Source organism: Protomyctophum parallelum (assembly GCF_964188405.1).
Source record: "Protomyctophum parallelum genome assembly, chromosome: 13".
Taxonomy (NCBI): Eukaryota; Metazoa; Chordata; class Actinopteri; order Myctophiformes; family Myctophidae; genus Protomyctophum; species Protomyctophum parallelum.
The window spans coordinates 13,668,980-13,741,068 of record NC_139708.1 but is presented as its reverse complement, the minus strand read 5'-3'; the positions used below and the strand labels follow the sequence as shown (position 1 = coordinate 13,741,068).

At 41.1% G+C, this 72,089-nt stretch overlaps 2 protein-coding genes and 1 long non-coding RNA gene across 3 annotated transcripts in view; all 3 read left to right on the top strand.

The window, feature by feature from the left end:
* LOC310868502 (syntaxin-binding protein 4) overlaps positions 1–21,793 on the top strand; it is a gene marked incomplete at its 5' end in the record, with an annotated part of 182,700 nt that extends 160,907 nt beyond the window's left edge. The window contains 9 exons of the mRNA XM_083778957.1: positions 1,597–1,693; positions 2,458–2,585; positions 2,767–2,859; positions 9,427–9,492; positions 11,156–11,356; positions 13,999–14,115; positions 19,860–19,909; positions 20,659–20,789; positions 21,546–21,793. Coding sequence (XP_083635083.1) covers positions 1,597–1,693; positions 2,458–2,585; positions 2,767–2,859; positions 9,427–9,492; positions 11,156–11,356; positions 13,999–14,115; positions 19,860–19,909; positions 20,659–20,789; positions 21,546–21,601 — 939 coding nt within the window. The 3' untranslated portion in view covers positions 21,602–21,793. The remainder of the gene's footprint in view (positions 1–1,596; positions 1,694–2,457; positions 2,586–2,766; positions 2,860–9,426; positions 9,493–11,155; positions 11,357–13,998; positions 14,116–19,859; positions 19,910–20,658; positions 20,790–21,545) is intronic.
* Positions 21,794–33,207: 11,414 nt separating this feature from the next.
* On the top strand, positions 33,208–41,092 carry LOC310868501 (uncharacterized protein; the record flags this gene model as incomplete). Its single annotated transcript, XM_083778956.1, has 7 exons — positions 33,208–33,271; positions 34,491–34,523; positions 38,210–38,512; positions 39,119–39,388; positions 40,139–40,381; positions 40,763–40,885; positions 41,061–41,092. Exons 1-7 carry the CDS (start codon positions 33,241–33,243, stop codon positions 41,090–41,092), a joined length of 1,035 nt encoding a protein of 344 aa, XP_083635082.1. The 5' UTR covers positions 33,208–33,240.
* Positions 41,093–49,211: 8,119 nt separating this feature from the next.
* LOC310868941 lies at positions 49,212–51,791 on the top strand. The gene is made up of 3 exons (XR_014570114.1): positions 49,212–49,312; positions 49,886–49,930; positions 51,685–51,791. It is a non-coding gene; the product is annotated as an uncharacterized lncRNA (long non-coding RNA).
* Positions 51,792–72,089: the final 20,298 nt, after the last annotated feature.

Here is a 72,089-nt window from a genome sequence, read left to right as displayed (position 1 = left end):
AATAAATGAATGAATGAATGAATGAATGAATGAATGAACGCATGCATGAATGCATGAATGAATGATAGCAGATTCTGAAGATCTGCTATTTTCACTTAAAAGGATATAGCTAACCACTTGCTTGCAGTACAGTAAGTGGTTAGTTTATAATATTTAAGTTGAGACACCCTTCCTAGAAATGTAGTGGATTTAAAAGGTACAATATTTCTATTTGAATGAAATGCAGCATGAGTGAATGTTTTGTTTTGCAAAAAACAGCAAAAAAAACAACAAACGCAAACTAAGAAATAAAAGTCCTTAAGTACAATATTTAAGTAAAATAAATTGGTTACTCTCTTCCAATGCGCGTACTCTCTTTGGTCAAGCTGTAGATCATCTATTCTTTCAATGCAAGACATCAGCATGCAACTACGTGTAAATCATAAGGCATAACTCTTATATCTAATGCCCAAACCTGATTTCTAATCATAATCCCAATATTTTTTTATTTTTTCTAATTGTAAACCTAGGGCCCTGATATGTCACCCCTTAACCCTAAATTTATTTAGCATTTTTTACTATTTTGAAAAAACATTTAAAAATAGTTCAAACTAGAAAAAGTGCCCTTCCGGGCACAGGTCTCCACCAGGTTATCCACAGATCCGTGCAGTTAGAGGAAAAAACACTTTTCGGCCAGTTATAGCGCCACCTTGAGGCTGAGTTGAAATTGTTCATGTGGCATTTCGTCCTCGGCCTAGTGGGAATGTGGGTGCACAATTTCACGGAAATCACGCGATGTGTTCATGATTTGCAGCATTTTGTTTGAAACTGAGCACTCCTGTGAACTTTGGAAGCCAATCTTAACCAATCAGGATGGAGTCTGAGAAATCTGAAAGAGCCGTTTCATTGAATGGCTCTAGAGAGACTGTGTACCAATTTGCGTGATGTTTGGACAAAATCTGTAGGTGTACTGTGCAAAAACTTGTTTTGCACAAAGCAGCCTCCTGGTGGCGCTATAACAGGCCGTTCTGGAAAGTTTGGGGCAGAGGTTCATGGTTGGCATCCAGGGAGTGTGTGTGCAAAATATGGCATCGAAAAACTTGTTTTGCACAAAGCGGCCTCCTGGTGGCGCTATAACAGGCCGTTCTGGAAAGTTTGGGGCAGAGGTTCATCGTTGGCATCCAGGGAGTGTGTGTGCAAAATATGCCATCGACCGGGTTAACGGTGGCCGAGATTAGCTGTTCACGGACACACACACACACGGACACACACACACACACGCGGACGGACGGAGTGCAAAACATACTCTCCCCACATGCCTTCGGCCTGGTGGAGACAATAACCAATCTACATTGACACGTTGTGAGATTGTAGATTGGCTATTATATTTTTCAAAATAGTAAAAAAAAAAAAGAAAAGGCAAATAAATTTAGGGATAAGGGGTAGATATAGCTAGTAGCTACTACTCTCCAGGGGGTCCCCATGCAAATTGAACTAATGTAACGTCAACATCTGTTTACTCACAATAACCCCCCTGCATAAATCAGTCTGTCTGTCTGTCTGTCTGTGTCTCTCTCTCTCTCTATCTCTCTGTCCCGCTCTCTCTCTCTCTCCCAGGCCTTGTCCTATCTGGGTCTGAACGTCACAGAGGAGAAGAAGAGAAGGTTAAGACAGAACCTGAACACGGACCCACAGGGCACTGTAGCCTATGGAGGTACATCACGCATGCGCACACACACACACACACACACACACACACACACACACACACACACACACACACACACAGGAATAGTTTTATTTGTTTGTCAACTCATAATTCTACATTTTTGCGTTTTTATGTTTGAATGATTTGTATGCAAAACTAATTTCTGCCCAATAGGAAAGATATTGGGACTATTCCTTGCCTCACAGGTCTTAATTACCAATTATACCAGTTAACATTCAATGCCAGATTCAATTCCAAAATGTACCACCCAGTGCAAGCTTTTTTGTTGCATTTCCTTAACTTTTAAGTAGTCACAGAATATTCATCTCCACTACGATCGCATCCCCGACCGTTGATAATCACAGAGCATGTATTTGTTTTGCTCCGTTCAAAATTGAATGGCGGTCGCCGCTGAAGTGTAACGATACAAGAAGAGAGATAGAGATAAACTTACTTGGAACCCACTCAAGGAACCATGAGAGTCCAGCTGGACCACACTGGACCCACTGGACCCACTGGACCCACTGGACCCACTGGTGTAGCAGAGTGTTTCCATAACCATGACTCTGTTTGACCAGAATGGAACAGAGCCCTCATTAGTATCATTGGTAAAACCTAAAGGAAGGAAGAAAGAGGCCCAATTTCTTTCCAATATGGCTATGAACCTATCTGTGAAATGAACCAATTCCAGTCTGTCTGTCTGTCTGTCTGTCTGTCTGTCTGTCTGTCTGTCTGTCTGTCTGTCTGTCTGTCTGTCTGTGTGTGTTCAGACTTTGTGGAGGCAACCCGCAATGTCTTCGAGGATAATCTGGAGGAGGCGGGGCTATCTCAGAGTCCCTTCATGTTCTCCTATCACGAAGCAGCCAGTTTGATGGACACATCTGCCTTCCACTCCCCTGTAAGAAACGCCTGCTTATGTTTATTGTTTAATTTTTTGGTTAACTAAAACAATGTAATAGATTTTGTATTATTATTATTATTATTATTAAAAAGATGTGCATGTTGACTAACGTGTGTGTGTGTGTGTGTGTGTGTGTGTGTGTGTGTGTGGTATGTGTGTTTGTGGTATGTGCGTGCAGACATATGAGTCAGAGAGCAGTTACAGCAGTGAGGAGTTGGAGCAGTTCCAGACGGAGGTGAAGCAACTACAGACTCAAATGAAACAGCTCAAGGTCATCATGCGCACACACATGCACACAATCGCGTGTGTGCGCGGCCGCGCGCGCGCACACACACACACACACACACACACACACACTGCATTCTCTCACTGTCGGGCCAATATTATTTGTGAATTGTTGATGCAAAAATCTAACTTTTTGTGTGTTTTTCGTAGTGTCACACGAAACGAAAGTAACGAAAAATATCAGATCTACAAGGTCTAATAAATATCGAACCAATGAAAAGTATCAACAAGAGCAATATTAACTACATTGAATCTATTAATTAATTCACATTCTCGTCTATGTCTGTCCACCGACAGACACAGATGACTTGTAACATTTCATTGGAGCAGCCCTGTGTGCATTCTTATCATCCAGTGCCTGGTTATATAAAGCTACTTACAGTAGGGCTACGGTTGCCCTTTAATTCTCATCAGAGAACGCCTTAAGAAGAGTCAGTTCCACCACATCACTGCAAGGATTTCCTCAGGATGTTTCTAAGGGATAACCCTTTGATCTCTGAGTGTCTGGCCCTAAGCTGCTGAAGCAGTACTTTATGCCTCGCTGGAAGGTCTTTGGAAACCATTTTCCTCAAAGTTTTAATACACACACACACACACACCCTCACACACACACACACACACACACACACACACACACACACACACACACACACACACACACCAGTCTTAAAAGTGAAATTATTTGGGTAACATAAGAGAATGGCTGAGTTTATGATTATTGCGACTGCAAGTCGCATTTATTATGAAATCGTGCATTTCCCGTCAGTCAGTCAGTGAGTCAGTCAGACTTTGGTTGGTCACCCTCGTGACACTACATGACATCATCAGGGATGGAGATCCCTTATCTTATATCATCAATATTAATTAATTGCGCCCAGGCCGTAGCGTAACGGTCTGGGCACCGGACTGGTAATCCAGTCGCAGTGTGCCGCGGGTTCGACTCCCGGACCCGACACGGCCTTTACTGCATGTCATCCCCCCATCTCTCTCCCGTTTCCTGTCAGCCTACTGTCTGTCCCTTCAAAAAAAATCAATAAAAAGGCGTAAGCCGCAAAAAAATATAAAAAAAAAATATATATATATATTAATTAATTGCATTTTTGAGGGGCGCTAGCCCCTCCTATATACAGCTTTAATATTTGTCTTTCAACGATACTAAAACGCCATAGACAATAAAGAGAAGTGTTTGTTTTTAGGGCTAAAACAAACATTAGCCCCTGTTGCTTAAACAAACATTATGTTGTAATTGATCATGGGTGTGTTTTTTTTATATTTAATTGCATTTTTATAGCGCTTTTCCAAGTGCTCAAAGCGCTTTTCAATGGTTCATTCATTCATACATTGGGAAGTGAAGCGGCGACGACAGCGTCCTCACTCACTCAGCCACAGCTGCCCATATATGGGAATGCCCATATATGGAGATGTACACTCAGGACATGCTCCATAATGTATATGGCCAGTACAGAATTCATTACATATGTTGATCTGACCCCCCCATGCCAAAGCGCCAGCACTCGCCCAGCAGCTCTGCTGTCACCTAGGCGGATGCGTGCACACTTCTCGCCCTCAGGCGTCTTTGGTAGAGGAGAAAGAGAAGCTACAATGAATGGACCTACAAGCTCACAACGTGTCATGGATGCGGCTCATTGTGAACTTGCACTGCCCTTGTATGTTCTTGAGGGAATTGTTTATCCCGAATCCGAAATCACAAAGCCCAATTTGACCTTTGACCTTTGGGATACACAAATAAGTCGGTGTGTCCAAAAACGGCACGGCACGGCTTTGTAGGGCAGTGCAGGTCTGCTGTGTTTTTAAAACATCCTGGATTATATTAATATAATATAATAATACAGGCCAGGGTCTTCAATGTGTTTCAGGTCAAGGAGCTGAGAGACAGATCAAGCAGGGACCCCCACTATAGGCTATTGAATAAAACTGCGTTGCAGATTAAACCTTTTTTGTTTGACAGCACTATCATCAGTGTGTGACGTGTAAAATAATGTTTTGTGTTTATTTGTTTACTTATCTTTTCTATTGATATGTTGGATTTATGTTAGCAACATTAATCCAAAAATGACATGATTTAATCTCTTAAACCCAGAATAATACTAAAATTTACCTTTGGCTCTGTACTCTGCCAGCTCTCTCTTTTTTTGAGTGGTGCAACCACTCCAAGGAACAGCAATGTCCGTGTTAACCTATGTGACTTTAACCTATGTGACTATGTGATTATGAGTAGCAGTAGGGGCAAAAGTGGCGCTGTTGTGCCAGAAACAGAGAGAGAGAGAGATAGTGCTGCACTGTTGCCTGCTAATGAGAGAGAGAGAGAGAGAGGGGTGGGGGGAGAGCAATGACAGCGCCACAACAGGCCATTATATGAACTTTCCACCCCCTCCCCCGTCATTCTATTGGCCGAGCCAGGTCACTTCAGGCGGTTGTTTTTGCTGATGGGAAGGACACATTGGATATTTGCGCTCGTATGTCTAAATTAGTCTATTATGAAATTATATCGATAGTTACAATGACATGGTTTTTTTAGGAGTAACTAGCATAATCGCAATATCACACGAGTCCCGTAGTCGCAAATGAGGAAGTGGCGGAGGCAGAGAGACTCACTGGCTCTCAACATATTGGGCGTGTTCGGAAATAGTGCACTGAGCGCACTGTGCAATGCAAACTAATAGGTGAATGCAGGCTTCAAGCCGGCAGGCAGCCGTGGTCTCCGCGGTAACCAATGTAACCGGATTGAGCTCTGCGTTGTGTTTAGACGGACACGGGGACTCGGGATCGCTCTTTAGCCTTTGGCATATTTATTTCTGCACAGAAATAAAGAGACACACAGAATGCAGCAGGCATTAGCACAGCACACCTCTGCAACACCACACCAACTCTCTCCAAGCTGGCTTCTAGCAAGAGAGCGTCAGCAATGACTTACAGAATTACACAAAACATTCACACTACAATTACAAATACACTTGAAATTAAATACACCATCGGCTAAACAGTATTTTCTATTAAAGTAAATAAAACAATAAAACACACTTAATACAACAGTGATGGAGATCCACATGCCTACTATACAGGGTATTATTAAGTGCATTTCAAAAGTTTCAATTTAATGACGTTTAAGACCTTTTTAATAACGAATTGGCCAAATTGTCAAATATCACGTAAGAAAGAGGCAAACATTGTGAAAATAGACAATCTACTGTACAAGCTCACAATGCCTTGCAGTGAGCTTGTAGATCGAGTCAAACTAAATGTAATGCCCCCCCCCACCCTGACAAGTGCTTGTCAGGGTGGGGGGTCCCCAGTTCAAATATGAGTAATTTGGGTGGCGCAGCCTAAGAAGTTTGGTAACCCATGTCTTACTGAACCTCCAACCTCTGTGTTGGTGGGCAGCTATAAGCACTTTAACCACTGCACCAAGCGCCTGTAGATTGGGTTTTTTTCCTAGAATTGCGATTCTTCACATGAATCGATTCCCCCCTTCCCCCCACCGCTATAAGCAATATTTTCTATCATGGCAATAATAATAGTTTTCCATCTTGGCACCAATATTTTCCTTCATAAATCATAAACTAATTCTGCATTTTGCCACGTTCCAATGCGTTCACCTCACATACAGAAACGCATGAGTGCGCACGCACGCACGCACACACGCACACCCACCATGTCCATTTCTAACCATAAGCCTAAAGCCGAAAAAGTCAACAGAGTTGAAGGTCATGTGTATTACGTATTGACAAAAACACATTAACATGAATTCCACCTATTAATAAAGATGATAACATATAACCAATAAAAACAAGCAGCGATAAGACGGGGACAAGCCATAAAAGCCCCTCTCGTCACAGCATCTCCTCTTTCTTTTTAAATTATTTTTTATCCCACGATTTTGTAACCCATTTTTCACCCCTGTGTCAATTATCTAATGTGAGCCTGGGCTCTACACACCCTCCACCAACATAGTCCCCATATATGGGGGACAAGGGGAGAGCAACGGACTTGAACTCATGCTTCCTTCACGCCTGAGTGTCCAAGTTGCTGCCTCAAGTTTCCCTGGTTGGACGTAGAAGTGGAAGGAACACGTTATTCCAACCAGTTCCTTTCCCCTCCATCAGGCTGACCAGCGGGAGGAGACCAGGATCACTGCATGTTTTTTGTGAGGGCACCTACCCTAGGGGACACGGGGAGAACATGCAAACTCCACACAGAAAGGCCCTTTCGCCAACCCCACCTCGGGTATGGTGATAACGCAGAGGAGGAAACACGCCGCCAGCACCCACAGCGTCCCGAGCGGGAATTGAACCCAGGACCTTCTAGCTGTGAGGCGACAGCACTACCAACTGTGCCACCGTGCCCCCCAGCGTCTCCTCTTTAAATAGCTGGTTGGAGACCCAAGTTGACGTCCCATTTTTGTTAGGCTGATTGGCCGAAGGGGTTGTCTGTCAACGCTGTACTCCCGCAGCCAACCATGCATTAGCAGGGTCGACTCCACACAAAAGAATGGAAATGCGATTTCAAGGGGGAGTGGTTAACCAGGATGCGAAAATCTTGTACGCTTTTTTACGTAAAAAAGTGGATAGAGCAGATAATGTAATTCATTCATTGGGAGATCTAATGGTCAAATGTCTTTTGACAAAAGACTGTGAGCTTCAGTTCTTGAGCGATTCTCACTACCCTCTAACAAATTGCCGAATTTCGTGGAAAACAACAGCACAGAACTGCCAAAACTGGAAAAAAAGGCGGAACCCATACAAAAACAATAAGGGCTCTTTGGTAGCGCTGTCAAACAAGTCTATGAAGCTATCTGAAAAAACATTAAATCTTCAACCAATTTTATAGAATATGTAGAATATGTGTTCATCTCTCTCTCACCTAAGGGGTCATTGCAGGGCCTGAAATAAATATAAGACCCCTGTTCTATTTTATAACACCGAACATAATGCTATATCTCTATGTTACTTATGTTAGACTTGGAGAAGTATGCCCTGATGAAGGCTTAACCGCCGAAACGTTGGATATTCCTGTCTTACCTGCTGTCCTAATAAATATTGGTACTCTAGCTATTGGTGTGTGCGGCCACCTTCTTGTTTATTCAAGATCTCCTCTACCGTTTTCTCCCGTGTGCCGGCACTGCCACAAGGACTTTGGCGTGCGTAGAGCCTCTTTGTACACAGCCTTGGAGAAGTACACATACTGATTCAACTATTTCACAACCCAGCACAATTACCATTGCTGCAGATGTTCACAATCAACACAGTTGTAATTTTCCCACCCAGTATCCACACTACTGGGTTCATTTGTATTTTAATGGCTGTTGATGGTCTTAAAATGAGCAGTGGTATGGAGCCCTGAGCTGGTCACAGCAGATGTTTCCATATATTACTGTTTTGATTTGGTCCAACGTCTACCAGGCACTATACCAGGGTTCCTTGGGGGGGTTCTAAAATGTACCAGACGAATCTACATTGTAGTATCATTCCGTGTTAGTTTCACTCTGAAAGTGTGCAAAATGGAACTAATGGTTCCATTTGTACGCTCTCAGATTTACAGACCCATACGGGTCCATTTGGTTCCTAACTGTCCATCATTTGGCTGGGTCAAGGTCCCCAGAAGGGCCATGACTCCACTTTGAGAATCTTTAAAACATGAACACCAGCTCACAATATTATTTAAAATGTTATTGTTGTTTATGTTGTTTCATTTATCTTCCTTTTGTTTTAGCTTTTTAGTCTGGTTAATGCATTTTCTAACTTGGCCGTGGGCTCAGCAGTGTTGAGGGCTCTAAAATAAAGGTTGATCTATTGGAGGCTACATCATGCAGTCCTTGCAGGTTTGCGTCGCTGTATTGATTTCCATCATCCCTTAACGGCTGCAGCTGTCATTGATACAGTGTGTGTCACTCTGATTGTAGACACTGGCTTTGTTTGACAACACAGAGTTTTGTCCTGGAGAAAAGTGCTGTATTGTCCTACTGTGTTGCAGGTCATATTCAATTTAGGAATGGGTAGTGAAGTGGTAGCAGGCAGCTAAGTAAATTGTCCTAAATTATTGCCTGTTGTTGATCTAGAAAAGGTCATTCATGCCCTCATCCCATCCCACTTAAGGTCCCTGCATGCACACTGGTGCGTTTTTCAGATTTTTAGCAGCGTCTGATTTCCGAAAAACGTGTCCAGACTGCAAAGGACCTTTACTGTAATACACACCATACTGGTCTAACTCGGAAATCACTTTCCCGTCTGCAACTTGTGAAAAGCGCTGCTGCCAAGTCCTGTAGTGTTTGTCCAGCCTAACACAACAAACACAATGTTCCACTGTGTTTGTTACTGTCCTCCTTTATTCTTTATTCATTTGGATCCTCATTATCTACTCTTCCTGGGGTCCACAACAAACATACGTAACAATACTACAACAAAAATAAAACTACAGTCTTGCAAAAATACGTTAAAAACACAAATATATTCAAGAAATTATAAGTAAAAATAAATATGTCATTGTCCTTCTTGTCCCACTGTGCTACTGTCCTCCTTGTCCCCCTGTGCTGCAGGTCATACTGAAGGACACGGAGCACAGCAAGAAGACCCTGGAGGACGAGCTGCAGAAAACCTCTGAGGTGAGGAGAGGAGAGGTCTTTGTTATCAGGTAGAACTTGTTAACATTTTTAGGATGGTGAGTTTCGTTCTCCCTCTGAGACAAAATAGGCTATAAATACGTAGGCTTACTGTTTACACACTTTCATATCCCACAACAATAAAATATATTGTTCAGCTTGTTGAATAATTGTGTTAAATGTTCTGTAAAGTGATATATGTTGGTTAAAACAAGATGTTTATAGAGGCTATGCCTGTGACATCATCGCACCAAGAAGTAGGGGTCTTTGGGTAAACCCGAGACCCGGAAATATCCGGGATCCGACCCGGACCCGGCTCGTTCACGGGCCGGGTCCGGGTGACTCCGGTAACCGCTACCGTATGTCTCGGTTCTCTGGGCTCCGACGGTGAAATTAGTAGGCTACTGTTCCACTATTACCTGACAGTCACAGCTGTCAATCACCCCCCTGCGTTGCCTGCCTATCGTGACGTGACGTGACTTTAGTAAGAAGTAGCAGTGGCACACTACTGTGTAGACAACAACAATGAGAAAGAAAGAAAATAGCTAGCACTCCCAAGTGTTTGCTGTTGTCCATGAAAAGTGTTTGCTGTTGTCCATGCAAAGTGTTTGCTGTTGTCCATGCAAAGTGTTTGCTGTTGTCCATGCAAATTCCACGCAGGTGATTATTTTGTCAGAATTTGGAAGCGCTCATCCTGCTGCCTTCTGCATTATTTAGAAACAATTTAGAAACAGGTGGTACGCAGCACCGTTGAGTGATTTCCAACGAGCTCTTCCGAACTCCAACGCTCCATGCTACTCAATGTTTTGCCACTCAGTCTAGATGAGGTGGGCGTGTCCCGGTAGAAAAGTGATGCATATGCATACTCTATTGTTAAAAGAATAACAACTCTGTATTCCATAGTAATCATTGTCATTGTTTACTAGCTGGAGAGACAGGGAGAGATGTTACTGAACAAACAATAGCAATGAATACTATCACAATATATAGCTTTATTAAATATTTATTTATTTATTTTAACAATGCAATGTCATAACAAAGTTATGCCATGTTAGCTCAGTGGTTTATAAAAGTAATATTTGGCCACAGATCATGGACCCCCATTTGAAAATATTGTATGCCAAAAAACAAAATCACAAATATTCCATTTAAAAGAAATGTGCAAGATTGTTTGAAGACAACCAATGTATACTCTCACAGGGCGTGCTTTACCGCGATTATTGGCACGACAGTCATGCGGTCAGGAATGAGACGTAGTCGAGTTCTGCAAGGCTTCACTGAAGTGAAGCCATTATACAACAGTTACCAACAAACACTGTGTCGCGTGGCCAAAATAACTGATCTACAAGCTTACAACCAAAATTTACAATATTATCCATTTCTGAACGGGCTGTTGTTTTGGGTGTTCCTCCAGTAGGCTAGCTGGTCTGATCAAGTGTGGACTGTGGAGTGATTTAAATGTGATTTGTCCCAGGGATAGGTGTTCCATCATGCTGGTTTAAGCACGGGTATTGAGCCTATTTCAACCAATCAGATTGCTTGGTCGGAACTACCTGTTATACAGTATACCTACATTAAGTCATTTTGCTGGGGACCCCCTGTAACTGTGAGCAGCACTGTGTGTTATCCCTGTAAACCCTGACCCTGCGTGTGGTCGGTATTCCAGAGAGCGTGCATGACGGGGGAGGAGAACCAACGCTTGAAGAGTCGTCTGCAGGTGGCGGAGGGCGGGGCGGTGCAGAGGAGGGCTAACAGCGCTGAGCAAGACTATGAGGAGGTGGTCCAGCTGCTGGAGGCCGAGATCAGCGACCTGAAGACCCAGCTGGCTGGCAGCAAGAGGCATCCACGCAGCATGGAGGCTACCAAGGTAGGTGAACCCTTGCTTCTCAGGATAGGTAGACCCTCGTCTCTCAAGGTTGTATACATAGACCAAGGTATGGGCATCCACGTAGCATGGAGGCTACCAAAAACCCAGTGTAACAAGCTAAGAAACGGTGTAATTGCCATGACCAAATCTGCCAAATGTAACTTCATTAATGATAAAGCCGAGGAAATCAAAAACAATCCTCGGGAACTCTGGAAGTTACTAAACAACCAACTAGGCTGTGGTCAGAAACTAAAAACCAGGTTTACTAACATAAACATCAAATCGAATAACACCCTCATCACTGACAAGCTTGATGTAGCCAACCACCTGAACATCTTCTTTACAAACATTGCAACTAAGCTGGTTAGCAAACTGCCCTCCCACTCTGGGCGTTTTGGTGTAGAGCACATCAAAGCCTTCTACAAAAACCTTGGTGTTTGTAAAGATGATTTCAAAATGGCAATGGTAACAACCGAGGAGGTACTTAAAAAACTGAGTGCCCTACAACCCCACAAGGCCACTGGCCATGACAATATCCCCCCCAAATTTCTCAGAGACTCAGCCTTTACCATAGCTCCAGTCATCACCCACATAGTTAACCTCTCCATCAAACAGGGACAGGTCCCCCAAGATTTTAAACTGGCCAAAGTAACCCCCTTGTACAAAAAAGGGAGTAAATTAGAACCCGGCAACTACCGCCCTATTTCTATTCTAAGCTCCATCTCGAAAGTGATGGAAAAAATAGTCTATGAACAGGTTGAAAAGTATCTTGCCACTAATAAATTACTGTACGAGTTCCAATCTGGTTTCAGAACATCCCACTCCACTGACACATGCCTCCTCTATTTGAGCGACCACATCAAACACGAGGTGGATGCTGGAAAATACTGCGGCATGGTCATGCTGGACCTCCAAAAGGCTTTTGACACCGTGAACCACTCCATACTGGTTAACAAGCTTAAAGCTATTGGTTTTGATAGCACATCAGTGAGCTGGATGCAATCCTACCTGGAGGGGAGAGAACAGATGGTGGAGGTGAACGGAACACTGTCCCCTCCCCTCCCAGTGAGCTGTGGCGTCCCACAAGGAAGCATACTAGGGCCTTTACTGTTCCTAATATATGTTAATGACATGACTTCAGCTTGTGACTGCAACTTGTTCCTGTTCGCAGATGACTCAGCACTGCTGGTCTCGGACAGGAACAAACTGCAGGTTGAAAAGACCCTCAGCTCTGAACTCGGTAGAATCTGCACCTGGCTCGCTGATAACAAACTATCCTTACACCTGGGAAAAACTGAATCCATCCTCTTCGGATCAAATAGTAATCTCAGCAAGGCAGATGGCTTCTTGGTTAGAGTGGGTGACAATATTATCACACGAAAAGATCAAATTACCTACCTAGGTTCCATCCTGGAGGCCAATCTTTCCAGTGATAAGATGGCCACCAACGTAATCAAAAAAGTCAATCAAAGAACAAGATTCCTTTACAGGATCTCCTCACTGGTCAGCAAAAACACCTTGAAGACCTTAACAGGAGCCCTCGTACAAGGTTTCTTTGACTATGCATCCACCTCTTGGTACCACAGCACCTCAAAGGCCCTTAAAACAAGGCTCCAGACCTCCCAAAACAAACTGGTCAGGCTCCTACTTGGCCTCACCCCCCGAACCCACCTCACCCCTGCCCACTTTGACAGGCTGGGATGGCTTAGGGTCGACGACAGAGTACAGCATCTTGCAATGGGTCTGGTCCACAAGATTCGATACACCACCAAGATACCCATGTACCTGTCTAAATACTTCCTTAATGTAAACGAAGTCCACACCCACAACACCAGAGGGAGTGCAACAAACCATGTACAACCCAGATTCGGCACAAACAAGGGACTAAATTATTTTCGCTCCTATGCCACCAAAATGTGGAACGCCCTACCAACAGTCATTAAGACATGTGAATCCCTTGACTCCTTCAAAACCGCTCTCAAAGGGCACCTACGGATGGCTGCAATTCGAAACTGGCCTCTGTAAAATCTGAATCCCCCCCCCCCCCACCCCATTTCCCCTCACTGTATATGTATCTTTTCCCTTTTTGCTTCCTATATGATGAATTCCTGTTCTGTTCTTTAGCTACATAGAAGTGTCTATTTGTATGTCTCTAAATGTTTTGATGAATTGAACAATGTGGACCCTGTTGTAAACAAGTGTAATGCTTAATTGGGTCGTCCACTCACAGTTGACAGTCTTTGTATTGAGTTTGTGCTTAAAATGTACTGTAAATTCTACAAACTGTTAATAAATATTTCAATCAATCAAAAAACCAAGGTTGTAAACCAAATTCAAATTGAACTACATTTTGAATACACATTGTCAGACACCCAAAGGGCCGGGGGCCGAGTCTGTAGACCCTTGTTTCCCATGGTACATAGATTATACAGCATAGATACGAGGCGCATGCGTTACCAGTCGGCCAAAGAGCCAGGTTCGGTAGCAAGCAGTAACGCAGTAGCTACAAGATTATTGTTGTTTTAGGGAGATGTTTATGAAGGTGGTATAAGTATTGTTGTTTCAGATAGATGTTTATTAAGGTGGTATATGTATTGTTGTTTCAGGGAGATGTTTATTAAGGTGGTATATTGTTGTTTCAGGGAGATGTAGCGGAGCTGAACAGGAGGCTGATGAACATCGACAGCCAGCTGAGACGATCTGAGCTGAGCCGCAAACACCTGGAGATTTCCAACAGGAAACTGCTGGGCTTCGCACAGGCACGTATCTATCTATCTATCTATCTATCTATCTATCTACATGCCCCCAGCGCCCACAGCGGGAATCAAACCGACAGCACTACCTGTCTGTGCCACCGTGCCCCCGTTTTCAAAACTCATGTCAAGGACCCCCAAATTCATGTGTGTTTGCCGATGAATATGTAATGTGGTGGGATGTATAATGCCAAAGATGGTCTATGTATGAAGATGGGTGAACTTCATTGGAGCCACTAGAGGCGAAATGGTACACAAAGCCTACAAATGGTCTCCTAAATAAAGTAGGCGTGGTTTGCTTCTCCCCAACCTTCCCACCACCCTCCCTCTCCCAGGCTGACAACAACACTGACAACAGAAATCAGCCCCCATCAACCAAGAGTCTATGACAGTTATGGAAAATTATATTATTAAGCACACATTATTGGAACACACATTTTATTTCACTGTTATAATATTCATATATCACATATTCTCATCTTAAATATGGAGCCAGAGCCCCCTATGTGTTGTCCGTCAAATTGCAGATGGACAGACAGAGGCTTCCTGACTCCTCTCAAATCTCGCGAGAGTTTTGTTGCTGGGATAAAGAAAGGTCGATAACAAAGTAGATTTTCTCCTGATTTGTCTCGCTAAAAGAAACAATTTTAGTGTGATGATTGGGTCCAGTATTTAGTTCAGTGACCATGGAGTTAAGGAATGGTTCATAAGCTGTGTTCACGTTCATTCTCCCATTGGAAATGAATAGACTCCAACATTCTTCCCGTCTCCTAATATTGTCCCGCCCCCTTCACGCAGATACAGGAGGTAAAGTCGAGTTTGTGCCTCTTGCTAGTTTTCCTCTTTGATAATGATAATGCTCACGGACAGTCTCGACCCTGCAGGCCATAGTAACTCATGACACTGTAATGGACTATGACTCAGGTGTGAGTCAGCCGCTATGGTAATGCTAACCAACCGGGCTCCCATCAGAGTAATCTTCACAACAACACAACACAACCCTTTAAGCAGAGAATGTGAACTGACTAAGTACTGTATTTCCCACTCTGCAATGCCTGATTTATATTTGCCTTTAATCCGATCCAGAAGAACACAGTTTGACGGCCATTGCTACAGAGCTGACAATGAGGTTATATCTTCCCTTCTTCTCTGGAATCCTGCCTCAAAACAGACCAGAGGTAGAAAACTGTTGTTTCCTGATGTCATCGCTATTGACACATGCATCAGTAAGCAGGAACTGGGGATGGCAATGAAGGACCGGAAAGTCTGGCGTGGCATTATGAAATCCATGATCTCGACCGCTGTCGAAAAATGATGTGAGCTGTGTCAAGAGTCTGTGTCATTTTATATTCATAGCAATATACACTTTTAGAAAACTTTTTTTTACACAAACCTTGTCTTCTGGGAGTCCATGGCAATAAACATTTTCAGATGGGGGTCTGTGGCCAAATACATTATCATTTTGAGGGTCCTTGGCTTCTTTTTTTCTTTAACTAATGATTTAGAAGACATTTGTAGAATCGGCCTCTGGTCTTCTTGGGTTAAAAATCATGATAGTTCAGTCTACCACAGCGACAACGGTGCTGGTGAACAATATCGTTTGGACCACTTTCAAAGTGATTTCATGCACGATAAAACACACTGACAGCAAATCAAAATCCACCAGAAGGACATCTGGGATGCAATCGGTCTCGTTCGCCCTCTGAATCAGTGATTGTTTTGTTACCGTTAATGGAGATGAGACATGAATAAAGCTAACGTACGCTATATAACTGGTAGGCTAGCTGGCATTGGCTACACCTATCTCACCTCTTTAAAATTAACAATCTGATTATTTCACCCCTCTCTCTCTATCTGCCTCTGTGTGTGCGTGGACTCTGATGTGCATGCCTCCACTGTCTTGCAGAGGGTTATTGTTCAGCATTGTGTTATTGCTATTGTACTCCGTGTGAACTCCCCTTAAATCATCCTTCAGAAGGAAGCAGAGAGTGATCCTGCATGGATCTCTCTCACAGAGAGAGAGAGAGAGAGAGAGAGCGAGAGAGAGAGAGAGACCACCCAGTGGCAGTAGAAACAGTTGGCTCCACACAGACAGGAGTGTATGCATGTGGTAACTGCAGGACACACAGATGATTCACTTCCTTCTCCACTGTGGGATATGTTGGTCTTCCCTTAACGCATTTAAACTGTGAACATATCACTGTCATTTTAGATTAGCTATATTTGAACCACTTTAACCATTATTTTATACTTTGGCTACTCAGAAATAGCAGATATACAACTGAAACTCTTTCAGAAAACAGTTTGACGACAATTGTCGATTCTGCCTCAGGTCTTAACTCATTCTGGACGGGAACCCCTTTTGGTGTTTTAATTATGTTATACTTTAGCTATTGAAAAATAGCAGATCTACAAGCTTTTGCGCGGCACTCGGTGCCACGCGACAAGCTTGTAGATCTGCTATTTATTTTTAATCGTGAAAATGTAGCGCATATTTGAACATTCAAGTGAAAGTTTGTAAATCAAATCTTTGCATCTGGGGGGGGGGGGGGTCCCTGGAAGGAACAACATACTTTCAGATGGGGGTCGGTGGACAAATACAGATCATTCTGGGGGTCCTTGACATTAAAATGTCATTAAAATGGTTGAGCACCACTGACATAGAAACATCTAAACAGGATTTAGATAGATTTAGATAGGATTTTCGATTTGTAGAATCGGCCTCAGGTCTAAATGGGTTGATGGGTTAAGATACTTCTTCCACGGCGAGGGAGTGGCAGAGAACATCAGATCAGATCAGTGGTGGACAGTTACTTGAGTTGTATGATTAAGTACAGTATATTCTTTGAGTTTTGGGGATTTTGCAAGCTAATGACTTTCCCTCCACTACAATTCTAGGAAGGAACTCTTGGGAGCAAAACTTGCATCATTATAATATGATGAATACTTCAACTTAAACTGTATTTCAAGGTACAAGCACTTTTTGGAAAATGTCACGATTCTTTTTTATTTATTTTCTTTAGGGGGGGGAAATGTTCTAAATGTAATAGGATAACATTGAGCCTATAGCATCTGTCTAAATAACGTTGTGTAATGTCTAAATCTAAATCTAAATTACATTTTGACATTTGCATATAAGTCTGCCATGGTCGTCAAGGCTATAGGTCAACTGCTACTACAGGATAAGGTGTATTTTGAAGAGGTGTGTCTTCAGATTGCGGTGGAACATTGCGGGGTGGATCTGCAGTTCTAACTGCAATGGAGACTTCTGGCACTGCGGGGAAATAGCAGAGCAGATAGCAACGTCCCCAACGTGAACCCATGCAGCGCAGGAAGTCGTCTTAGTCGAATGCAAACCTTGTATGTCCAAACAGTTTATTTTATTAGTATTATTAGTATTATTATTGTTTATAAAGTGTAAAAAGCCAATGTCGTCGCTCTCTGTTGGGTGGAAACCTCATATCCAAAACTATTACTTTTCAGGATTCAAATTCAAAAACAGCACAAGTAGCAGATCTGTAGATGTGCTACTTTTGTAACGTTGTATTATTTATGATCAAGTAAGGCATTCAATTACAGGGGGGGGAAGTTAGAACAGAGGTATACCCGACTGCGAAGATCTACATACAAGCTCACTACTCGTCGAGCTTGTAGATCTGCTATTTTCACTGCTTTTGCGCGTCACTCTTGCGTGATGAAGTAGGACATTCATTTACAAAAAATAGAAAGTTGAAATGTGGAGATAGGTTTCTCCCCCACGGCGAAGTGACAGTCCTCCTGGGTGAAGGGGACACACAGCTCCGCTGACAGCTAAATGTGTGTGTGTGTGTGTGTGTGTGTGTGTGTGTGTGTGTGTGTGTGTGTGTGTGTGTGTGTGTGTGTGTGTGTGTGCGCGTGTGTGTGCCTGAGGCGCCACAGCCACGAGTACATCCACTACGTTCCGTATTCTACTGCAACGCTCACTCCACCTATACAGCAATGCAGCACGCACATGCACGAGCGAACGAAAGAACACGAACACACACGCACGCACGATACAAAATAAAATGCGTCAATTGAGCGTCTCACTCGTACTTTGACCTTTGACCGCGCAACAATCTTTTGATCTTGGAAATCAAGCAAGTGCGGAAGTATAGTAAACGTCGCAATTCCCATTAATGGCCTAGAAGGTGGCGCTATTTCCCCCACCTGCTGGTTGCAGAAGATTGGTATTTCTTACACTCTGTTATACAGTATTACTTTTTTTTCAGTCGCGGGTTTAAAGTGTTCAATTATCATGTGTTTGGTTTTTCTTTCGTTTTTTTTGTAAATTATGGTCCCATTCTACCAGTGTGTGTGTGTGTGTGTGTGTGTGTGTGTGTGTGTGTGTGTGTGTGTGTGTGTGTGTGTGTGTGTGTGTGTGTGCGTGTGCGTGCGCTCGTGTGCGCATGTGAGGTGCGTGTGTGAATTTAGTGGCATATCAAATACTGTATGGCCATATATGTGTATATATGGACTGTAGCCTACAATTATTAGAATAGATTTGTTGTAAAAGTTTGTACTTTTAATTTACTGTGTATCCTATTTTCCGTTTAATTATTTTTGCAGGCTACAGCTTTGTTCGCTGCTACCATTTTGCCTTCATGACAGCTTTGATATTGTCCTTGTATTTTCTGTTCACCGTTGAGGGGGCTGCTATAGTCGCCATAATGTCACTGACTGCAGCTTGTAAGTGACAATAAAACTAGTGAACCTTGAGAACATTTGGCACAAATGACCTCGCTTCACATTCATGTCCAACTGCCTCTAAATGCTCTGCTGGAATGGAGCTGCACTGCCCCCCGGTGGCTTGACAACACAACTGCAGTGACTAGTAGTGCTTCAGACTAGTAGAGACTAGGGGCTCCATTTTCATTCAAGCTTTCTAAATACACAATTTGGAGATTTAGCAGTGGGGAAGGGGTGTTCCCCCACTAAAGTTGCTATTTTGGTTACCTGTCTAAATCCCTATAACACCTCCGTTACCCGTTATATTATGCATAGGTGTGATTTGGGCGTTACAATAATTAAACCAATCACCATGCCACATGACATTGCCTTTAAGAGATCCCTTATCTGTTGCCCGTTATGCCCAGTTCTATATTGCTTCATAGCCTTACGGTCTATAGCCCATGGAAGAGTGATGTGTTGCTGCCTTGAAGTCTCACTTGTACCATTTGGCATACGGCTTAAGGGTGCTTTTAAACTCCACTATCGTCTTTCCAAATGTGTGTGACCAAAATTGCAATTTAGGTGAAAGTGTGACAGCACGCCCATGACCACACCATAACGGTGTCCGCAAAATAGATAGCGGGTGACTAGTAGTGCTACAGACTAGTAGTACAGACTAGTAGTGCTACAGACTAGTAGTACAGACTAGTAGTGCTTCAGACTAGTAGTGCTACAGACTAGTAGTGCTTCAGACTAGTAGTGCTACAGACTAGTAGTGCTTCAGACTAGTAGTGCTACAGACTAGTAGTGCTACAGACTAGTTGTGCTACAGACTAGTAGTGCTTCAGACTAGAAGACTTTTTTGCTCCTTCAACTGATATATGGATACATTATCACTATTTTACGGTAAGAAAACACTCAAAACAGCTTGTCTGGAATTCTCCTTTAAGACCTGAGGCCGATTCTACACATGAAAAAAGATGTATTTTGAGAACCACTGATGTAAGATGTGAGATGGCTGATGATGTTGACTAACACAAAGTTTTCTTTGTCTTCCTCAGAATGTCCACAAAGTGCTCACCACTCAGAGCTTGTTTGGAGGGGACACTGGGTAAGATGATGACAACACATTATAGGCCTACCTTTCATCTCCATATTCTACCTCATCTCCATATTCTTATCCTCCATAACTTTGACTGTTTTTTTCTTCTTCTTGTAAATCAATGCTCTACTTGATCATACTACAATGTCACACAAAAGTATCAAAAGTAGCAGATCTGCAAGCTCGAAATGTACTGCGAAGGGACACGCTTTGAGCTTGATCAAAGTGATTTTCTATGGTTAAAATAAGTGTTAAATAGCTCTATTATTCTGATAGTAATCGTTGCTATAGACTAAGAGTGTTTATTCAGTAACAGGAATATACGTCTCTCCATCTCTTTGTTAAACGGAAAATGCATTTTCAGATCGGACTCGGGATACCAATTGTATCCAATCAGGAACTCAGCCATGATACAGGAAAAGCAAAATAGGAAGTGATGACATAAAGAAATGAGCAGACTGGGGTGCCCGGTGGACTAGTGGTCCAGGCGCATGCCACATATAGGCTCTGGCCTGTTCAAGTCCCGCTCATGCTGCATGTCTTTCCCCTTCTCTCTCTCCCTCTTTCCTGTCAATCTTCACTTGAAACTATCAATAAAGGCAGCTCAAATAAAATGAGCAGACAAAATTGGAACTGTAACACTATACAAATGAAGCTGATAATTAGGCAGGAATTTTGTCACCTACCTGAAAATGTATTGTCTGTGTGGTGTGTGTGTGTGCGTGTGCGTGTGCATGTGCGTGTGTGCGTGTTTTCAGGAGTAACAGGTCATCTCCGATCACAGACAGTCCAGACGCTCCGTCTCCGCTGCCTGACCCCGCCTTCCAGCTGGCCGTGGTCGCCAGAGAGCTGGTCGAGAGCTCCCGTCACCTCAGCACTGATGAGCCCGGTACACACACACACACACACACACACACACACACACACACACACACATGTCAAGGTCAACAAGGTAAAGTTTTGTTCTACCCCTGATATAAGAGTAGGACCAGTATTGTATGAGAATATTTCTCAGAAAAGTCCACATTTAACTATTTCTGCCTATAATAAGGCCTTATATACTGGTTGCTGATTCACAGTAGAACCAAATATTGGCATCCTGGTTGCTTTAGCGGCAGAGCGGGTAAAAAATGACAAGGATTTACCCTATTTCAGGGTAGGCGCTTTTTGCAGTGGTGATCACTTCATGGATGCATTTTATGACTTTTGCAGTAGAAGTACGTCTGACCATCCATTTCATGAAGAGGACATCTTAAATATATGAAAAAAACAATGTCACATTTTTGTTGATAAAGAGTAGGACCAACATTACAAGAGAATATTTCTCAGAAAAGTCACCTTCAAGGCCTTATATAAAAGGCTGCTGATTCACAATCACAATATAACAAAATATTGGCATTCTGATTGTTTTGGGATGTAGGCACACTACCTGTAGACAATCTGTGCAAGTATGAAGTAATAACAATCAGCAGGTAGAAAATGACAGAGGTTTTTTATTGCCTATGTGGTGAGTCACTTCATGGATCAATTTCAAGACTTTTGCAGTAAAAGTAAAAATAGTTATGGATTTCAGATTTATAAATGTATAATGTTGATCTTGGATTGTATGCATGTGTGAGTAACGCGAATACTATTCCACCCGCAGCGTTACCGACCATCTCAGAATCGGTGAGGCCGGACGCAAGCAAGCGCCACGTGTAGGCGAGGCGGAAACGCCCGCCACCCAGAGGGGAACGTTGACTGACAGAGCGGACACCACCTGCATCTCCACCCCCTGAACAAACAAACAGCACCACTTCTCCAACCGACGCCGCACTGTGACCCGAATTTTATGTTGACCATGAATTCAGGAAACAAATCCGATCAGACGTACAAACCGCAACCACACCAAACCCCCGACATTCGCCGGACACTGCCGATCTACAAGCGTGGGACGCGTCGCAGTGCGACGCGTTTTGAGCTTCTAGGTTGCCTATTTCCGGCAAAAGATATTTAGAGTAGAAGGGGGACCTAGTATAGACCCCTGGGGGACTCCGGTCAACTAAGTATATAGGGCTTAAGTGGTTTAAACGCAATATTCCTCTATCACTGTTGTTCTTTGTTTGCGACCCTTACGAAAATGTCTCGCGCGCCACTTTTGGGTCCCAGACCCACAGGCTGAGAAACTACGCCTTAGGGGGGGCAGACAAGAAAAATAAATAATACAAATAAATAAATAATAATGATAATAAATACTGCTTTTTGAAAATTACTGAAACAACTGAAACTTAAGTGAGTGTGAGCGCTTTGCAGAGCGACTGCAAACATCTACGACAGGGTTTCCCTCTTGTTTTCTAACAAAGATTCTGACGATCTTTCGCATTCCGCCGGAACGTGGTGGTCAGAGCCGTAAGATGTAGATGCACGTAGACGCCGCATTGGCCACTTCATAGGTCAGCATCGCAGCCATACTGGCGGGGGCATTGGCCACTTCATAGGTCAGCATCGCAGCCATACTGGCGGGGGCATTGGCCACTTCATAGGTCAGCATCGCAGCCATACTGGCGGGGGCATTGGCCACTTCATAGGTCAGCATCGCAGCCATACTGGCGGGGGCATTGGCCACTTCATAGGTCAGCATCGCAGCCATACTGGTGGGGGCAACATGCCAAAACTGTGCGAAATATGCGTGAGAATATGATTTTTTTTCTTCTTTTCTTTTTTTTTAACCATTACTGTTACTATCTACATAAGACAGTGGTTCTCAATCAGTGGTTTATGGACCACTAGAGGTCCATGGCATATTGCAGGTGGTCCATGGGAAAATGTTTTAAAATGCTTAAAAAACATATATTGTATAAAAGGAAATCATGTATATATATATTGTACATTTGTTAAATGTATACAAAAAAACACTGTATGTTTAAATAATATTTCATAAGTCCATCAAATTTAAGAATTTGTGATCTTAGCTCAATAAACCTTGGTGCGTGCGGTGTGCATCCAAAATAGCAGATCTACAAGCTCACAATGCATCATACAGCAGTTGTGAGCTTGATAATTGGCATTTTTTGTGTGCACGAAATTGCCGTGCAGCTAAGTATCATTGTTTAAGATCATTAATGTTAAATGTGAATGAATTAGAAGAGAATAGAACAGAATGTGTCATGCCTTGTTATACTAAATATATACTGTATATAGATGTAGGGGTGGGGGTGGTCCTAGAGAATTGTTCAAAATATTGAGGAAAAATGTCGAGAACCGCTAACAAAATTTAAGGGACTTTCTTATGAATATTCTATATCATACATGTCTGCCAGTTGAAAATCAGTTGAGAATTCAGTGAGTTATGAGGATTTGAATTGGGGTAAACCCTCCTGCTTAAAGACATACATGCATTATGAGTTATGATGGTTTTAATTGTGGAGAGATCTCCATGCTTCAATAGACACACATGCATTATGAGGCACGGCTTGCCCCTGCCAAAATGGCGGCCGCGCTGACGCATCACTCCAATGAACAGCAGCGGCCAATGTGGTATCTACGCGCATATATCTATGGTTAAAAAATAAATAAATAAATAAACATTTAGATGCGCTTAGTTTAAAAATGGGGTAGACTTGTATTTATGCTTCTGCTTGGTACCAAGGCCTCCTGTAGCACAGATAAAAAGCCAATGTTTGGATTGTAAAGCATGAGCTATGACAATGATATGCTGGTCATGTCCATAGAGCAGTGGTTCTCAAAATGGGGTCCAGGGACCCCTCTGGATTCCTTGAGGAGGTTCCAAATAGACTCTTACGAGCGTGCAAATGGAACCGTATGGACCTCATTTGCATGCTCCCAGATTTAATGGCAATTTATGATTGGAGTGACGAGTGTCGAGCAACATCTCGGCATTCTGTTTCGAGCATTCAATCGACTCGCCGTCACAAAACGAAAACAAGGAAGTGGATATGTCGTCTTGGGCATCTTTCCAATCATTAACAGAGTACACGACATTTTATGAAGTGATTGCAACCTTTCATTTTTCCAGAGGTATGCGACACCGTCGGCGGAGTTTCTCCGTGGCACGTGCTTTGTCGTTTTGTCGTCGCTTTAGTACTGCGACGGGTAAGTCGACACTTGTTGCTCAAAGCCTAAATTGGCCTTCATGGGGGTCCTTGACATTTGAAAAAATAAATAAATAAAGTTTGAGAACCACTGCCATAGTGTCCTTCCTTTCCTCTTTTCCTTCCTTCCTTTCCTCCTTTCCTTCCTTCATTCCTTCCTTGCAGTGTACAGTCCCCTACGTACGTCCCAGCAGCACCCAGCACCCTTCATACTGAGGGGGGTCAAACAGGGTGGGCCAATGCTTCATTCATCACATTTAAACACCTACCATGTGGACATGTGACCTCTACTATTTTACAGTTACATGCCACTGGAGGTCATTAAAATAAGAAAAAAGTATAAATAAAATAAAATGAAAATGGACATTGGTGTGTCTTGTGTGGTTTTGTTGTGTTACTTTCATATATATATATATAATTTCAAATGGATTTATTTGCAATTCATCTTGAATAGGATTGTTTTGCTTTTACAGATAGAATCAGAATCAACTTTATCACAGTTTTACAGTTAAAAACGTGCAGGTGAAATTCGTTTTTGTGCATAGTTGCCATCGTTTTTTCAAGAAAACAAAGAAAGGGAAGAAGAAGAGGGGGTAAGGAAAATAAAGAAAGTTTGAGCGCATTTACCACAAAAACTACAGGCAAATGGTTTCATATAATATTATTTACAAGCTATTGCCACAAACGACACAACCGTAGGGACGGGTGTCTTAGCTTATTTACAGGCTATACGGCTGTACAGCCGTTGTGTACACTACTCTGTGCATTATATTAGTCATTATTTGCTATCAACAAGCAAACCTCTGTAGGTAAAGGTGAAAGCAGAAAAAATACTACCGGCTTGGTTTATGACAGGATGTCATCATCTGTAGACAACTGGACTGTGGCTCTGCTGTTTCAACATAATTGACTTCTAGTTCTAGGCCTACATGATAACCTGGATACCGTAGGTGATTCCATCTTATCCTGTGTTGGCTCTGAGTCTTCACTGATGAAGTGTGGACCAGTGATGTATTATGACTCCCCCACTAAACGTGAACTGTTCACTTCAGGTAAACCAACAACAATGTTGACACAAAGATGCCATTTGTCTGTAGTATTCTGAACATTCCTATCTTACTGTTCTGTATGCTCGCCATGTATTGCATTGTTTGTTTATTCAACCTGTCATGAATATTTGGGGCATGCCATTATAGGTTTAAGTTAACAATTTCAAAAACTTTGAAGGCCTACATGGAAGTTTGGAACACATACAGCAATCTCATCAAATTCTACTTCATTAAAAAAATTCAAACATAAGTTTAGGACCCACTTAATTGATCAGATCACTTTATATTTCTTTGTATCATCTCTTCTTTTCTCTAATCATGTAGATAACCAAGATTCTAATCATGTTCTTGTTGTTTTGTTCCTGTTTTATATACTGCAATCGTGTTCTCTGGATATTCTATATCTCTTGTACAATGTTTCATTGTGATTTACATACAGTAGGTAGAGGCCTCATATAAGATGTTTCATTGTGATGTACATAGGTAGAGGCCTCGTATAAGATGTTTCATTGTGATGTACATAGGTAGAGGCCTCGTATAAGATGTTTCATTGTGATTTACATAGGTAGAGGCCTCATATAAGATGTTTCATTGTGATTTACATAGGTAGAGGCCTCATATAAGATGTTTCATTGTGATTTACATAGGTATAGAGGCCTCATATAAGATGTTTCATTGTGATTTACATAGGTAGAGGCCTCATATAAGATGTTTCATTGTGATTTACATAGGTATAGAGGCCTCATATAAGATGTTTCATTGTGATTTACATAGGTAGAGGCCTCATATAAGATGTTTCATTGTGATTTACATAGGTATAGAGGCCTCGTATAAGATGTGGGCGGTGGTGGCTCAGGGGTAGAGTGCCTGGATGGTAACCGTAAGGTTGCCAGTTCGAACCCGGGCTCCCCCAGAGTTACTGTCGAAGTGTCCTTGAGCAAGACACTGAACCCCTAATTGCTCCCGATGTGCTAGTTGGTGCCTTGCATGGTTTCCGCTGCCATCGGTGTATGAATGTGTGTGTGAATGGGTGAATGTAATGCACAATCTCTGTAAAGCGCTTTGGATAAAGGCGCTATATAAATGCACCATTTACCATTTATGTTTCATTGTGATTTACATAGGTAGAGGCCTCGTATAAGATGTTTCATTGTGATTTACATAGGTAGAGGCCTCGTATAAGATGTTTCATTGTGATTTACATAGGTAGAGGCCTCGTATAAGCCCCTAGCACTTTACCCTTCTTATATTTATATGTTCACTGTGTTGTATTTTTATACTGTGATAAATAAATAAATACAAATAAATACAAAATACATAAAATATTTAACCCAAAATACAATAATCAGCCCTGTTCCAAGTGCACAATAACATATTGGACTCAAAAGCAGGTACAAAGTTCAGAGATTAGGTCAATCCAAATACAGGCAAAGGGTGGCAATACACTACCTGATTATCAGGGTTATTTGAGACTTGGGGGGGTGAGTTGGGGAGGCGGCTGATTCGGTCTGGTTTATTAGCCAGGCTAGGGAGGCGTGTATAGATCGAAAGCGAATCTAGGGCATAAATTATCATCTAGTGTGAGTGTTCAAAGATCCAATCTCTGTTTGCGTGCAGCTAATCTCGGTACTGTGAACACACTCCCTGGATGCCAACGACAAACCTCTGCCCCAAATTTTCCACAACAGCCTGTTATAGAGCCGCAATGAGGCAGATTCTTGCAAAACACATTTCTTTATATTACTCGTATACATTTTGACCATACATCACGCAATTCGGTATAAACTATCTGACCTGTGATCAACACAGACCTGTCTGCTTCACCATTATTCCATGCCATCCCCACATTGGTTAAGATTGCCTTTGAGGGTTTGCAGGATTGGTCAGTTTTTAACAAAATACCTCAACTCATGAACGCAGAGTGCAATTTGAAGGACATTTTGCATGCACATTTCCACTAGGCAGAGGAAGAAATGTCACTTGAATCAGCCCCATGGTGGAACTATAACTAGCCCATTCATGTTTTTACCTATAACTGCACCGATAAAACGCTGTATGCACACTCCCTAGAGGCCAAGGAAAAACTTTTGCCCTGTATTTTTCACATCTGACTAATGGCACCACCAGGAAGCAGACTTATGTAAAACTTTTTTTTTTATATTACACCTTCAGATTTTATCCAAATCTCACACAAATCGGTATAAATGTGATCTCTATTGTACACGTACGTACGTGTGGTCATATGAATAATCATGAATCAGGCATGCGATATAAGACGCTTATATATTGAACTGCCAGTGGAGATTGGGGACCAGTCAGTTGAACAGATTCGTGAACTCATTATCCTCCAAATAGGAAGAGATTGTTGACAAAATGTTACCCAATGCCCATCACATTGAAGTGGTTTGTTGGGACTTCTCAAAAGTGACGCAGTGCAGTATAAACAGACAGAAAGAATGCTGTCGGTCTGTGACTATCAGATAGTCGCAGACCTGCTTCTGTGTAACAAGACTTGAGTTGAGAAACAAATGTTTTCTAAATAGTATACTGGCTTAACAATCTGTGAACATACGTGCTTGCCAGCCTTATCCTTATCCTTATCGTCCTTTGAATGTCCATCTATGGAAAGCAAGTGCATGCAGTTTCACCTTTTCTAATGGAATAAACAATCCCTGAGTAGCCTACAGCGGATAAATATAGGCTACAGATTAAATGGCTGGACTCTTGCTGGATTCCAGGTATGAACTCAAACTCTTCACAATGATTAACTTGCCTTCAGTTAACTGTAGTTATCTCCCTCCATGAGTAGCCTACACAGTATGACTATCATAAGATGACAGTTTAGCTCACTGTTATCTTCATTGTAACTGCTATATCGCAATAGCGACCATGAGAATCCATGGAGCAGTGCCCTGTAGGCCAGGTGTAGCTATCAACTTAATGGTACACCCCAGTAATGGCTGCGCCCAGGGAACCCCCTGTGGACTGGATTTGTCTATAATATTTGTGTCCTTGTATACATGCTCTGTGTGTGTGTGTGTGTGTACCTTCTACAGTCCTGTAATGGTCAATTTGGTTCCATTTGTACCCTATTATAGTTACAGACCTGTAAGGGTCATTTCACTCTTAAGCCCAAACAACACCAAAGTGTCGGGTCGGGGCAAAAACGTTTTTAAGGTCAACCACATCAATTTAACTTCCTTAAAAACCGATCCTTTGGTCGGCCAATTAACCGACCCATTGGTGTGGTTTGGGCTTAGAGTTACACACCTGTAGGTGTTCATTTGGACCCCGCCCTGCAGGTGAGCCCTAAAAGCGTCATTTCAGATTTGTATTAATTAATTACAATGTCTCTAATTAATGATCTCTTTAACTGCTGTGCTGCCTCTGGGTTATTGCCGTCAAGTAGGAGATATGGTCCCTGTGTGGAGCTACCATAGTTCAAGTAATCATTTGTCCCCGCACTCCTCAATGGACTCCTTATGGAGGGCAGCAGATGTACCTTGCTGTCTGGCAGAAGGTTCTGAGGTGGTGCTAAGGTGTTGCTCTTGCTGCACTAGGTATGATGGTTGGGGTGATTTATTATGCTGGAGGGTGATGTATAGATGACTGTTAGGGTGGTACTGTACGTGTCACTGTGTGCCTTATTATTATCATTATTCTGTACTGTACTGTATTGTACTGCTGGTCCGTGTCTCCAAGACAATTTTCTCCTATAAGGGAGACAAAGTAAAGTAACCTTGAACCTTGATTTCCCCGTGTCTACTGACTCATACAGTCCATCCTGTAATTGTCTGGTCTTTTGACATTTCCTGTGACACTGTAAAAACACATAGAAGCTAACGTACAGAATGCACTCCCAAGAACTTTCCTAATCACTGTCTTACAACATTACTTAACCACTTCTGCTTTTTCTTTTTACTTATTTGGTCAAATGGCTGTTTGATTCAGTAATCTCTTTCTCTACCGTAACATCTTGCCTCACACCCTGGCATTTCAGCAAGTGTGAAGAGGTCAGATGTCAAGTCTTAACATTTATCTTTACGTTCTATACTTACTATTGTTGATAATCAATTTGTTATTGTTGATATTGCTGTTACAATGTTGAGGAATCACAACCTAACCACAACCCAAACCCGAACCCCACAAATACTAACTCTAACCCTAACCTTAAAGGGATAGTTCAGATTTTTTTAACTTAAGCTGTATGAAATACTTTAATATACCATTAATATAGTGGTTGCAACTGTATTCATTGATTGCCCGAGTCCCGTGGTGGGAGTTCTGCTCTGGTTTTGGTGAAATATTAAGTAGTTCCGGTCATTTTGTTGGGGCAAAGTAAATTAATCCACAAAACTAACTTCATTTGTATTGTTGACCTATTTCTAAAATATTATTGCAACTTTCGTTCATTTTTTACCCCTCTATCACACGGAACTATTATTTTTGTGTCCATATAATGTATTATTATATCACCACGCCCAAAATATTGTTCCATGTGATAGAGGGGTCAATGTTGAACGAAAGTTGTGCTAATATTTTAGAAATAGGTCAACAATACAAATTACGTTAGTTTTGTGAATTAATTAACTTTTACTGCGTGGCCCCAGTGCCCCCCACAAAATGACCGGAACTACTTATTTTTGACCAAAACCAGAGCAAAACTCCCACCACGGGCAAGTATTTCATTCAACTTAAATTTAAAAAATCTGAACTATCCCTTTAACCTGAGAAACCCTAACTCTAACCTCATATATACTAAACCCTAACTCATTTTGGCTCAGCCGCTCAGCCGAAGGGCTCATGTTCCCCATGTTCTGCCAAAACAGCAGCACACAAGGTTTCACATATAATAACACGAAATCAACATCCAAAAAGCAGAACAGATGAATGATGTTCAAATGCCAGATCATGTGCAGACAGTGGTCCTTAATTATTTTATTTATATGACCATGCTGACCAGAGAACCCAGTTTGAGATGCATTTGTAGCTCACACCAAGATGATGCTGCAAACACATTAAAATCAGTTTCACCAAAGAACCTATGTACAGTAAGAGGGCAGTTTGGCAAACACAGCCTTATAAATAAAATACCTCCTCCTGTAGTCCGGCAGACGCTGAGGTGTGGTGGGAAATTTGTTATAGGCCTATGGTTTTTATTATTATTTTATAAAAAGAAAATTGCGTAAAATATTGTTTATATAACATACATTCACCTGCTGACCGTCTGTCACTGTCAGCATTGAGCACATTTTTTATAGGGGGTTATTATGTGACTTGTTTTGGGCTTAGAATTCTTTTTCCATAACTTGTATTATTGAAATCTAATCCATAGGCCTAGCCCTAGTGTATGACATAAACTTAAACAAAAAGGTTTTTATTTATTTTTTAGGTTTTTCAGGAAAACATAAAAAAAAATCTTCATCATTTCACCAAAAACGTTCATAACAATGTATGACTATAAATATAAAAATAAATAAATCTGTCTAAAATAAATAGTCTGTCAGCTATGTAACATAAGAGGATTAAATATAATTACATTACATTTCAAGGTGAATACCTTTAGTACAAATGTGTAGATTTCCATGAAGCTTTGTTAGAATGATGAGTAATCTGTCATGAATGTATGTAAACAAATGCTGTTGGTTGGTTGGTTGGTTGGTTGGTTGGCACGTTATGTAATCAGTAGGACTGAGCGTTTCATAGCACCACCTCCTCAGCTCAGTATGAGGCAGCTGGCCAGGCATAGGGAATAGGCGGTGTTTCACCCAGGTTGTTTCCTGTTCCAGTCAGGCTGTTGGGTGGCGTTTTATTTGTGCTCGTAGCATCGAGATAAGCTCTTGGTTTTATTAATATGGGGTTACCTGTCTCTAGGTGCATTTCCTTTTTAGAGTCTTTATTTTATTAATGAAAAGTGAGTCCAGTCATGATACGTTTGTATTACAGAGCAAACGTGTGTCGCCTGAACAAACACACTGACAAGAGCCTGGCTAATGTGTGTGTGAGTGTATACAGAGTATAATGGTTTGCAGCATTGTATTCAGAATCTGATACTGAGTACAACATGACAAGCACTATTATGGTAAATTGTGAAGCAAATTTAAGGTTTGTGTAGCATTACAGATTGGGCCTCATACTGTGAACCGCCGTTCTATTTATCTTTTTGTTTTGGATTTTTAAGTCTATGCTGCTATAGTTTTTATTCCTTTTTTTAACTAAGTAACCGCCAAAGACAGATACATTGGTTAATGGTTATATTGCAGATCTGCACTCAAGGATTATTGTCCCTTTTTCAGTGTGGTGTTTTTGGTTATTATATTGTACTTATTTGCAGTGGAGCAGGAATGTTTGTGAGCCATGTTAATTCCTAGCCTCCATTAGCCATCGCTGTGTGCATTATTAGCCAATCCTGTGTGCGTTTAAGTCAGTTGGTAGTTGATTGATCCAAGCTGTGATCTATGTTTATGCTGATTGTATATTGATATTGAATGTTATTTCTGCCTCTATTTGTGTACTGTGACAAACACATCCAATGTTATGCCCATGTACCTGTGTTACCATGATTTCAAATCCTGTGTCCGTGTTCTGATCGACACCCCATGCTACGATTGGTTCCCAAACCATGACGGAAGAGGTCTTGAGGACGGTTTTAGTTGAAGTTGAAGGGATATTGAATTCCAAGCCCCTAGGCTATGTATCTACTGACCTTGCGGACATAGACCCTGTCACGCCCAACTATTTGCTCATGGGGCGGCCAGATCCTACACTTCCTCAAGTTGTATATTCCGAGTCTGAAGTGAACGCCTTGGATTCAAAGTAAGGTTTTGGCAGACCAATTTTGGACCTACTTCCTACGACACTATTTACCTTCGCTTCAGTCAAGGCAAAAATGGCAACAGGACAAAAGGAACCTTGAAGTAGGAGCAGTGGTGATGGTGGTGGTTCAGAGACTATAGGGCTGTATTTTGCGTGTCTTAAGTACCATGTCTTATTACTTAACTTAAGACCTGGAGGCGTGATCAACGCCATTTGGCTATTCTGAGTGGCCAAAGAGCATTGACCACGCCTCCAGGTCTTAAGTTAAGTAATAAGACCTGGTACTTAAGACACGCAAAATACAGCCAGATGGCCAGGTCCGGACCGCAGTCGTCCAGTTTGAGGCCAAGACTTATAAACGCCCTGTAGCCAAGCTCATTGAGCTTCCGGAGATCCCAGATGATGATCCACCTGGACTGCCGAAGACAACTTGAGCCTTCCATTTAGAGCTAATTAATTCACATGGTGAATTAGGGGGCGGCTGTAGAAGAGGCTCTGGTCGCCATAGCAACCCCAGCCTAGGCCATCCATACACTTGCTGCTCACCTGTATACTGTATCTTGATTAGAGCAGTCTCCAATATCCCCACTCACTCACTCACACACACAGTCATTCCACACAGAGACTCTCCCCCTTTCCACGGGGAGTCCAATAATTCTACAGTCCTTCCAATTGGTGTGCATAGATGCACATATGTAATTTCCTTTATGTTTCGAGTTAAATGTTTACAGACAGGTGAATTTATACTTTAGTTGCATTAGGAAGAATGTTTGTGAGCCATGTTAATTCCTAGCCTCCATTAGCCATTGCTGTGTGCATTATTAGCCAATCCTGTGTGATTTTGATGTCAGTTGGTAGTTGATTGGTCCAAGCTGTAGCGTAGCCTGTTATCTATGTTTATGCTGATTGTATATTGATATTGAATGTTATTTCTCTCTCTATTTGTGTACTGTGATTAATGTTGATATTATTATCTTCTGTTTTAGACCACACACATCCAATGTTATGCCCATGTACCTGTGTTACCACTACCAGTAAAGTACGCTGTGATTTGTGTCCGTGTTCTGATCGACACCCTATACTGGTGAAATTATCCAAACCACCCACCATACTCCACTACACTTACCCTTTCAATACACAATTGGGACTAGTGGCGTAGTTACTGTGACATTAGGAGTACTTGCGGTGACTCCATATGGTTACAGTTAGTTAGTTAGTTAGTAAGTACTTATCTCTCTTACAAAAAAGGGAATTAAGGAACAGCTGAATTGAATGAAGTTATGACGATAAGAAGTAACATCTTTCTCAACCCCTCTCTCTCTCTCTCTCTGTGCAAAGAGGAAAGGAAACAAAGGTTGTTCAGAGTAGGTCATCTCAGGACAGGATGAGTCTCGCTCTGCCCTGCGTTCTCCTCTGTGAGTATGAAACTAATACATATAAATATTATCAATACTATCAATATTATATATATATATATATATATATATATATATATATATATATATTATATATATATGTTTTTTTCAATCTCTAATATTACTAATAGTTATATTGAAGTATAGTTCTAATATTTTAATATAGAAATGTATCTATGTTCCCGGGTACTATGTTCCCTAAACCAACCCTAACACTAACCTCTTTGGTAAGTGGGGCACATAGGGAACGTAGAACTCAGGGAACATAACACCTTATACATCAACATTTTGTTACAGTATGCTGCTGAGTTTTAATACAGTGAAAACCATGTTAATGGAATCAGTGTTGTAGTTGGTTTGAGATCTTGACCAGTGTTTTCACCTTGCTGATAAATGTATCATTTCAACAATAATGATGTAAAGCATGTAGGCCTTTTTGATGTTGCTGTATGTGAATGTCTATTCCTGTTTAATATTGTGTTCTGTATCTCGGCTACATTGAAAATGACTCAAATGAGTGCCTTCATGCCCCTCAACTGTCCTACTCTGAGCTGAAAGTATGAACGCCTATTATCCATTGTTGATTTTTACAGCAAATGTTGATTTAGTTTTAGTCATAGTCTTTGGACTAAAACATTATTTAAACAAAATAATTTAACTAAATCTACTGTCGACTAAAATGTATTTCGGCAGTCCTTGATGGTGTCGTAAATTCGTAATGGCTACTTTTAGACTGCATGCTGAAAATAGCCAATCTACAAGCTCACAACGTAAAGCGTCTCGTCTATTTTAAGCATGCAACCAAGCCTGAAATGTCTTGTCTTTTAGTTCTACTGGATCTCTTCCCCAGAATCTCCACTATACGAAATTGTCTTTGTCTTTGAAATTGTGTCTTAATTTGAGTCATCGTAGCTTCGTTTTTATTTAGTTTACATTTAGTTTTCCTTAGTGGAAAAAAGGTAGTTGACGGACATTTTTCGTCATAGTTTTCGTCGACGAACAGCCAAGGGGCTGTGTGAGACTAGCCAGTGTGAGACACCTTTAGGCTATGTTGGCTCTCCGTATGGAAGAGAACACCTGCAGGTTTGAGTCCCGGGCGTTTCATAGAAACATTCTCTAGCATTGGCTCCGGTAGTATAACACCAGGGAACTTTTTCTTTGATGATTGTTGTTGTTGTTATTTATGTTATGTTGATATTGTCTCATCAATATCTTTCAGTGCTGGGTATCATCTCATGTGGACACAGTCAAGGTGATTTTTGTTATTTATTATTCACCCATAATAATTACAAGTACATTTTTGAGGTATTTTCTTTTTACTTTATTATCTATTATTTATTATCTACATCTCAAAAGCAAATATTGTACTCAATTATGTGAAAATGTTAGCCTAGGCTATAGTTATACTTTGTAGATTTTTGATTACAAACACACACATTGTGTGTGTGTGTGTGTGTGTGTGTGTGTGTGTGTGTGTGTGTGTGTGTGTGTGTGTGTGTGTATACAGTATATATGCGTGTGCGTGTATATATACAATATATATTGGCCATTTGAAAATAACAAAACGGTTTTCATACTTTTTGAACTTGTGAAACGGGACATTCTGCACAATGAGTACATTTTGATGCCGATAGGCCCACTTGTGTACTTTTGCTCAAGTAGATTTTGAATACAGGATTTTTACTTGTAACAAAGTAGTATTCTACTTTACTAAAACATGTGAGTACTTCTTCCATCCCTGATTAAAGGAGCACTTCCACCCATTTTCAACCTCATCTTTGTAAAATGTAGTGTTTCTCAACAGGGGTGGCTGTATGAGTCACAAGTGAATATCTCTTTAATTGTTTTGTTTCCTACATTTTGTTTTAAATTGTTATAATTTCAAAACATCTTCAAAAACAATTCCAAAGAAATGCAACTTTTCTCATGAATTAAAAACAAATTCAATGATGTATCAAAAGAATTTCATGAATAATGATAACATTAATTGATAACAAAAACCATAAATTAGAAAACAAATGTTAAAGTGGTAGGGAAAATAGCTGATCAACAAGCTCACAACGCGTCGCATTCTATACAAGCTTATGAAACTATATAATAATTATAGACAGTATTGTACTGTAATTTCTCATGAAAATATGTCATATTGCATGGATTGTGTCACTATATATGGGAGGAAACTGATTACAAAAGATTATGAAATATGATGTTACAGAAGTGGTCAATTTCACCACTTCCGTAAAAAATTTGAACACATTAAATGTGTTATCCAGCAGATTATATCAGGTACACAAAACAAATTGTGCTAAAAGTGTTTTTTGGTTAAGCATATATACTCTGTTGGTGCTATACAGTAGTAGTGGTTCACAAACTTTTTTGCTCAAGACCCAAAAGAGAAAATAGACGATCTGACCTCATCAAACCCTGTACACTGAAGACACGCTCCATATATGACCAGTACATAATTAATTCCATGTTGATCTGACCCCCCAGGCCAAAGCACCAGCGCTCGCCCAGCAGTCTGCCAACTCGATATTCATTCGGAGTCATTTTGAGAGCAGCAACTGCCTATCATAATTTCACCCCTGTCCATAAGTATTGGACAGTACTTGTTATATTAATTTTGTATTCATCTTTAGGGCCGCGAATCATACCGTAGAAAGCACTAGTGTCTATTTAAAGGTATTATGACATTATTTATAACATAATTTTAACAACATTAAAAGTCTTGGCCATGGTCCTTCAAACGTGTCTAAAAAGTTTGAACACTCAACTCCACTCCAGTATTTCTTGCCAGGAGTTTTTGTGTATGTGTAATCTGCATCCTGAGAAGCCATGGAAAAACACATTTTAGCCTGTAGATGTCGGTAATTCCCCCTTTCCTGTCAACCCAAGATGCGCTTCTTTGACAACTTAGTAGGAACGTCACCGTCAAAAATAAAAGAGTCATCTAGGCCAGTTGGTATCCAGTGTAAGGACTTGTGTTGATTGACACAGCCAACAACAGAGCAGATTGATTTTTCTCTAGAAGCCATTATTAGTAAGTATTACAAAGAAACAAAGTCGCGGTCACAATGAGGAAGCGGAGAGGAGAGGGGCGGAGAAGAGAGGGTAGGCAGGGAGCAGAGGGGAGGGGGCGGAGGTTTAGCAGGGATCTACGTATATGCCTGCCGTCCAACCAGATGAGACATTTTTGCATAATTATTCACAAAAGTCCAGACAGCAGAGAATACACTGAATGTTCAAACTTATTCTATCTTATAGGGCCCAAAAATCACACCTTAGAAAGCATGAACACAAAGTGTTTTTTGACTGAGGTGTCATACTTTGACAGCAGAAACTGCCTGTCATAATTTGCACCCCCACCCTATCAAATATATTAGGATGTTGATACCCGTCACCCATGCATGCAGGGGGATGCGTACACGACCTCGCCCTTAGGTCAGATTCTCACCTAATACTTTGGTAGACTCATGCGTATGGGCGGAGATTTTGGGATTCTTGCATATTTCATTTGCTGCGGTTTGCCTTCACACTGTCATCCGTAGCAATTGGAAACCTTTATCAATGTGTTCCATTCATAAACCTAGCCTACAACACAGCCTACAACACAGTGAAATCTATGGTGATAAAATTATACTCATAATGTGCATGTGTCGTGCCGTCTGGGACTGGGACTGGGACTGGGACTGGGACTGGACCCCCCCCCCCCCCCCCCCCCCCCCTCTCTCTCGCTCTCTCACTATACGCACGCAGCCACACACTGTTCTTTTGGGCATGCAGGCACAGCGCTGAGCGCACTGATATAACAGACAGCAACGCAAAATGTTTACACGTTTATTGAGATGAAAGTTCCAGTCCCCACACAGTGACAGCACTCCATGTTTACGGCACGCACAGACAGACAGAATATTCTGTAGGCTATAATACTATTACACTGCACTGCAGTGTTTGTGTTTTCTTAAGCAATTGATTAATGTACTCGTCCTCATTTCGATCAGGGCTTCAGTCTCCTCATTCGACCACGTCTATCCACGGTAACGGGACATCTTTGCGCTGCGTAAATATGCCTTCTCCGTCTCCAACTGTGTTCAGCTCCTCACCCGCCACATTGTTTGCTTCATTTCCTTTATTTACTGCGGATTGCATTCACACCTGCACGGTGCACCGAATCGTAATCGAGTGCGATTGGAAGCGAAGCGAAACCCCCGTTTTTGCTCGGAGTATAATGCGGTTCTTTGATACGCATTAGGATTCGAATGAGCCTTCACACCAGCCAAACGAAGTGCACTTTCTGAAAATGCGCAGCAGGATTCGTTTTAATCGCAGCAAAGCTCTCTGGTATGAATGTGACCTTAAGTGACCTTCACACCAGAAAGCTTTACTGCGATTAAAACGAATCCTGCTGCACATTGTCGGAAAGTGTGTTTCGTTTGGCAGGTGTGAAACATCATTCGAATCCTAAGAACCGCATTCCATTCAAAAACCAAAAACAGGGGTTTCGCTTCGCTTAAGTTCCAATCACACTTTATTACGATTCGGTGCAGGTGTGAATGCAATCTGCAACAAATAAAGGAAATGAAGCAAACAACACAGTTGGAGACGGAGAAGGCGTATTTTACCGAGCGCAAAGATTTCCCGTTACCGTGGATAGAGAGACGTGGTCGCTATGGAGTTACATTTGTGTCTTTACTCCTTCAGTGCCACCTAGTGGTCACCAGTTTTAGTGCTGAGTGCCAGATCTCCCATTATTAAAAAAAGAGGGTGTTTTAAAAAGATTGTAAAAAAAAAAATGTAAAAGATTTTTTTCTTTTTTTTATACGTCTATACGGGCAAGGCATCCAGTGCATAGCTGATTTAGATACGGGATGACGTCCCTGGCACTTAAACAGTTAAATGGCAAACAAATCTTTTTAATCCAGAGTGCTTTCCAAAAAGATCGATCCAAGGCTGTTCTGAGTGTGTCTACTACATGGTTGAGTCCTGGAGATCCAGTGACTCTGAGCTGTGAAGTTAAAGAATCGCCTGCAGACTGGAGGTTCTACTGGTACAGAGCTGTTCTTGGGCCAGAAGGCTACATCAACGTCACAGAGCTTTTACCTGGTAGCCTCAATGGGACCATAGAAGGTTCCTACGTCATCTATGGTCCTACAGGCACAGCTGTCTATGTGTGTAGAGCTGGGAGAGGAGACCCAGTTTATTACACTGACTTCAGTGACAATAAGTTTGTGTTTTCTGGTGGTGAGTATGACTCATAATTCATAATTCTTCTGGATTGTTTTCTATATATAATACTTGAGTATTATCATTTTTGTATACTCACCATGACCTTAACCCCATTATATCTCAAAGGCAAATGTTGTACTTTTTAAACTCCACTACATTTCAAATATATCAATATTGCCACTTAGATGTTTTATTTATATATTTTAATACCAGTATTTAATGCATTGACGTTAAAATGAAACTTTTTAATTGCTAAGTATTTTAGTCATTAGGACGGGAACCACTTTGGGGGGTTTTACCCTTCAAGACGGGAACCCATTTGGGGTACTTGTTGCTCTGCAGTATACAGCATATTATTACAACATTTTTGTATATTATTTTCTTCAGAAAAGAGTAGGGTATCAGTGTATATGGGTATCTTCACATTTCTAAAGTTACAATTTAATGACTTACAACTATGTCAGTACTCATATCTGTACTGAGTACAAATTCGGAAAGCATGCAGTTGAATAACATTTGTCCAGGAGCATATATGCTCTGACTCAAGTACTTAGTCCGCGACTGCCACTGTCATTTTAACAGTGCTCTTTGTTTGACCTCTGACCCCATGTTGTGTTTTAGATCGTCATTCTTCAGCTTCTCTCACAGTGAGTCCAGACAGAAGTCAACACTTCATCAATGAGTCTTTCTCACTGATCTGTAAGGGAAACTCTACTGTTTGGACAGTGATGTATTTATCTGAGTACGGAGACTGGCCCATAACTTGTTCATATACCAAGTCAATGACCACATGCAAGGTCAGCAGCACCTATAAGATCAGCAGTGTGTTCTGGTGTCAGTCTGCATTTGGACTGAAAGAGTACAGCAATGCTGTCAACATCACAGTAGACAGTGAGTCCAGTTCATTCACTACATAAAAATACTGCAGCATTCTATCAACTCATTAAAAACCACACTGTTTAAAGGTATTGCAAGTGATTTTCTTTGGTTAAAATAAGTGTTAAATAGCTCTATATTCTGATAGTACTCATTGCTATAGCAAAGTCCTATATTTGTCACATACATTTCTGTTTGATCTCCGCATTTGACCCATATCTTGGAGCGGTGAGCCGTAGCCGTGCTCTGGAATCATTTGTAGTTGATCTAACCCAGGGAGGCATTTGTATGACCCAGCCGGAGATTGATCCCCAACCTCTCAGTTTCAGGGCGAACACTCTTAACCACTAGGCCACTGAGCTGTAAAGTGTTTGTTCAGGAGTCGCCCTGTCGCTCCAGCTCTTTAGTAAACAGAAAATGTGTCCAATGAAGATACAGAACTCAGACAAATAAACGTAGGGGAAAATTGAAAGTGATGACACAAATAAAAAACAAATTTGGAACTGGAACACTATATAAAAATGAAGCTGTAAATGGGTACTCTCACCTGATTTGCTGACAATTTGCAACCCACCTGAAAATATGTTTTCTGTATATTGAAGAGATGGAGAGACGGGGAGTTACTAAAGAAACATTCTAGATCAATGATTACTATCAGAAAAATTGTGCTTCTAAAAAAGGTTTTTGTTTAACAAAAATATATAATTTACTCTACCTTTCAAATGAGTTCATGCTGTGAATGCTAACATGTGGACTGTTTTACAGCTAGTTCTGTCATCCTGGTGAGTCCTGTTCAACCTGTGACTGAGGGACGTTCTGTCACTCTTCAGTGCAAACACAGAACAGTCTCGTCACTGTCCAACGTGGACTTTTATAGAAATGAAGAACTGGTCCAAACTAAAACCAACGGACAGATGATCATTCCTGCTGTATCTACATGTGACGAGGGATTCTACAAGTGTGTATATTATGGAGAAGAATCAGCACAGAGCTGGATGGCAGTAACATGTTAGTATACTACGGACAACTTTTTTCATGCATTTACACAATATGCTAATTGTATTGTACGCAACACATTTACTTATTTTCTTTGTCGTAATTATATCTTACATATACAGTAGTAGTGTAGGAATGTTGTCATACACTTGTTGACACAAGTATTACTCTAAAGGAGGAAGGGTTAAAACTAAAGCATATAACCATAAATGTTTTTCACTGAATTACTTCAATAATGTACTTTTAAACTTTGTTTGTAAACTATTACACAGTCAGGCCAGTGGTCACCCAAGCTCATGTAGTTGAATCACCTCAGGCATACACAACAGCCTGTCATGTATGTTAAAACTTAAAAGAAGTTGTTCTAATACTAATCTATTTAAAAATCTATAGATCCTGAATCTACTCCTACTGTGGAAAATCGTTCTCGACTTGCAGCGTTTCTGATTCCAGGACTTCTGGTTGTGATTCTGCTGTCAATCGGGCTGCTCCTGCTGTGTAGACACAAATCTCAAGGTGAGTAGCTATAAGTACTACTACATTAGTGATATTTGGTTAAAATAGTGTTGATTTGTGTAATGATTTCGTTAACTTTCTAACAATACACTTTTTTTAATCAGCAGACCAGAACACCAATCCGAATGGGGCCCCTGGTACACATACACATGTGATGTGTATGTGTCCACTGCAGCACGGTTAGTCTTTGAACCAAACACAAACTGAAACTTGAGTTTAATAAATCATCTAATAAATATAATTTAACACTTAAACCCCATATGGTTTACCAGAGTCCCTCTGGGTTCTATACTGTACTAGTGACTTTTCAGTTTTCTGTTATTGTGGGGAGGGCATTCACAGAAAATAACCGATAGAAAATAGTCAATGTGCTATTTTCTGCTAAAGCTGGGGTTTAAGGGGTTAATAAAGGAAATCTCCTTTGTTTCTGAAAACTGGTTCTAATTTTAACATAAATGTCTAAGTTCAAATAAAAACTATTTTTAGTTTTTATCTCAAAACTATTGAGACTTTAGACATTTAATGTTCTTTTTCGAAGTTCAGTTGTGTTCGCTTTTCCTCATTAGCAGAATAATCTACTAAATCCAAATATTATTGAATTAGCAAAAAACAAGCACCATAATTAATGCTCATTTTGTTTACCTTTAGGTGACAGAAGTGTCTATGAAGCAATCAAACACCCTTATGAAAATGATGAAAATGGTACCGTATATACATTTTTTTCAAACATCCAAACAAATGATTTTAATCTAGTTTCATTTGGTGTCATGGTGGAATAATTCATTTTTAGGAGAGTCATTTATTTGCAGGTTCTAATTAAATGGATTTGTAAGAAATGTTTTAGCAACCCCTGCTGAGCACAGTAACTTTTTACATTTCTGAGCACAGTAACTTTTCAGTGGGTTGAGTTGAATCTCTGTTCATAGGACAGTTTTTGAGCGGTGCACACAGTCTACAATGAATAGCTTTGTGTGTCCCTTTGTCTGTCCCTTTGTTTGAAGTAGTACCGTTGACCCCTGCATGCAGGATGCTGGGGTCAGGAAGGGTCATTACAACCCTCAGCTGTGTACTGTGCTTGACTCCGGATTGGGACACACACACACACACAGTTGCACCGCTCAGTTTTTCAGACGGGGCAGTGATGTAAATAGGTTTTCAATGTAATGAGTCCCGGGATGGTCTTTTAGATCAGTCCCAGGGACATTTTATGAGTCCCACTTCAATGACGTTAGGAGTCATATTTTGCAGCATTTAACTCCCATTTCATTGTATATGGTTATAATGTGGTTATATTCATGTAGAAAACAGAAGACATGATTATTATCATGCATAGCAAAATAAACAACAGTACAATAGTACAGTAGTGCATCCCGTGGATGCAGAGGTCGTTGTTTTATTGCGTCCCGTAACTATAAACTGCTTTTGGGATGCAAAATGCAAACTATTTTAATCTCTGGACGGCTCTTATTTTGTTTGTGTGACAGTGACATCACCTGGTTTACTTGCTCTAAAGCACAAGGATGCTTTGGCAGAGGTCGGGGGTACGTTGTTTACTATTATACCTTCTCCTGATGTAACTATAGTGCAAATAGTCAGATACAATGTATTGCTCAGTTGCAAAATGTTTAATTCATAATCCAAAAATATTATTACATAGACTTCCATTGTATGATGAAACAGTCCTCAAAAACCACTCTTGTGGCACATAAATGAACACAAACAAAGCTTATTCTGACAATGATATATAATATCTGTCACGGTGTGTGTCAGGTGAGGACCCAGAAGCAGAACACGGCAGGCAGGCAGTCCAGTATTTATTAACGACTAACAGGACATACAAAGGCAGGAACACAACATAACTAGAAAGGTCGCAATTTAAAATTGCAAAGTGTGGTTGCCACAGTCGCTTACATAGGCCCATCCCACTAACATTACTAGCCAATTACAATTGCAAGTCACACCTGTGATCATGTGTAAGTAAAAGGGGATTTATGCCCCCAAAAATCATGTTTTTGCGAGAAACTTTAATGTTTGGTTAAAGTTTTCACATTTGCAACCCAGTAAGGTTTGTTTGTTAAAAAAAATCTTTATTTTTTTATATTTTTTTCCCCACGATTTTCTAACCCATTTTCACCCGTGTCAATTATCTAATGTGATCCTGGGCTCTACACACCCTCCGCCAACCTAGTCCCCATATATGGGGGACATGGGGAGAGCAACAGGCTTGAACTCATGCTTCCTTCATGCATGAGTGTCCAAGTTGCTCCTTTGCACCTGCCAGGGGGAGTTTCCCTGGTTGGACGTAGCGCGTGGAAGGAACATGTTATTCCAACCAGTTCCTTTCCCCTCCATCAGGCGCCCCAGCTGGCCAGGGGGAGACAGTTTAGATACCAGGATATCCTGCATGTTTTTTGTGAGGGTACCTACCCTAAGTTAAATTTGTTTTAAAGAAATATGAAGTCCTGTTGAGTTTACTATTTGAAGATCCTGATCCACAGATCCAGTCCGGGTTTTCTTACATACTCGGGTCGCAGGCAACCCGAGGGAGGTTATTTGTCTAATTTATATCGTTCCCAAGTATGCTAGTTAATTCCTAATTCATTAATATTGGACTATATTGTTTCATCATCATGACAAGTTAGCTAAACCACTAAACCAAACAAACCTCTACTAGTGTCCTGTTTTAAAATGAAGAAAGAAACTGACAAATAACTTATACTGTGCCTGTATGTTTTTATTTGATTCAAATATGTAATCTAATCTAATTGTTTTTTTACAGAACCATTGTATATCACGTAAGTATACATGGATCTCTGTCTATTCATCAACATGACAGCAGTATATTATATCTTGTTCATGTCCTTTACGATAAATATTTATTGTATTTCAATTACAGGCCCATTGAGTATGATGACACCAATCAGGGCTCAGCTGTAAAGCAGAGGACCAATCAAAGTGGGGGTACTGATCATGTGTACTGCCAACTGCAGCAAGGTCAGTCTTTAAACCAATCACGTTGGTTAAGGAAGCTTCTGACAACTGGTTCTAATTTTAATATAAATTATTGTGATTAACTAAATAGAAAGCATTAATGAAATAACAATAAGCACCAGATTAGTACGTTTAATATTTACATTTAGGCAACACAGGTGTCTATGAAGCAATCAAACGCCCTATTGAAAATGATGAAAATAGTACCGTATATCTTTTCTTTTTAAACATCCAAACCAATGATTTTAATCTAGTTTCATTTGATGTCATGGTGGAATATTTCATGTTAGGGGAGTCATTTATTTGCAGGTTCTAATTTAATGGATTTGTAGAAATGTTTTAACAACCCCTGCTGAGCACAGTAACTTTTCAGTGGGTTGAGTTGAATCTCTGTTCATAGGACAGTTTTTGAGCGGTGCACACCGTCTCCAATGAATAGCTTTGTGTGTCCCTTTGTCCGTATGTGACTTTGGAGTAGGACCTTTGACCCCTGCATGCAGGATGTTGGGGTCAGGAAGGGTCATTACAACCCTCAGGAACAGCTGTGCTTGACTCCAGATTGGGACACACACACACAGCCTGGGCACACTTGAACTTCCATACGCGGACAGAAGAAGCTGTGTTTTACATAATTTCCGAGTTTTTAGACAGCTGGTGGATGGAAATGAAGCTCCACCTACGCGGCAGAATGCTGCTGGGGCAAGCTTTTCCAGGAATCTAGCCCACGCGGGTGGAGCTACATTTCCATCCACCAGCTGTCTAAAAACTCGGAAATGACGCAAAACACAGCTTCTTTTATCCGTGCATGGAATCTAAAGTGTGCTCAGACACACAAACACACACACACACACACACACACACATAGTTGCACCGCTCCCTTTTTAGTTTATTGTGCGACAGTGACATCATCTCGTTTACTTGCTTTAAAGCACAAGGACACTTTGATAGAGGTCGGGGGTACGTTGTTTACCATTATACCTTCTCCTGATGTAACTATAGTGCAAATAGTCAGATACAATGTATTGCTCAGTTGCAACATTTTTTATTAATAATCCAAAAATAGAATTATATAGACTTCCAATGTATGATGAAACAGTCCTCAAAAACCGCTCGTGGCACAAAAAAAAGCTGATTCTGACAATGATATATCTATATTAACAAGTGAGAACTTGTACCCAACACATGGCAAGAAACCCAAAGCCACAACAGCTACGTCACTATTGCAGGTTTGCAATTTTATGAGTCCCACATCAATGACGTTAGGAGTCATATTTTGCCAATTTTTACAAATTGCAGCATTTAACTCCCATTTCATTGTATATGGTTATAATGTGGTTATATTCATGTAGAAAACAGAAGACATGATTATTATCATGCATAGCAAAATAAACTAGAATAAAAAACAGTACAGTAGTACAGTAGTGCATCCCGTGGATGCAGAGGTCGTTGTTTTATTGCGTCCCGTAACTATAAACTGCTTTTGGGATGCAAAATGCAAACTATTTTAATCTCTGGACGGCTCTTATTTTGTTTGTGTGACAGTGACATCACCTGGTTTACTTGCTCTAAAGCACAAGGATGCTTTGGCAGAGGTCGGGGGTACGTTGTTTACTATTATACCTTCTCCTGATGTAACTATAGTGCAAATAGTCAGATACAATGTATTGCTCAGTTGCAAAATGTTTAATTCATAATCCAAAAATATTATTACATAGACTTCCATTGTATGATGAAACAGTCCTCAAAAACCACTCTTGTGGCACATAAATGAACACAAACAAAGCTTATTCTGACAATGATATATAATATCTGTCACGGTGTGTGTCAGGTGAGGACCCAGAAGCAGAACACGGCAGGCAGGCAGTCCAGTATTTATTAACGACTAACAGGACATACAAAGGCAGGAACACAACATAACTAGAAAGGTCGCAATTTTAAAAAATTGCAAAGTGTGGTTGCCACAGTCGCTTACATAGGCCCATCCCACTAACATTACTAGCCAATTACAATTTCAAGTCACACCTGTGATCATGTGTAAGTAAAAGGGGATTTATGCCCCCTAAAATCATGTTTTTGCGAGAAACTTTAATGTTTGGTTAAAGTTTTCACATTTGCAACCCAGTGAGGTTTGTTTGTTAAAAAAAAATGTTTATTTTTTTATATTTTTTTCCCCACGATTTTCTAACCCATTTTTCACCCCTGTGTCAATTATCTAATGTGATCCTGGGCTCTACACACCCTCCGCCAACCTAGTCCCCATATATGGGGGTCATGGGGAGAGCAACAGGCTTGAACTCATGCTTCCTTCATGCATGAGTGTCCAAGTTGCTCCTTTGCACCTGCCAAGGGGTAGTTTCCCTGGTTGGACGTAGCGCGTGGGAGGAACATGTTATTCCAACCAGTTCCTTTCCCCTCCATCAGGCGCCCCAGCTGGCCAGGGGGAGACTGTTTAGATACCAGGATATCCTGCATGTTTTTTGTGAGGGTACCTACCCTAAGTTAAATTTGTTTTAAAGAAATATGAAGTCCTGTTGAGTTTACTATTTGAAGATCCTGATCCACAGATCCAGTCCGGGTTTTCTTACATACTCGGGTCGCAGGCAACCCGAGGGAGGTTATTTGTCTAATTTATATCGTTCCCAAGTATGCTAGTTAATTCCTAACTCATTAATATTGGACTATATTGTTTCATCATCATGACAAGTTAGCTAAACCACTAAACCAAACAAACCTCTACTAGTGTCCTGTTTTAAAATGAAGAAAGAAACTGACAAATAACTTATACTGTGCCTGTATGTTTTTATTTGATTCAAATATGTAATCTAATCTAATTGTTTTTTTACAGAACCATTGTATATCACGTAAGTATACATGGATCTGTCTATTCATCAACATGACAGCAGTATATTATATCTTGTTCATGTCCTTTACGATAAATATTTATTGTATTTCAATTACAGGCCCATTGAGTATGATGACACCAATCAGGGCTCAGCTGTAGAGCAGAGGACCAATCAAAGTGGGGGTACTGATCATGTGTACTGCCAACTGCAGCAAGGTCAGTCTTTAAACCAATCACGTTGGTTAAGGAAGCTTCTGACAACTGGTTTCTAATTTTAATATAAATTATTGTGATTAACTAAATAGAAAGCATTAATGAAATAACAAGCACCAGATTAATATGTTTAATATTTACATTTAGGCAACACAGGTGTCTATGAAGCAATCAAACGCCCTATTGAAAATGATGAAAATGGTACCGTATATCTTTTTTTTTTAAACATCCAAACAAATGATTTTAATCTAGTTTCATTTGATGTCATGGTGGAATATTTCATGTTAGGGGAGTCATTTATTTGCAGGTTCTAATTTAATGGATTTGTAGAAATGTTTTAACAACCCCTGCTGAGCACAGTAACTTTTCAGTGGGTTGAGTTGAATCTCTGTTCATAGGACAGTTTTTGAGCGGTGCACACCGTCTCCAATGAATAGCTTTGTGTGTCCCTTTGTCCGTATGTGACTTTGGAATAGGACCTTTGACCCCTGCATGCAGGATGTTGGGGTCAGGAAGGGTCATTACAACCCTCAGGAACAGCTGTGCTTGACTCCAGATTGGGACACACACACACACAGCCTGGGCACACTTGAACTTCCATACGCGGACAGAAGAAGCTGTGTTTTACATAATTTCCGAGTTTTTAGACAGCTGGTGGATGGAAATGAAGCTCCACCTACGCGGCAGAATGCTGCTGGGGCAAGCTTTTCCAGGAATCTAGCCCACGCGGGTGGAGCTACATTTCCATCCACCAGCTGTCTAAAAACTCGGAAATGACGCAAAACACAGCTTCTTTTATCCGTGCATGGAATCTAAAGTGTGCTCAGACACACAAACACACACACATAGTTGCACCGCTCCCTTTTTAGTTTATTGTGCGACAGTGACATCATCTCGTTTACTTGCTTTAAAGCACAAGGACACTTTGATAGAGATCGGGGGTACGTTGTTTACCATTATACCTTCTCCTGATGTAACTATAGTGCAAATAGTCAGATACAATGTATTGCTCAGTTGCAACATTTTTTATTAATAATCCAAAAATAGAATTATATAGACTTCCAATGTATGATGAAACAGTCCTCAAAAACCACTCGTGGCACAAACAAAGCTGATTCTGACAATGATATATCTATATTAACAAGTGAGAACTTGTACCCAACACATGGCAAGAAACCCAAAGCCACAACAGCTACGTCACTATTGCAACACCCACAACACCACCTTACACACTACACCCACACACACTCACACGGCAGTGACGTCACACACTTACCTTCGCAGTGTTCGGGACCTATCTACTCCTATCGCGCCGAATGCCAAAACTCAACACCACCCGCCAAACACTGGCACTGGCACTGCCACCAAAAATGCCTCCCTTCCACACTCACGCCGCCAATGCATTTGTTTACTACAAACATTATCGCCCGAAGCACCCACACCCCCGGAACACTGTTGCCCTTTCACCACGCTAAATTCGCCAGGTCTATGCAAGTGAGCACAAATTACATGTGAGAAAGTTCATTCACAAGCCCACAAATGCCATTCAAATGCCATTCAACACACACTACAACTCGCTTACAATTCGCAAACCTGGCAACACTGCCCTGTCTTCTAATAGGCCCACACTAGCTCTCAGAATCTGATTCTGATCTCCCGCAGGAGAAGAGAAACGAGGAAGGAGAGGAATTTTCGCCTCACGATTTTGCTTATTCCTTCTAAATCTCTGTATTTAAAATATCACTCTCTCAGCGAATCTCTTAGTTACATCAACATTGTTCTTTCAAAGTTTTTGGTTTGTACCAAACTATTACACCGTTCGAATTCGCCATTTCGCCTGCCAGCCATACAGCTGAGTTTACTATTTGAAGATCCTGATCCACAGATCCAGTCCGGGTTTTCTTACATACTCGGGTCGCAGGCAACCCGAGGGAGGTTATTTGTCTAATTTATATCGTTCCCAAGTATGCTAGTTAATTCCTAACTCATTAATATTGGACTATATTGTTTCATCATCATGACAAGTTAGCTAAACCACTAAACCAAACAAACCTCTACTAGTGTCCTGTTTTAACATGAAGAAAGAAACTGACAAATAACTTATACTGTGCCTGTATGTTTTTATTTGATTCAAATATGTAATCTAATCTAATTGTTTTTCATTTACAGAACCATTGTATATCACGTAAGTATACATGGATCTCTGTCTATTCATCAACATGACAGCATCTTACATCTTGTTCATGTTCTTTACGATAAATATTTATTGTATTTCAATTACAGGCCCATTGAGTATGATGGTACCAATCAGGGCTCAGCTGCAGAGCAGAGGACCAATCAAAGTGGGGGTACTGATCATGTGTACTGCCAACTGCAGCAAGGTCAGTCTTTAAACCAATCACGTTGGTTAAGGAAGCTTCTGACAACTGGTTCTAATTTTAATATAAATTGTGATTAACTAAATAGAAAGCATTATTGAAATAACAATAAGCACCAGATTAATACGTTTAATATTTACATTTAGGCAACACAGGTGTCTATGAAGCAATCAAACGCCCTATTGAAAATGATGAAAATGGTACCGTATATCTTTTCTTTTTAAACATCCAAACAAATGATTTTAATCTACTTTCATTTGATGTCATGGTGGAATATTTCATGTTAGGAGAGTCATTTATTTGCAGGTTCTAATTTAATGGATTTGTAGAAATGTTTTAACAACCCCTGCTGAGCACAGTAACTTTTCAGTGGATTGAGTTGAATCTCTGTTCATAGGACAGTTTTTGAGCGGTGCACACCGTCTCCAATGAATAGCTTTGTGTGTCCCTTTGTCCGTATGTGACTTTGGAGTAGGACCTTTGACCCCTGCATGCAGGATGTTGGGGTCAGGAAGGGTCAAGCATTATTAAAATAACAATAAGCACCACATTAATACGTTTAATATTTACCTTTAGGCAACACAGGTGTCTATGAAGTAATCAACCCCCCTGATGATGATGGTACAGTATACTTTTTAAGCGTCCAATCAAATTATTTCAATCTGAAACTGGATCTGTCGTCTGGGAATACATTAGGGAACCTCTATATCTACGCTGCTACGCTTTAGCTCCGAGATGAGGTTCCGAGGAAAGCTATCCCTGCACTGGTATAAATCTGGTAGAGTCTAGCTGGGTCGATAAGTAGTGGATTCAACCCCTTTCGCAGTATTTATTTCAAAAAGTAAAGGTATCAGAACCAAGATGCAGTTGATAAAATTAACATAGGTAGGCACGTAACATTTTACAAAGCGGTTGTTTGTCAGCCAGCTTCCCCCGGTGTTCCCCAATGCAATCTTACGGAAACATTACAATACTGAAACATTACTTTTTGAAATAAATACTGCGAAAGGGGTTGAATCCACTACTTGTTGACGGGCTCGACCTAGCTAGACTCCATTTCTACCAGTGCAGGGATAGCTTTCCTCGGAACCTCATCTCGGAGCTAAAGCGTAGCAGCGTAGATATAGCTAGAGGTTCCAAACGGAGCTAGGAATATATCAAACTATACTTGTCAGACTAAAACTACTGAAAATTCTTTAATTCTGTCTGGATTTAAATTGTCTTTTTTCCAGAAGCTTTTTTATTTATTAGAAACTATTCATGCTTATAATAAAATAGTGGATCTACAAGCTCAAAGTGCGTTGTGAGCTTGTAGATGGCTATTGTGAGCACTTTTCCTGATTTCTGGATCAAAGTATCCCTTTACCCGAATGTTGCTTTTACCATTCTGGGCGGGAACCCCTTTTGGTGTTTTAAGCATTATTTTATACTTTAGCTATTGAAAAATAGCAGGTCTACAAGCTCATAGCACGGCACCAAGAGCCACGCTACGATCTGCAGAACTAGATCTGCTATTTTGGAAACATCGTGAAAATGTGGCGCAAATCTTTGCATATATTCGTTCAGAGCGAACATTTTTTTACTCAAATCTTTCCTTTGCATTTGCAAGGATTAAAATGCACCTACGTATTGCGGCAAAACTGCCTGCCATATGCCAAGAATGAACGATAACCCACCTTTTGAATAACATTATTAATAAGAAAAGGAGTGAAAGACTATCCTGAGCACATTTACTTTAAACTGTCCAGTTTTCCACTTTATCGCATATACCCCCTGATGTACCTCTGTGTACCTGAATTTGAGGTTAAATATGAACACTGCAGGGTGGCAATTACCATCCCCTGAAACCCCAAATGACACCCATGTTTACAACGAGGTAAACTTGGGATAGGGATAGGTCACGCCCTGCGGCCCTAATGACTTTTTTTCTATCGATTACTCACCCCATGGAGACTTGAATTGATGGATATTTTTTTCCTTTTTAACACATTTAGTGGTTCCCTATGGAGACACAAATTGTGTATATATATAGGGAACCACTGCTGTCATCAAATTATTGGCCTAGGAATGTGGAAAGAAACTACACAAATATCCATGAATTCAAGGGAGTAATCCATATTTTCAACCAGTATTCTTATGTCATATACCTTTTGTACAATTACAACACATTCCTCAATCAATTATATTTTGAGTGCTTGTTCAGAGAATTACAACTGAACAGATTTATTTGTGAGTTGGAATGAAAATGGAACTTAATGAGTGAATACACTTCCATACTTACAGAAATACACTACATTTTATATATTGCATGTTTAACAACACAGCAGGCTATCCTGTTTTAAATGATTTACTGTAACTATGTTTGATTTATTTAGATGTAGCCGTGGAGGAATACCCAACACCACACGGGCCCTAAAAACAAGGCTCCCAACATGGTCAGGCCACTGCTTGGCCTTACTCCTACAACTCACCTTACCCCTACTCATTTTGATAGGTTAGGATGGCTCTCAGGGTAGAGTACAGCAACTTGCAACAGTCACAAGATACTCTATACACCACAAAGACACCCGTGTATACCTGTCAAAACTACTTCCGAAAAGGTCAACGCTGTCCACAATCAACACCAAAGGGAGGTTCACTAATCACGTTCAACCCAGATTTGGCTCAAACAAAGGGTGACATTTGTTCTCCCCCTATGCCACAAAAATGAGGAATGCCCTACCAGCAGTCGTAAAGGAATGAATCCCTATGGTTGTTCAAAACAGCTCACAAAGAGCACTTACATGTGTCTGCAATTTGAAACTGGCCCGGTAAAAAAGCAAAGCCCTTTGATTAATTGAGTGATTGAATACTTTAGTCAGAGATGTAAAGTGCATGTCGTGGTACAGTAAGATGTTCAGTGGTGGATTGAAGCAAGGCCTTTAAGTGTAGGCCTTTTGGGCACCAACCTCAGGGGGGCACCATGTTGCATGTTTTTATTTGTATTATTATTAGTTTTTAGTTGCACTTTGTGTGTGTGTGTGTGTGTGTGTGTGTGTGTGTGTGTGTGTGTGTGTGTGTGTGTGTGTGTGTGTGTGTGTGTGTGTGTGTGTGTGTGTGTGTGTGTGTGTGTGTGTGTGTGTGTGCTTGTAATGCATTTATGACCGTTATTTTTTACCAGATGTCCAGGGGAAAACTGTATAATTATGGATATTGTGAGACCGTTTAAAATCCTAGTGTTCTGCTTAGAGCGGCTCTATCGAACCTCTGCTTTCTGACCATGTTGATCTTGACAGTACATTTTGATTTAGTTTTAGCCATAGTCCTTTGAATAAAATGTTAGTCATCTGCCAAAAGTGCATGCCCACATGCACTTACTTTCTCTGAGCAAAGGACATATAGGCCTACTGTATGTACTAAATGTATGCGAATTTTGGCGTGCTGCATTAAAATGAATTTGATAAAAACATGTTATGATATGTATGCGTGCCATGATGTTGGATAAAAGATTGTTGGTGCCCGGGTCCAAGCACCGGGCACCATGGAAAAAGTACCTGCTCTAGCTGGTAATCTAAATGAATGCACATTTCAGATGTGTGACTAAAAATGTATTAATTGAAAATTAAAGCTAAGTGCCAGGACAGTTAATTCATGCGATTCATTCGATTCATCCATTCGTTGGCTCGTTTAAAGAAGAAGCTTCTACAGCCAGTAAGGACAAGGAATAATTGCACAGCAAAATCCTTAGTGATAATTTAACCATTACTAGAAGGGTCCATTTGGTTCCATTTCTACCGAGCGTGTAGTTGTGATTATAATGACAGGTGTGTGACCAGGGTGGGTCATCTGTCATTCCAACAGAGTGTACAGCAGGTATGGCAGCCATCTTGAGCGTGTGTGCGTGCATGAACAAAAATCCATCCCATAAGAAACTAGAAAAAGTGCCCTTCTGGGCACAGGTCTCCACCAGGAGGATAAGAGTGTGTGATGTTTAGGAGTATGTATGTATATGTTATGTGTGTCGTGGCATTTCTTCCTCAGCCTAGTGGGAATATGCATGTACAGTTTCACCGCAATTGGCTGCTGCGTTGAGGAGTTGTGGTGATACAAAACGGCCAATCCTGACAACTTTAGAAGCCAATCGTAGCCAATCAGGATGGATAATTATGAGACATCAAACAAACCCGTCTTGATCACATGACTATGTGTACCGATTTGCGTGAAATTTGGATAAAATCTGAAGGAGTAATATTAGAAAATGTGTTTTACATTATGTCGGCCTCCTGGTGGCGCTATAAAGAGCAGATGTGAAGAATTCCAGGCAAAGGTTTTTCCTTGGCTTCTAGGGAGTGTGCATACAAGGTTTTACACAGATCGGTGCAGTTATATGTGTTGTAAACTCTAAGTACTGGAACCTCGTCTGGTTTGACAGACAGGTAGGCCTAGTGTGTGCCGGCCAGGCCTGGAATTTCATCCTTTTAGGGGAAAGGCCACTTGGCCTTTAGTGTAGTCAACTTTTTTAGGGCACAAGGCCAAGTGCCAGGGCATGAAGGCCATCAATATTAAAACAATGATTTTAAGTCCACGGTCATCATTATTTTAGCTTAAAGGTTAAGGATGATTAAAAAATCTCTTTATTTAAAGGCGAACATTGGTTCAGAACAGTGCTTCTTAAATAAATAATCACAAGTACTAGTGTCTGTAACATGAGGTCCCAGTGCAAAGATGAAAATCATAATGAAATGGCCTAGGACCCTGTCACCCTAGGCTAATTCATATACATTTAATTTAGGGGTCCTTGAAATTAAAATGGCTGAGGATCAGTGGATTAAACAGAGTTAATTCAAAGAAAATGCAATGACAGACAGCCTATGAATTCATTTTTATAGCCCTACGTTTCTGTTCTGCCTTGTTTGTTTTTGTTCTGCTATATTGTCACAACTGTGTGATATGTTCCTTGTTTTTATATTAGCCGTGGCCAGTGTTGGCTGTTTAAACAATTTACTCTGTCAACTAACATAGCAGACGATAGCGTGGTAAATGTGGGAGTCGTCCTGCAGTCTATGCTGTTGCGTGGTGTTGTTTTGTGAGTTTATATCCATGAAGACGAGTCACGGTCTTAACACACGGGCTCTGTGTGATAATAATCTTGAAGCACCGCGCCAGCCGGGCCGAGTGTCAGTGAGTGAGAGTTGTCAGTGCGTGCATGGAGCGGAGGAGGAGGCAAAATAATCAAACCACTTGGCAAAAGGCAACACAACTACAATACAGACAAATACAAGTCTGCGCGAGACATTTTGGAGAAGGTTACCGTAATGACTGGAAAATTGCGCAGAGGAAAAACGGTAAAATGAACTGCTGTGAGCCGATCATACATGGGCACATCACACATGGGCACAATTCATACATGGGCACCGCGGCCACTGTGGCCGTATGGGCATATCATTTTTCGAGAGGCACACGGCCAAAGAGAGGGGCAACGACGGCCATGGCCGCCGTGAAATTCCTGCCCTGGTGCCGGCTGGGTGGTGTGTGACAATCCGGTTGAAGTAATACCTTTGGTACGACAGCGGCGGCGGGCCCGGGAGAACAATAACGCGACACGAGACAGTATCACGCTAAAGGTTCACAAAGTTTATTACACATACAGAAACATATATAGAGCTGGATCCCAACTGACGTGACCACAAGATATCAGACATAATAATGTGCCTACTGCAGCAAGGCTGACCTTGCCGTCACCGAGATGTCTCTCGTAGCCCAACTATTAAAGTATGCTACAGTTTAGGCAGTACACAACAAGTACACTGTGACACAATACATATCAAGTACACTGTGCGCTCACGTACAAGTACACAGCAATGGGCGATCAGATTATAACAATAGGTAAAAACACAAATCGGCCAGTTATAGCACCACCATGTAGCTGAGTTGAAAATATTCAAGTGGTATTGTGCGTGCAAAATTGGTGCTATAACAGGCCAATGTGAAAACTTTGGGGCAGAGGTTCAGCTGTGGCATTCAGGGAGTGTGTGTGCAGACTGCAGAGTACGGCTGCCATCAAGCCAACGGTGCCAGAGATTAGCTGTTCACAGACGGACGGACGGACATGGACACACACGGACGGAGTGCAAAACATACTCTCTCCCCATTCGGCCTTGTTGGCCTGGTGGAGACAATAAAAGGCAAAAGCCACAAAAATACATAAAACTAAAAAAGTAAATTGCCTGTCTTGGTTTAAAGCCCACTCACCACGACAAGGTGCAGTCCCCTCCCGCAACAGGGGGAGGGGACGGGATGGGGGGGGAACAGAACACAGCACAAGAACACATGGGGTAAATACATTATAATATTACAATCAACATGAAGCATAATATAATAATATTACATTACAATCAACATGGAACGCATATTACAAATATGCACATTACAAAATGTGTGTGAGACTTGGACGTGTTCTTTAGTGTATCGTCGTCATCATGGGATGTCCAGCTCGATGCCGTGCAGGTATAGTCTACCGGCCTCCGATGGTGGTCTATAAAAAGGGGACCAGGTGACGATTATGTGATCGGCAGTCTGCTCAAGCATGCTGCGCTGTGTGCCTGCCAGACAGACAGACCCTACTAATTGATGGGTCTTCCCGGAGAGCGGATGAGACACAGAGGAAGAAGACCGCGTCATCACAGCCTGGGCCACGTCATAGAAGGAAGATACACACCTGTCCATCTCCTGCATCAGCTTGATCACGCCGCACCTGTGTCGAATCGCCCAGGTGTGGCAAGCAGAATAAAAGTAAAGTAAAATACGGCATTTGGAAAAGGAGTGGAAAAACCTACCCGAGTACACGAATATGGAAACATAGTGAAATACCTATCCGAGTACACGACCTACAGAAAGGAGTAAAGAATACTCTACTCGACCAACAGGCTGAGTGGAAATACTTACCAGGGATAAATCCTATCCCATGTCCCTTCATAGACTGTTGATTGTACTTACCCGAGTTGAACTGCCTTATCTGAAACTCCTCCTGGTTAGGAGTCAAGATATGTAGCATCATCTGTTGAAGTAGTATGTGATCTGTCACCTAATATATAGCTTCAACCTATAGGCTCTGTAAACCTGAGAGAAAGAAAGAGAACAAAACAAAAGAAAAATGCTCATTAGTAGCAGATTGTTGTACTTTCTTACTGTAAATTGTTCTGGATTACGGGCATCTGTTAAATGCTTAAATTGTACATTGTTGATAAAATATTATAAATATATACACACCTTACTGTGTGTATATATGTAATATTATTTCATCAATGTACAATTTAGGCATTTAGCAGATGCCCTTAATCCATATAGTAAAGGTAATATAGTTACCATGCCATGATGGGAGTCCAATGAATGTTGGGAAATTAAATGAAATGTGTAGATCTTGAAGAAATGAAATTTGTCAATTGTTTCATTGAATGAAACACACGCACACACTCACGTATACACGCACACACACGTGCAATAACATCCACACCACCACAACGTCCTAATAGCTATGTAGGGTAATATGGTACGGAGCTGCACTAATTCATGTTAATTTATGTCAGAGTATTATGTCAAGAGTGACACAAATTCAACGTTTGCCACCTGGAAAGTACAACAAAAGGGGGTTAATCAAACAGAAACTACAACATTTGGCCAACCTGGCGGGAAGGAAAGTACAAGATAGGGAAAACATTTGGCCAACCTGGCGGGAAGGAGACAACCTTGGGAAGGAAACAAGATATTCAACAGTTGGTACTTTGAAGAGATGTGAAGAGATGTGATGTTCTGAAACCGAAAACTAGAGAAGAGAGAAAACTAGCCTGAAAACCGAGGTACGGGAGGCCGGGTAGCCGAGCACACAGGCCGGGGGTCGCACGAGGAACCGCTGGGTACGACCCAGTTCCTGCACGACCCGCCTGCACATTATGTCGGATTATTGATCCCAGATTCAACCCATACCCCGGGGAGCACTACACTATAGCTGACATAGATCCAGCGTCGTCCAGCTCGTAGATTTAACGTTGTCAACGTCGGGCCCCAATTTCAACATGCTCGTAGATTACATGTCGGGCCAATCAAAAACAGATTCAACAAACACAAAAACAAAAACACACCACCACCACCACCACCACCCACCCACACACACACACACACACACACCCTTATGCCCATCACAATTACTACATAATAAGTATTTGTGATAATCACACTACTTTGGGGATAATAGTAATAATTGTAAGCCCCAATCGTCATACTCGTTCCCATGGTGGAACGTAGTGGAAGTAGCAGATCTAGGCGCTCAAAACCGTTTTGATCTCGTAGAACTGATACTTTCACTATTCATGTATTTGTATTGTAATTTAAATAATGTATTAATACTTGTGACGGGCCTAATGTACCTCAATGTACCCAGGCTTGAGCAGGTACATTTGGGGATTCCAGACAACATAGCGCGCCCACTATCGTTGACCGGCCGGGGAGACCCTTGAGTCTCGACCCTACCCCCGGCGTTCTGAGGTCACTGTCCTGGCGGGGAGACCCTCGACCCTACCCCCGGCATTCTGAGGTCACTGTCCTGGCGGGGAGACCCTCGACCCTACCCCCGGCGTTCCCAAGGAGCATTCCAGACATCAATGGCAGCAGGCATCATTTTCCTTTAAAAATAAACAAAAGAAATTGTAAAAACAAGAAAACAATGTGTTTTTTTAAGTGTTAGAAATGACTGCACCTGTACGTGCCCGTTGGCCACCGGCCTACTTGAGAACGATGCAACTTGGGAACCTAATAATACCCTTAGCCAAATGATTGGCTGAGGCAGAGACTGGAAATTGCACAGGTGAGGGACTTGAGGTTCTTGAGTTACATGCATTACAACCGTACACACACAGACACGCACACAGAGACGTGGCTCATTTATAGTAGGATTTTTGACCACAATCGGGCATACCTCCACCCTAATTGCTACTCCACTACATCTCAGGCCAATATTATGCTTTTATGCCACTACATTTATTATTATTTTAAATCTCTGAAATGACAAATAAAAATAAACTAATAAGACCATTGCTGCGTCTAAAGCAACCCCAAAAATGATCAAACATTAGCCAAATTGGTAATTACATCAAAAAGGCAAAGATTTTGAGAATAGCCGATCTACAAGCTCACAACAGCTCGCAGTGCAAGGTATTGCCACTGCAATGCTGTAGCTACAAAAAATACAATGATGAATTCATGTTGGTTCATGTTTTAGGTTGTTATTATAGAAAGTAAAAGATGAGTGTTTATTGGTTTATTTTCAGTTGCTGCTTTCTTTCGTTTTAACGATTTTAGCTATTTTTGGACAGGGGGGGGCGGGGGAATTCGAACATGGGGCTATATATATATATATCTTTTTACAAAATGTTATGGCGATTTCTTTAATATTATTTACTATAGTTCTACTAGACCCCAGGAAATTACATCTGGCCACAGAAGATCACAGGATCAACTGAATGTGAAGGAGGATACTGGGGGGATATATAGACTCAATATGTCAGTTCGTCACCTCCCCGTTCACATTCAACAGATCCCGTGATATTTTGTGGCCAGATGTAATTTTATGGGGTCTAGTAGGACTAGACCCCATAAATAAAAACTTGCACTCTCTGCTTGCGCAAATAATAATTAAAAAAATAAATCACTATAAAAAATAAAAAATAACATATTTAGGCCCATGTTCGAATGCCCCACCCCCATGTCAAAAATAGATAAAATCTCTAAAACGAAAGAAAGCAGCAAATGAAAGAAAATGTACACTGATCTTTAAACTTTCTCTAATAACCTAAAACATGAACCTTGGTTGAAAATAATCTAAAGTTGTCCTTTAAGTAAAAGTATCAATAGTGCTGTATAGAAAAATCAATAGTGCTGTATAAAAAAATATTTAAAATGTTCTTTTTGTGGCTTTCGCCTTTATTTATATATTTTTTTTATGGAAAAACATATTTTCAGATGGGGGCCGGCGGCCAATTACATATATTTTTGGGGGTCCTTGACATGAAAATGTTTGAGAACGACTGTCATAGAAACTTTTCAGAAAACTGTCAGGATTTATAAGGTATTTGTAGTCCTCAGGTCCAAGTGGTTAATGTATGTTTTGTAATAAATATAAAAAATAATCTGCAAAGTAACTAGTAACTAATGTTTTCAAATAAATCTAGTGGAGGTATAAGTATAATTAAATATTTGGATCCGAGATGTAGTGGTTAGTAGAAGTAAAAAAATATTGGGGAAAATATTGGGGGAAAACAAAGTGCAAATACCTCAAAATTTAAAGGAATGACCGGAAGTACTCAAATTCCCTCAAAAACTACATTGTAACAACATTGTAGTAACCTTGCAATAACATTGTAACGCTAATGACATTGTAACACTGTAATAATATCATTGTAACATTGTAACAACACACTCACCAGTCTGCCGGGTCCACAGGCTGGGGAGAGGCAGGGAGCCAAATCTGTACCTCTCCCCCCCGCTGTTCTGATGAGGGTTCCAAGAGCACCAGGCATCATTCTCCTTTAAAAACAAATAATAACAATATTATAAAAAGATCAGACCCGTCTTAAGTGAGTGGTGCTGTGCTGTGCTGTGCTGTGCTGTGCTGCCCTCCTCCTCCTCCGAGGCCTGTGTGTGTCTGTGTCAGGCTGTGCGACAGTGACACTTGGTGAACAAACGCTATACCGCTATTTTCGTGCTCGGACACAGGGACACAGCCACACACATAGCCGTCTAATAGGAGTGGTTGTACCACTCAAAGATCACACCCGTGTGAAGTGAAGGGCGCTCATCATCATTAAGAACGGTGGTCCCTTAGTGTTCCCACCGACATCTGACTGGTTAGATGTGGATTTTTAGGAAGCAAAAGCTTGGCAGATTGAAAGAGGATAAGTCAAGCTTGCCCTACTACAGCTGCAACGTTGGTGAGGGCATTGGAGGGCATTGCAACTCTACATTCAACGCATTGTTAAGTGTTGCTAAATGACTCTTAATCATGAAGGAATTTCCAAACTGATTCCAAACTATATTTCTAATTTTCAATGGCCAAATAAATTCTGAAAATAAATTTAAAAATCAGATCCGTCTGAAGTGAGTGTTGCTGTACTGTACTGTACTGTACTAGCCCTCCTCCCTGGCCTGTCTGTGTGTTAGGCTGTGCAACAGTGACACCTGGTGGTGAACAAACGCAATATATTTTCGTGCTCGGACACGGACACACATAGCCGTCTATAGGAGTGTTGCACGACTCAAAAAGAAGAACTCACACCTGTGTCACCCCCCCCCCCCCCCTCTCTCCCTCCCTCCCTCTCTCCCTCCCCCTCTCTCCCTCTCTCCCTCATTAGCAGGCAACAGTGCAGCACTCTCTGTTTCTGGCACAACAGCGCCCCTACTGGTACTAATAGTCATACTCGTGCTCATTAACGTCACACGGACACATAGGTGAAGGCATGGACACGGACATTGCCGTTCTTTGGAGTGGTTGCACCCCTCAAAAACGCCATACAAAAAAAATATGAACATGAACACACCCTCTACAGAGTTTTGGCACCTTCCTAATCAACAGGATTACCAACAACACAGCAGATGAGACAGGCCGGTGACCCACACATAATTTAGCTTCCGCACAGTGTCAACAAATGAACAGATTTAAAACCCTTTCACTTCTCTTGTGTGTTGTTACTTATGGTCTATATGTTGTACACCAGGAAACATGATGCAACACAAGACAACTGCACAGTCACTTCCAATCCAGCTGGTGATGTCAATTAGTAATTTGACTCAGGGGTGTGTGTTAGCCGCAATTTGCAACTCTAGATTTTTTTTTATAATGGGATGATTCTAGAGTTGCAATACCCCCCATTGACTCCCCACGCATTTGTACACATTTTAAACTATAAATTGGGGTCTCAGAGATAGAAATTCCATTAAATGTGGGTCCGTAGACTAATGCATGTCAAAGGGGTCCTTGAAATTAACGGGTTGAGAATCACTCCGCTGGCTAAGTATAGTGTCAATTTGAGGGTCCTTGGTATGAAAAAGTTTGGGAATTAGATTCTAATTAACCATTTGCTGCTACATCAAAGTGAAATGACACGCAAATGACGCAATTCCATCAACTCCTTTAATGGTAGGCCTAGCGAATTAGCTAAACCAGTCTACCAGTGGTCCTTGGGGGTGGTTCCAGGTGGTCCCCATGCAGCTATGGCGTTTAACCAAATGGACCCGTCAAGAGTAAAAAATGTTAAATACCTGCATTAGGCTAATTCATTTACCAGAAGTCTATAGTAGTCTACACAATTAGATGTAAAATAATTGTCCTTTTGATCAACGTCTGCCTTTTATCTCTCCTAATGGTACCCAATATAGCATGGAATTAAGTGTGGACAAACAAACTCTTATCCAACGATAACCTTTAAATAATGGACCCTGATGTGAAAAGGGTTGAAAAGCACTGAGCTAAGCTAACAAGTACTAGCACCTGCAAACAAACACTCACCTGCATGAGTTTGATCAGCTGATGGACATAAAGGCCTAGGCCTACTTCTGTTTCCACAGCTTCTTGTATAGTAGTTGTTTGGTTTTTCACCAGCCTGGTAAAAAACACTGACGACTCATTAACTCCATGTAGGCCTACATGTCAATAAAAGTTACATTCCGAGGTGTTTAATATTGAAACAAATGGCTTGTTGTAACAAACAATGTCTCTAGAGCAGCGTGCTTGGGCGTGTGTGTGGTCGTGGTGGTGTGACCAAAAGGTGGCGTGCATGAGCTGATGACTTAAATACCTGCACGTGCGTTATCATGGATCCCACTGCAAAGATGCGCACGCACACACACACACACACAAGCTAGTCTATTTTTTTATTATTCATTGTAGTAGCCTGCTATGATTCAACTTTTAACGTTTATATTAATTGTTTTAAAATGTTAGTAGCCTATATAGTAAAAAGTATTTTTTTAAATTTTATGTATTTATTTTAGGGCTGGGACTCGATTAAATAAATAATTAATTTGAAGCATTGTAATTAACTAATCAAAATTAATCGCATTTTAATCACATGACCTGAGAAGCAGTTCTTGGGCAATTAAAACAGATTATGGTTTTTATATCTAAATTTCCCATCATGCACTGGGCCAAGCAAATTGTGTGCATCGCTATGATCGGTACGCCTGAAATTAGTCCACTAAGAAAGGTTCTGTGGTGCAATTATTATTATATTTATTATTATACATTTCGGCCATTTGAAAATAGCCAATCTACACGGCTAGCTCACAATGTGGCCCATAGCGACTCATTGTGAGCTTTCAAATTAGGAGGGGCGGAGGCGGTGGTTCAGGGGTAGAGTGGCTGGATGGTAACTGCAAGGTTGCCAGCTCGAACCCGGGCTCCCCCAGAGTTAGTGTCGAAGTGTCCTTGAGCAAGGCTCTGAACACCTGATTGCTCCTGATGTGCAGGTTGGTGCCTTGCATGGTTTCCGCCGCCATCTGTGTATGAATGTGTGTGTGAATGGGTGATTTACCATTTACCATTTTAGAAAACGTAGAAATATGGGACATTCTGCATAATGAGTATAGGCAAATTTTACTTTTGGTACACATGAAGTACATTTTGATGCCAATACTGTTTTATTCAAGGTCATTTTTAATTCCACCAGTGCTCCTTCCTTACTCTCATGACAACATCAAACAGGCTTCCAACGTACCGTACGCCCCGATCAACCACCCCACCCCCCATGCAAGGTTGACCTTGACATCCAGGTCAAATTGAGTCCCCCTCCACCGGCATTGTGTGGAGTCCTGGAAGTCGGTTAATTGATTACACTCTATCTAGTGAGCTGTGAAATTGCAGGTACGGTGTTATGGTAGGGGAGTCAGAGATGTTATTCTCCAGATTGCGTGCTCACCGAGTGACACTTGGGTTTGATAAAGAGGCTGCTCTCTAACACATTCAGGACGGTCGAGAACCCCTTTTGGTGTTTTGAGCAGGTTATACTTTAGCTATTTTAGAAAACATCATGAAAATGTGGTGCAAATCTTTGAATATATATTTTTTCAGAGCGAACGTTTTTAACTCAAATCTTTGCTTCCGGGGTGGTCCCCCTGGAACGTCATATTTTTTAGATGGGGGGGGTCTGGGGGTCCTTTGACATGAAAAAGGTTGAGCACCACTGACATATAGAAACACAGGTTTTTCAGAAAACTGTTTTTTAATTGCAGGTTAAAATGTGCGATTGCGAGTGTCTGCATGGCAGAGAGACGAGGTGGTATATACTGTCTGTACAGTATTGGTGTAAGGCAGGGGTAGGCAACCTGCGGCTCTAGATTTATTATTGAATTTGTAGTAATTTTAATATTGCAGAATCAAATTTAATGAAGGAAAATAGTAGAATAGAAGAATGTATTAATGATAAGACATCTTTGTTTGTTTTCACCACCAATGCTGCTGGCTTACTGGTACAGTATAGTGATATGCTTTGAGAAATTAGCAAACAATAAAAGACCAGAAAAATCACAAATAATTAAAGTTTGCTTTATTAAAGCAAACATATTTTGCGGCTCTAGATAGAATTGTAATACGTTTTTGGGCCAAAAATGGCTCTTCTGATAATAAAGGTTGGCTACCCCTGGTGTACGGTAACGCGTTTTGTTTGTATGTTGAGTTGACAGGAGTTGAGTCATCTCGATCGCATTGGTAGGGATAAGGTCATAAGGTCAAGGAAGGAACCAATGAATGCCAGCAATCATTTTTTATCAATCTTATATATTATTGATATTTAGTAACCTATCTTTTAAAAATGTGTTTCAGCCAATCATCAAATACATAGAGTCCTCTCTGACCTGGCAGAGTAACAGAGTACAGCGGAAGATTCTTGTGTAAACACAAACACTGGCTTGTGATTGGCTGATCACCCCATACAGATGATTTGATTGGCTGAGCAAAGTAGGCTACATATTGAAAATATAAGTGAGGGCAGAAAGGTGAAGACGTAAAAGTGAGGACGCAAATTTCAAAGACATTTTAGAATGAGGGCCTTTCTCTGCCCATTGTTAATATTGTGTTTAGTTTCCAAGATGGCCCCATCACCAGGAGGGGGTGGGGCGGAGGTGAGCGGGTGGGGTCGACGTATGCCCTTACTGGACACACAAAACATACTCTCCCCCCATGCCTTCGGCCTGGTGGAGAAAAAACATTACCTCATTATCTTATTTTAAACATACTCTCCCCCCATGCCTTCGGCCTGGTGGAGAAAAAACATTACCTCATTATCTTATTTTAAACATACTCTCCCCCCATGCCTTCGGCCTGGTGGAGAAAAAACATTACCTCATTATCTTATTTTAAACATACTCTCCCCCCATGCCTTCGGCCTGGTGGAGAAAAAACATTACCTCATTATCTTATTTTAAACATACTCTCCCCCCATGCCTTCGGCCTGGTGGAGAAAAAACATTACCTCATTATCTTATTTTAAACATACTCTCCCCCCATGCCTTCGGCCTCATTATCTTATTTTCTAGGCAAAGAAGAATTTTAGAGCTATAGTTTTACAGTTAGTAATTAGAATCAGGTTGTGGTCAGGATTTATCATTTTTAGGCATTAGGTTTAGGTGTTGGTTGGGATTAGGATCAGGGTTAATGTCTCTTTCGAGCATGGAGGTATTGTAAAGGTGATCATCACAGTACGGTATGTGGCACCTACCCTGGTAACAATGACAGAGATTAACACTGCCTTCCATTCTTGTCATGTTTGGAATGACTCACTTTACTACTACTACATCCCAGACACACCTTAACCAGGCCGGCCCCACCTCTGTGGAGAATGCAGTCTATGGACATGACAAAAGGTGTGAAGGCATTCTCTTTTCACGTCTGCCCTCCCATCCCCATACAGTAATATAGAAACGAGTCGCCATGCTTAATCATTCACAATCATTTCACTTTTCAAATATGAATCAATCAATCAATCAATCAATCAATCAATTAATTAATCAATGAATACCGGTACATAAAAAAGCATAAGTATCTGATCAACAAGCTGCTGAGCAGTGCCCAAATTACCCTCATCTGAACCAGATTTGATTTGCATGGAAACGTTGGATACGTTTCCACGGCACACGGTTCTCTAAGTTCTTTAGTGGAAATGAGCACCAAAGTATATCATGCATTACATATTATTGAGCCAACATACAGTATACACACATACAGTAGCGTATACAGGGTATATATAACGACTTTAGGACCTTTTTAATATGAAATCGACCTGAAATGTTTGGGAACCTTTGATCTACATGTATACAGTGTTTCCCAAAAAGAGGGTCGGGGACACATTTGTGGGATTTAAATATACCTTTATTTTTTATATTTTCCTACAAGATTTTACAAAAATGGTCCCCAAGAACATTTTCATGCGTTAAAACACGCTTGTAGGTCAGCTAGTTTTCACCAGCTTGGGTCCCCAGGTGAAATGTATCTTTTGGTTTGTCGCCACAGCAGAGCCAACATAAATGGCGTGCTACTGCTACTCACTGTGGACCTCATTCACAACGGCGTTTACACTCATATCGTGAACGGAGCGTGAGCCTACATTTACGAGGATTCCCACATTACGTGGGAATTCATGGCCATGAACTTGGCCGTGACGGTTGGTCGTAAACTCCGCTCATTTCCACGTCCGCTCAGATGGTGGTGTACCCTGATCAAGGCATGCATACATTTTAGAAGGCTTTAGTCTTCATGCTGAATCAATTCATAGTTCAAACCTCAAATAAAATATGTAGGCATGTGTCCCCAATTGGTCAGCACATTGGGGGGTGGGGGGGGGGCTACAGTATATAAAAAATAGAAGACCACATTACTGAATGGCATCAGCGTGTTTAAAAGTCGGCCAGTCATATCATAGTTTTAAGCCAGCTCACCTCCACTCGCGCTTGTAGTATATATGCACGCATTCTATGGTTCACAAACATGACGGAAAGACAAACATAAGAAAGGCAGTTGATGATGATCATTACAATGCGTCGCCGAACACAACCCCCCCCTCTCCCTGTAACTCGCTGATCAGCATGTTGACAGAGACTCAGCCAATTAAAGTTTCACGTATAGGCCTAATGATTTAAATAGACTATCGTGCCTTTGCTGCGAGCACCTATCTGCCTCCATTTGCGTCGTGGTATTAATTTATAATTTGTATATTGATCACATGCGGACGGCACAGAATAGCCTAATAACTCTTACCTTGATCATCAAGGCTTGAATTGTCAAAATCAGCTGGTGATCTGAGTACAATAAAGCTACGTGTCCAGACCAAATGAATTCCCCATATAGGCATGATTCAGATATATCCTGATTCAGATATATAACAGTGATATGAATCCAAAGGACAGTCTGATTAAAAACATATATCGGATATCCTTTTTACCTTTGCAAAGGCGAGTGTGCAAGTAATAGAAATGGCTCTTTATAGGTAATATAATTGCCAAGTAGGCCTAGGCTATAGCCTTGAGCTTGAACTTAAATCAAATGCTCTATCGCGTTCACTGTTGTGTATAACGTATAGCTTGGGGATCCCGGATCTGTCGCAGCTTGATCGGACGGATAAATACGCAATCATTATTTACACCTGGTCGTATTTCTCCGTTGTGAATGAGAACCTGTGTACTGTGCCAGTATAATAAACCAACCTAACCGTCCCAAAGTGCCTGGGCCTGGGCCTAATGCAGTGGTTCTCAAACTTTTCAGTCCGTGACCCCCAAAATATTCATCAACTGGGCCCTATCAGGGCGTCTTACTGGTATAGTGTACAGTAGTAGCCTATAAGGTCTTTCTTAATGGTTCTCAAATTTTCACTTTAGAAATGTAATATAATAGGCCTAAAGCACCCCCCCAACCCACAGTTTGAGAACTCCATATATGGGCATAAAAGGCTGGCCTGTTCTGACATCACAATACTTCATATTTGGGAATGCCTGACACAGCACTATAGCAGGGGTTTTCAACTGATTGTGAACCAGGGACCACCACCTTGACTAAGGATCAACCTGGGGACCACTGTTGTGTTGTAATGGGATATGGGCTAAGATTAGTGCTTTCGTAACACTTGTTATGGAATGCATCCCATGTCTTATACTGTTTCTCAAATGATGGCGTGCCTTAACCTTTATCCCTGAACTTTTTTTTCCATATTTTACTATCTTGAAAAATACTAGCTGATCTACATCCATACATTATGGCTATTATTGTCTATTTGAACTATTTTAATAATAGTAATAGTAATATATATATATATATAGTAAAAATGGCAAATACGTGCAAGATATAGCACACGATGACATTATGGGTACATTAACATTTCCTAATAATGATGACTCATTCAAGCAAGCTGGTACAGTGGTACACCCTTCTTCAGATTCTAATTAACTGCCTGGATTGGACTGAAACACAGTGCGTTCAGTAGAATGTTACAGTACCAGTTCCATGCAACTATTCATGCACACATTCCTCTAATGATGCACAGGCCTGCCCGGCTACTCCCTCAATGTGTTGCTCTACCCTTAATCAGTTGTACTGTCCTTACTCATATAGTATACATTACACTAGTGGTTCTTTGTCAGGCATGCATGCCCAAATATGGAGTCTATGCCGATGTCAGAATGATGTCAGAACAGGCCAGCTCCATATATGGAGATATAGGGGTGATCCTGACAACCGTGGGTCCGGCCGACTCGACACCGGGCACTGCAGTGGAACAAGAGTGTCGAATTTGAAGTCGGTGGGGCTAACGGTTCCCGAGTTACATGCATTACAGACGTACAGTCGTACACACGTACAGACATACAGAGACATGGTGCATTTAAAGATAGATAGATGGAAAAATGCATTTTACATTTTCTCAAAGTGCTTTATGTGCATTATATTCACCCTTCACAAACTGAGGCCAGAGTAACCATGAATACACCAACCTGCTCGTCGGGAGCAATTGGGGTTGAGGTGTCTTGCTCAAGGACACTTTGACAGAAACACCAGGGGGAGCCGGGGTTCAAACCAGGAACCTTCCGTTTCCCAACCTCAACCTCCTGGGCCAGAGCCACTGCCGCCCGCCCCTGTACATCATCATTACTATTGTGACAGTGTTTTAACGTTATAATAGTGTTATTACACTGTTATTTATTACGCTAATATTACAGTACACACAGTTCAGTGAACTGGAACAATCTGGAACACTCTATCCTCTGACATAAGAGAGTGTCCACATTTCAACTTCCAACAAAAAAGTGTACATTTTTAATAAGGCTTCTAAAATTATAGGTTTCTCTACTATTCACTGCTTTCTTTCATTGTGCTTTATATCTTTACTAGGTTTATAAATTTTGGCCAGTTTAACTGTTATTTGTACCTTTTGTACTGTATTTCATGCAACGTTGCTTGCTTTTATGTATGGGGAGTTGGGGACTATGGATGGAAAACAGCATTATTGCTAAATCCAATGTATTTTACATTACATCATATGAATTGTTCAGGAACCTGAAACAGGTTGTTTCGAGGAAGGAATCTGATTGTCATCGTACAAATGTATGTTTATATATTTGAGGGACATTTGAGCTAATTTCTCTTTTCATTGTCAGTGGCAAATATTGAGACGTAGGCCTACGCGTGTGGACAAAAGCTGTATAGCAAAAATCAGCTGTGCTGATTCTCGCTGCTCTGCCAGAGCAGAGCCAAATGCCAATATTAATATATATATAATATAATAATAATCTTTATTGTCCCGAAGGGACTGTTCAAACGCCCACATCAAAAAACCATACTGTACATAGCACTAGCACATAACACCAAGACAAATACAAAAACATGAGATCCCTACTGTATACAGAACCATGGAAGGGTCCATTTGGTTCCATTTTGTACACTCTCCGAGTTGAATCACCACTGTGGTGGTGGTATCAGATTTTGCTGAATCACAGAGTGGCCATTAGAATGTGGCAGCACCAGTCCATGCTACTATTCATTGTTGCACACATTCCAGTCATGATACGCAGGTCTGCCCCGTCAGACTGCACAGTGCACACCCTCGCTGTGGAATGTTGACACAGTAACCATGACAACCGTGGCCGCATCATGGGGCTAGAGAGTGAACATCAACACCACTCAATTAATGTGTGTGTGTATATGTGCAGTGTGTGTGTATGTATGTGTGTTTGCGTGTTTGCGTGTGTGCGTGCGTGCATGCTTGCTTGCGTGTGCAGCGTGTGCAGTGTGTGCAGTCTGTGCGACTGCGTGTGCATGTGCGTGTGCGTATGTTTTCAATTTATTTTGTATTTACTAGCCTATATATTGTCACAGTATTATGTTTGATGATATTGTGTATTTTATTTGCTCTTTTTATTTTGCCTGTATCTGTACTGTTTATTATGTGTGGCTTTTGCCCTCACACTTCAGTCAATTTGTATTTGTGTACAGCAATGTGTTGTTGTTGTTGTTGTTGTTGTTGTTGTTGGGGGCTATGGTCAACTCAAAAGGGAGAGGAATAGGAAATGAATGACCTAGAGCTTAACTGCCAAAGTGTTTATGTGTACAATGATTAAACACAGTAAAACTAATCTAAGCTGAGTTCAAACATTCTGATAAGGCAGGTCCTATAAACAAATCGTGTTATTGTAAGTTTAAACAGTGCAATCTAAATGCAAATATTTACTTTTCACATAGCCTACATCAGCCTACGGTTTATGTCCAAGGCACACCAAAGGTCAAGTCAAAATCTCAAGACACACCTGTATTCATGTGCCTATTATCACTCTGTAAATGTTTATTTTTCATTTACTAATGCCAAAAGGTCAAATGACACCAGTATAAATGTATAAATGACACTTATAGCCAAATGTTCTCAACCTCAATGAAAGTAATGATTTTTGAATTATCCTATCTTTCCTTCCGGTACCCTGGACCCCCTAAACTCCAAAACAAAACCTTTGATAGCTCCTTCAAATTTGACAAACCTGCTTTTTTTGTGTTAAGACTAGACCTATAGTTATGCATGGTTATCCATGCTTTCTGATCTTCTACACAACCACACCCCATCCAGAGCTCGAAGGTTGGCTGCTGCCTGCTTGTATGCAAGACTAAAAACTAGAGGTGACAAAGCTTTTATGGTGGCAGGGGGAGCTGTTAGCGGTGTCTTGCCCAGGGGCACCTCGACACATTGCTGGGTCAGGAAATCAAACCTGGGACCGTCTGTTTCTCATGCTGCCTTTCTATAGTCTCGGGAAAACAGGGATGTTTGAGAGGATTGAGATCACTGGAGTGCTGTTAATGTATAAGCACAAATACTAAACTGTACTGACACACAGCTCTATCAGTGCAGGAATGCAGCACAGGGTCAACGAAGGCCTAACGCACTTTAGAAAGTCTACAAATCCCACTTTTCACTCCATATCCAAATCCCAACCTTTCAACAATAGCACCTTTCACCCTCAACAGCCACCTCTTCAAAACTGTTATTTTATTAATTTAAATAAAACGAATTGTTATTATTAATTATTATTATTATTATTGTGGTGGCAACACTATTGTTCTAGGTCTGAGAACTTTTATGTCACCTAAAGTAAACCTGTTTTTTGTAACCTTTTCTGTAACCCCAAAAGTATATTTTCTGTCCCTTTAAAAAAGACTGAAGTCATATACATTCCAAATATTATCAAAGTATTCTGCGGCACTCCTGAACTTGCGTCACAGCACCCTAGAGTGCCACCGCACTAGTCTAGAAGACAAGATCAGTCTCCCTGTCTCCATGATAGCAGCAGTGTTTCTTTGGTTTAGCCTTTGGTTTGCCATGCAATGGACCTGCCAATTTCCATACAATGCAGACGCCACTGATTTCACTGATTAACACATACCCCACACCTTGTTGTATATGTTTCAGTTAAATCATGTTAAAAACCGATATATTATTTTATACACACATTTTAAACCATCCATGTGTCTTCCTCCTTTTTGTCATGGCCATACGAGACAGGTTTTGGGACAACACACTGTTACGCATGCACGCACACACACACACACACACACACACACACACACACACACACACACACACACACCACACGCACACCATTTGTAGCCATTTCCTGCGACTGATAATGTCTTCCTGTGCATGGGGCCCCGTTGGAAATATATGACTCACGACTGTAAGAGAAACCATATTGTACTGCGATGTCAGCGACTCTCAATCTTTTCTGGATCAGGGCCCACTTGAGCACCTCGAACACGGTCACAGCCCACCCATCTGACCACTTAAGCTTTCAGATGGGTGGGCCACGGGAACTTTCTGAGCATTTCTATTGTAATGATAATTTTAATCGATTGTGTTCCGGCTTAGTTAAATGGAACCCTAGTAAAGTATATTTTTAAGTTCCTATTTTCCAGTATCTCCATGAAAACGATCAAGATCGATCAAGGTTTCATTTGTCACTAACTCATCACTGCTTCATCAATGGCAATAGAAAGAAAAACCAAAAACAATATGAAGAAGCTTTAAACAGTATATCCACATCAGCGTCATCATTCATACTCGGTTACTACAAACACCGACTGTTGTCTACTGTTCAATTACAAAGCTGCAATCCTTTCAATATACTGTAATTACTTTAAAGAAAACAAACAGTCGACAAGCACAGGGACATTGAGGTTAATGATGTGTTTCGTTTTGAGTGAGGTTTTTGTGTTGTGTGAAATGAGGTTAATAAC